The following is a 72,089-nucleotide window of genomic DNA, read 5'->3' as shown; positions in this document are numbered from 1 at the left end:
TAGCTGACTTTGGGAAGGGCAGATCTGACTGAGTATAAAACCATAAAAAAAATACCTCTTGTCTTGATCATGGAACATTTGGTATCTCGGCTGCCATTACTAATGTAGTCAGAGAAGCCTAGGTCTTCAGGAATTTTGTTTCTTTTGGTTTAGGGAGGAGAATGAAGGCTGAGGGCATCAGTACCCACTGTTCTACCCCATGCTAAGAAAGGGCTGTTTATGGGCCACAATAGTGGATTGTTCTGTTGGATCCACTCAAGAAACTTCCTTTTATGCTCCCCAAGAAAAACCAATTTACTTCTGCCTTTATTCAGAAAAGTTTGTTCTTGGGCTTCTGAGCTGTCTTGATGGGCAAATGTGTTGGCTGCTCCAGTCTGGCAATCTGAGTTCAATCCTGGGAATGCACAGAAAGACTGAATGAAGCAAAACAAGCCCACAGGGCTGTCCTTTGTTTCCAGCCCAAGTTGTGGCTCTCTCCCCTCCCCCACCTTGTGAACAAGCACACACAAGACTAATCAAAAATAAAAGTTAGAAAAGTGTTATTATTATTTTTATTAAACAGCCCTGCTGTCCTGGATCTCGCTCTGTAGACCAGGCTGGCCTGGATCTCTCTCTGTAGAGTAGGCTGGCCTGGAACTCACAGACCTGCCTGCCTCTGCCTCTGCCTCCAGAGTTCTGGGATTAAAGGGGTGCGCTGCCACCACTCAGCAAAGTTCATTCTTGTGATAATAATACTTTCTGAATAAAAAAGAGTTCAAAACATGTCCCTGGCCTGTGGTAATTTAGATATAAAGTGTTTTAAAGTCTCACCTCTTGAAGGCTTGCTTGTTACCCAGCTGGTGGATTGCAAGGGTGCTAATTTCATTCTTGTCTGTGGGGCCCAGAGGAGGAAGTGCTCACTGCAGGCAGGTCTTTGAAGGGAGTGTCTTGCCCTGGCCCCTCCTGTCTCTCACTTTGTTTTCTGGCTGCCAAGAGTTGAATGATTTCTTTCTGCCACAAGGTCTTGCTGCTGTGATATCCTCTGGTCTCACTCCAGATCCGCAGCAATGGATGGAACTGAAGGCATCAAAACCCCCTGAAGTCATAAACTGTTCCTCCCTATGCCTCAAATGCATCTGTCACAGCAACAAAGACTCCCTAGCGCATTATGATTTGTTGAGTGAATAAATTAATGTATGTATGGAAACAATCCTGGGAAAACCCAGTTGCCAACACTCTCGTGAATTCACAGGCCCGTCGTGCAAAACAGTGAACACCTCCCGTCCAAGAAGTCCTAATCACCCTGAGAACCACACTTAGGAAAGGAAAGCAGAGTGACAGTGGGGGCATGGGTCTGAGTTCCCACCTTAATCGTGTTGTTTTCTGACACTGGACTTCACCTCACTTGTCTCTAAAATGTGGATCACTATCTCCTGCAGGGCTCCTCTGAGAGTTAAGAGGTGAATTGCAGCAGACACTCAGGAGCACTGACTCCCTTGGCACCACAGCGCACTTCTAAAGACCTAAGGCACATGAGCATAAGCCAGAGAACCCCCTTTTCTTTGTTTTGATACAGTGTCTTGCCATTTGGTCCAAGCTGGCCTTGAACTCACAATCTTCCCTTTCCAGGTGTGTGTTAAAATGCTTAGGTAGATAAAACCTTTTTTTTTTTGTTGTTGTTGTTGTTGTTGTTGTTTCTCAAGACAGGGTTTCTTTGTGTTGTATAAAGCCCTGGTTGCCCTGGAACTTGCTTTGTGGACCTGGCTAGCCTCAAACTCACAGAGACCCTCCCACCTCTGTCACCGAGTGCTGGAATGAAAGGTGTGCATCACCACTGCCCAGCTCCTAGATAACATTCTTAGTTTGGGAAATTCAATTATGAATACAGTGTAACTGGCTGGCTCTATTTCATTTAGAATTTAGACTAAAACATTATGCTTTAAAGGAGGGCTTCTACTGAAGGTGTCGTATGTTCATTCATTTCCCTCTCTCCAAAAGAACAGGGCTGGGCAGCAGATTGCAAAGCAAAGGGCAGAGGAATAATTTTCAACACGATAGCCTCTCTTCCCTCTTCTGCCCTTTGGGCGCTCTCTCTCTCTCTCTCTCTCTCTCTCTCTCTCTCTCTCTCTCACACACACACACACACACACACACACACACACACACACACACACACTGCTGGGAAATAAAGAGAAGAAAAATATCTAAGCTATAGGGATACCTTCAGGGTTTTCCAAAGGGAATTTCCTCTCTTTCTCTCAGTGCTTGGCTTTCCCCCCTCCATCGATTGGAAACTGTGCCTGCAGGATGCAAGAGTGTGGGGGCGTGCTGTGCTCTCTGCCAGGAGATTTCCCACAGCAGAAGCAGCCAGATGGAGAGAGAGAGAGAGAGAGAGAAAGAGAGAGAGAGAGAGAGCGAGAGAGCTGCTCTAGTCCAGGGAACGAGGGGAGCCAGAGCACAGATGCCTTCTGCTGATTTGCTTGTTTATTAGGAACCTGTCCCAGGCTGGGCACAGTACAGTGGTAGCATGCTTGTCTGGCATGACCAAGGTGTCCTGGCTTAAATCTCTAGCACCAAAAAAAGTGAATAAAGTTCACCCTTACACACAGACCCCACCCCCAAGATTCCTATAATTTCTGTCACTTTGGTGTTCTTATGGGTGAATAATTATTTACTTTAAAAGTAGGAAATGCTACCTTTTATGTAAGATTTGAATTTTTCTTAATATTGTCAATAAAACTCCTATAAAAATAGTCTATTTTTAAACATAGGGTCTCATGTACCCACACTGGCCTTTGTAGGGAAGGATGACCTTGAGCTTCTGAACCTCTTGTCTCCCTACCTGGGTGTGCCACCACACCTGGTTTATAACATTCTGGGACTCAGATCTTTGTACAGGTGTGGAGGTTTGAATAAAAATGGTTCCCATAGGCTCATAGGGAGTGCCACTATTAGGAGGTGTGGCCTGTCGGAGTAGGTGTGGCTTTGTTGGAAGAAGTGTGTAACTAGGGGGCAGACTTTGAGGTCTCAAATGCTCAAGTCAGGTCTAGTGTGACAGTCACTTCCTGCTGCCCGTGGCTCCAGATGTAGAACTCTCAGCTACCTCTCCAGCACGTCTGCCTGCAGGCTTCCATGTCCCACCATGATGATAGTGACTAAACCTCTGAACTGTAAGCCAGGCCTCAATTAAATGTTTTGCTTTATAATAGTTGCCATGGTAATGGTGTCTGTCACAACAATAGAAACGCTAACTAATATACCAGGCAAGCACTCTGTCATCTGAGATACATCCAAGCCTCTACTCTAGTCTTCAAACAAAACAATGATAAATTCAGGTGCGACATTGCTATCCACTTGTCAATGACCAACTTTTACCATTCTCTGCTAAACTGACTGTCCTTATTCATGGAACAGAGTCCTCTTGACCTTCCTAATTTTTCTGTCTGAATATCAGGATTGTTTTATCTTCTTTACTGTAGTAAGGCTGTTGGTATTTAGAGGAAACAGAATGCTGCAAATGAGCATTGCTTAGTTTTTCTCTACAATATGATTTTTAGATTAAGTAATTTTTATTTTATTTTACTTTTACTGTTTTGTCTGAGTGTTTCTGTGCACCACATGCATACAGTGCCAATGAGGGCATCAGATCCCCTGGAATGAAGTTAGATGGTTGTGAGCTGCCATGTAGGTGCTGGGAATCAAACCCAGGTCCTCAGGAAGAGCACCCAGTGCTCTTAGGCACTACGACAATGATCCAGACCTACAATATGATTTTTAAAAGTAGGATTAGCCCAGCAGCGGCAGCAACAACAACAGAAAGCAGTCCGGCCATGTCTCACATGAAGTCTCTGTCTTCAAGCACTGTCTCCAACATCCTCATGCCTCTGGATCTCTGTTGGTAAGTTGCTACTTAGGAGGAACATGCCTATGACAGGTGACTTCCTCTCAAATCCCGCCGGAGCTCGCCTCCTCTGTGAAGTTAAGCAAGCTGGCTTGAACGAGAACAGCTCCCATAGGTTCATATGTTTGAGTGTTGGCTCCCTACTGATGGAACTGTTTGGAGGAATTAAGTGCAGCCTTGTTGGAGTAGCTGTGTCACTGAGGGTGGGTGGGCTTTGAAGTTTCAAAATCCCACACCATTCCCACTTAGTTCTGCTGTGGGATGTTCTGTATGTCAAATGCGCTGCTCTGATCGGTTAATAAATAAAACACTGATTGGCCAGTAGCCAGGCAGGAAGTATAGGTGGGAAAAGCAGAGAAGAGAATTAGGGGAGGTGGAAGGCTGGAGAGAAACCTGCCAGCCACGGCTATGACAAGCGAGATGTAAGGTACCGGTAAGCCACGAGCCACGTGGCAAAGTATAGATTAATAGAAATGGGTTAATTTAAGATAAAAGAAGTAGATAACATGAAGCCTGCCATGGCCATACAGTTTATAAGTAATATAAGCATCTGAGTGATTATTTTATATGTGGGTTGTGGGACTGGGGGGCTTGGTGGCACCTGGAGAGAAGCTCTCCAGCTACATAGTTCCCCAAACCCCTCTTTTTGCCACATGCTTGTAGATCAGATATAAACTCTTAGCTACTTTTCCAGCACCATGCCTTCCTGGTTGCCTGCTGTCATGCTCCCTAACATGGTCATAATAGAGTTAACCCCTGAAACTGTAAGTAAGCCCCCAATCCAATGCTTTTTTTCATAAGTTGCCTTGGGCATGGTGTCTCCTCACAGCAACAGAACACTGACTAAGACAGAAGTATTTTCTTCAGCAGTTAACCACTCAGGCAATGTCCTCTAGGTTCCCTCAGCACACAGAATATGTCTCTGTTACGTGCAGTGGATGATGGGAATCAACTCAAGTCCTCTGGAAGAGCAGCCAGTGCTCTTACCTGCTGATTTATCTCTCAATCCCCACCATTTTATTTGTAGTGATTTGATTGCTTCTTTGTGTGTGTGTGTTTGTTTTTTTGTTTTTTTGAGATAGGGTTTCTCTGTGTAGCTCTGGCTGTCCTGAAACTCACTCTGCAGAGCAGGCTGGCCTCGAACTCACAGAGATCCTCCTCGTTCTGCCTCCCGAGTGCTGGGATTAAAGGCACCACCGATGCCTGGCTTGATTGCTTCTTTTAAAGCCTCCATCATTTAAAAATTATTTATTTTTATTTTGTATGTATGGCATGCATGTGGACCACATGAGTGCCTGGTTCTTAAAGAGACCAGAAGAAGGTTTTGAATTCCCCAGAACTAGGGTTACAGATGATTGTGAGCTTCCATGTGGATGCTGAGAACTAAATCCACATCCTCTGCAAGAGCAGCACATACTCTTAACCTCTGAACCATCTCTTCATCCCCTACTCTCCTCCTCCTTCTCCTTCTCCTCCTCCTCCTCCTCCTCCTCCTCCTCCTCCTCCTTCTTCTTCTTCTTCTTCTTCTTCTTCTTCTTCTTCGAGACAGGGTCTCAGGTAGCCCAGGCTAACCTTGATTTCAGTATGTAGCCATGGCCTTGATATAAAGTTAGACTAATTTTGAGATGGAATTGTTAAACTTATATTTGTATAGCAGTGGCTACTTGTGCTTTGAATTAATTATTTTTTGTGTTTCAGTGTCATTCTATTATTTCATTCTGCCACACCTACTACAATCCATTACTCAAGCCCATTCAGCATCTCTGGGGATTAGTTTGGAAAGCATTGTACTATGCTGTTCTGGTTAAGTTATTTCAGGGGAAGACACTATTAAGGTCATAACATGTTCCTGGAAAATGGTAGTACTGAATCAGCTCCCAGTGGTTATGTCTGCCCAGCCTTACTTACTACTTCTGAATTACACATCACCACGAGGAAGTCCCATAACGAATTGATTCCAAATGACATATTGCTAATACATCTGGAGAACATTTCAAAACTCCCTGAGAGTCTGTGGAAAGTTGTTTATACATTGATCCAAATGTATAGTATTTTTCCTACATTTGTGTTATAGGATCCTACTGGGAAAAGTGGGAGAAGCAGGGTTAGAAAGTTTGGCGATGTTTGGTTTCATGGAACTGTTAATACAATTCCTCATTAATAACAATAAATGCTAAAACTGACAGCAACAGCTAAAGTGCATTGGGTGTTTAAAAGGTCAAAAACCATACTGTAAATATGCAAACATTTTAATGATTTTAGTTTCTATGACTTCTTCTATCCTCTCTAGCTGACTTGAATTCTAGAGAGACCAAAGCTTCTGCAGCAACATTTATGACTCATCTTCAGGCATAAATGGCCTATTGGTTCTACCAGCAAGAGTGTTGGTGTTAATTTCCTGTGCAGCTTGAGACAATGGTCAATTACCTCTCCCACAGTGTGGAGCCTGGTGCTGTGACACTGCTTGCAGTTCCCCTCTGGGTGCTCATAGCCCAGAAGAAGCCTCCCTGCCTGCAGGTGCTTTTAGGGTTCTGTCTAAACCTTCACATCCAGTCCCTTTATGGAACAGCTCACATCATCCTGCTGGAATGCATCGCCCCTTTTCTAGCAGTATCCCAGCTGAAGTACTTATTAGCTTGGATGCAGACAGAACCCTCAGTTTAGATAGTCTTCCTCAGAGCTTTAATGGCACTGCCTCATTGGCTGCCGGGACTTCAGATAATTCCACTCATGAATTTCTGCCCTGTCAACACTAGAATCCTCTAAAATATTCTTTTTGTTGATAGAGTTCTGAAACTATCTACTACTAGGTCCTAGGCTGGCTTTGAATTTTCTAGGTAATCAAAGAAGAACTTGTCTGAGTGGTCAGAATATAGATGTACCACCGTTCCTGACTCCACCACGATTTGGCCAAATATGAGACAAGGCTGTAATTATGTGAACTCATGGTTTGGTCTTCTGTTTTGTTTCACTGATCCCCATGTCTGTGTTTGTGCCAGTACCATACTGTTTAGCTCGAAATCTGGAATGGCAATCTCTCCAGCATTGTGCTTTTTGCTCAGAATTGATTTAGCTATCTGGGATCTTTTGTAATTCTGTATGACTTATAGAATATTTTTTTATTTCTTTGAACAATGTCATGGGGATTCTTATTGGGATTATATTAAAATTGTAAATTGCTTTTAGTAGGATAGTAATCTTCACAATATTAATGGACCAATCTATGAGTGTGGGGAGTTCTTCCCATTTTCTAGTGTTTTTCTCAATCTCTCTCTTCACAGATTATAAGTTTTCATTGTTGAGGTCTTCCAACTCCTTGGTTAGATCTATTCCTAGATTTTTATTTTGAGGCTATTATGCATGAGAGTGTTTCTATGATTTCTTTCTTAATATGCTTGTTATTGCTATGTAGAAAGGCTACTATTTTTTTTGTCTGTCTGATTCTGTATCCTGCCACTCTACTGAAAGTGTTGATCATTTCTATAACTTTTCATGGTGGAGTGTTTGGAACTCTTACATATAATATCATCAGCAACTAGGGATTGTTTAATTTCTTCTTGTCTTACTCATGTTCCTTAAATGTCTTCTCTATCCCAAATGCTCCAGCTAATGCTTTGAGCACTAGTTTGAGAAGGTGTGGTGTTGGCAGACAGCCCTGTCTCGTTCCTGATTTTAATGAGATTGTTTCAAAGTTTTTCCATTTAGGGATGTTGACTGTGGGTTTTTCATACATCGCCTTTATTCTGTTGAAGTATGTTCCCTCCAATTCTCTCTCTAGGACTTTTATCAAAAATGTTTATTGAACTTTGTCAAAGGCCTTTTCTACATCTATTGAGGTGATAATGTGATTTTTGTCTTTAAGCTCATTTATATGATTTATTATAGTTATTGATATGTGTATATTGAACCATCTCTGGGGTAAAGCCAACTTGATCATGATGGAAGATAGTTTTGATATTTGCCTGTATTCAGTTTGCAAGTATTTAATTGAGAACATTTGTATCTGCATTCAGTAGGGATGTTGGCCTGTCACTTTTGGGGGGGGGTATTGTTGTGCCTTCATCTGGTTTTAGCATTAGAGTGGTACTGGCTTCATAGGAGGAGTTTGGGAGTACTCCTTCTCTCTCTCTCTTCCTTCCTTCCTTCCTTCCTTCCTTCCTTCCTTCCTTTCTTAAATAAGTGTTGGTTGTAGTTCTTTGAAAGTGGAGTTTGAGTTTTCTGGCAATCTGCTATGCATCCATCTGGGCCTAAGCGTTTTCTAGTCAGAAGGTTTTTCTTACAGTTTCCATCTCCTTATTTATTATGGGTCTGTTTAGGTTGTTGACTTCTATCTTGATCATATTCACCCCTCCCCAGCTCCAACCAGATCCACTGCTTTCCTTGCCTATCCAAGTTTATGCTCCCCCTGCTTTAAAACCCATCACGCTCAATTTGTGCAGCCCACATGTTTTTGCATGTGTGACCTCGCATGGTCACATTCTCTCATGATGTTCTGAATTTCTCTGGTGTCATACTGTTTACCTGTTCATCTCTGATCCTGTTTATTGAGTCTCCTCTTTCTCTTGGCAAATTGGGCCCAGGGACTGTCCATCTTGCCCCCATCCCCCAAACCCCCACCTCCTGGCCGGGCCGGTGAGCTGAAGTTTTCTTTGCTGGAGCTGGTAGAAGCTGGAATTAGGCATCCCTCCTGCTTCCTGCTGCCCAACCCCCCCCCCCCCCATGGTAAATTAAAAAGGCGAAGTGGGTACCACGTGGCCAAGGTGTGCTACTAAGCAAATGCGTGCAAGACAGAGTTAGCGCAAGAGGTTTACTGGAGGAGGGGGAGAGTTAAAGAGCAAAAGCGCGTGTGGGAATGGAGATATGAGAGAGGCAGACAGACAGAGAAGAAACAAGAGGAAGAAGAGAAGCGAGAGAGGAAAGAAGAGGCAAGAGAGGAGCAAGAAGGTTAAGAGAGGAGAGAGGCAAAGAGGGCGAGCCGCGCCTGGCGGGCACTTTTAAGAGGTGCACATGTGGCATAGCACCTGGCCTGGCGACTGGTGATGACGTAACTGCTTTGGCGGCAGAGGCAGACTGCTGCCTACCGGAAACTGACACCCCCATTGCATTCTGGGAAATAGTTTCAGAGCTGTTTTGTGGGGATCCTCCCTTCTGTTTACAAAAGAGAGAGTCGCTGATCAGAGCGGTCACGTGGAACCGCTGGTTCCTCTGTCAACTCTTGAGCCTCTTCCTTCTCTCCAGGAAGAAACTATGCATTCCTCTTAGACTCACTACAGGAGGAGCATTCTGCTCTTTTCTCCTAAGGTGGTTGCCACCCGTGTCTACTTTCTAGCTTCGAGAGATTTCCTATTAGAGCTTTAAAAATACAAGCAGCTTGTGACACAGTAGTGGGTTTCAGGGTGAGGATGTTCACGGGCTTGTAAACCCAAGGCCTTCACTGGTTTACAGCTGCCGTTAACTTCACAGGTTGAGTGGAGCACCCTGCATCCGCCCCACTCCTGTACACTTACTTCCATGTGCCCTCATCTCCAGTGTTTGGTTGTTGGTTGCTACCAAAACAAGACCATTTGATAACTTGCTGAGATGTGAAAGATACAGGATTCTTATATTTTTGGTTGTGAGCCTAGCCTTTAACGGCTGAGCCATCTCTCCAGCCCATGATACAGGATTCTTACAAAGAAATGAGGAGTCTTATGAAAAAAGCGAGGGTGACTTAGAACGGTGCCCCCACCGACAAGTCAGTATCAATACTGTATCCCCATCAGGGCAGCGGCTTTGCCCTTGGCCACCGCCATTGTGCAGACCAGCATTTTGTTTTCCCGCTCTCATCCTCTTGAAGAATGTCTAAAACACGGGCTCTTAACATCTCAGATTCATCTTGCAGACGGCCTCGGAGCACCCCTTTATTCGACACTTTCTTCGGTGCTTTGTCCTGCAAGAGGTGAAAGGAGAGAACAGATGGAGGTCAATTGATCATAGAGACAGAGTCCCTGTTGTCTTGATGGACCGCCATGCCTGGGTTTCTGCTGTGTGACCGGCTCTTCCTGAGATTTTCCCATTTCTCCAGCCTGTCCATCTGGCTTCATTGATTTAGTCACCTCTAATGACCTAACCACTTGCCCTTGGGTCAGCAAGATGCCTTAGTGGGCAAAGGTGTCTGCCACAAAGCCTGGCAACCTCGATCCCATGGGGTGGAAGGAGAGAAATGACCCCATCTCCACTACATAAATGTAACAAAAAAATAATTTCCCCCTCATGCTGTGGATAGGCCTGCTTTTGCTCTCAGCCAAAGTCCCAGACAGATGGCCCTGGCAGACTAGGAAGGCAGTTTGCAAGTGACACAGGAGGCTGGAGCCTGGGATCAGGAGAAGGAGATCCAGCAACTCTTTAAAAAACAAACCTAAAACATATGCCCCATTTTGGGCAGATTAGCACCAGCCTTCTCTGCTTAGGAAAATAATAGTGCCTTTACAGCCACTCCTCCTCACAGCCTAAGAGCAGGGCAAAGGCCCATTGCTCTTCCTCTGACGATCGTGTTTGTCCTACCAGGGCCAAAGGGAATGACTCACTAATGAGGCCCAGGTTTCCCTTGGTCTGACATGCCAAGGCCATTGTTTAGTAATTTTTTCTCTTTCTTTTTCTTTTTTTGGTTTTTCGAGACAGGATTTCTCTGTGTAGCTTTGCACCTTTCCTGGAACTCACTCTGTAGCCCAGGCTGGCCTCAAACTCACAGAGATCCTCCTGCCTCTGCCTCCCGAGTGCTGGTTATCCCTAAAACACAGCACAAATCTAAAGTGTCCAATAAATTAGCCAACAAATACAAATTGCAGACTAACAATATTATACCATTCCTATAGAATCAGTTAAACAAAAACAATTCAATTAAGCTTACAGTCTAATGTTGTGACCTGATGTTCCATTTTTTTTTTTTTTTTTTTTAAAGCCACAGCTTTGTTAAAGATCCTACAGGGCCGATGCCTGCTTGGACCTTGTGATTGTAGAGCATTGGAATGTTGCAGATCCAGAGCTAAAATTCTCTGGCTATTTTTAGTCCCCTTAAGAGGCATCCATTGCCTACCTCTAACACCCTCGTGACTATCAGGTGAACCCTTTGGAATGTTTTAACAAACCACTGGCTTCCATGAACCCACAAGCTAAGATTGTCATCCCATAGTGTCTGAAGCCTTTAGTAGAGATGTCTCCATTTTATTGTAAGCTGCCTACCTGCTACTCCCTGCAATGCATTGGAAAATGCATTGGTTTGTGACTTTATTTTGTAACTATACAAACTTCATGAAATGATTTCTACACTGGAACATGTTATTTGGAGCAAACTGAATCTGTATTCCCGGGGGGTTTGTGGTCACACATATTTGGCTCAAGAATAAACTCTTGTTCCCTTTGAAGTAAGAGCCCTGTTTTATATGGAGAACATTAAGAGTTTTTGCACATTGGCAGCATTCTAATATAACAAGCAAAGATACCTACCATGTGCAAGAGTATATGTAGGTGCAGGATCTTCAAATATAAGTACTAGGACTTGGGGATGGTTCAATGGGTGTTGCACTTATTTTTCCTGTGAAAGTATGTGGACTTGAGTCTAGAGTTCCAGAGCCCACATAAAAGCTAAGCAGGGTGATAGTTGCCTGTAATCCTGGCTCTTGGGGGTGGAGACAATAGATATCCAACACTAGTTGGGATTGGTGAGCTCTAGTTTCAATGAATGACCTTGCCTCAAAAGGTAACAGTGGAGAGCCATCAAAGAGGACACCTATCATCATTTTCATGACTCCACAGGCACACCCATACATGTACTTGTTCACTCCCCTACAGGTGCGTGCACACGTATGAACTTGTATACACATATCCGTACATAACACACACACACACACACACACACACACACACACACACACACACACGGGAAAGGAGAAAATTTATACTAAAGAAATACATGAGGGCTGGAGTAGCTCAGTTGATGGTGTACTAGTCTAGCATGCATGAGGTCCTGGGTTCGACCCCAGCACAACATAAGCCAGGTGCAGTGTTGCACACCTGTACTCCCAGCAGTTGAAAGGTAGAGGTAGGATAATCAGAAATGTAAGGTCATTCTCAGCTACCAAGCAAGTGTGAGGACAGTCTGGGCTATGTGAGACTCTGTGACGACAACCTCCCACACCCCAGATCTTACTTTTAAAACTAATTTCATAGTTGGGCACAGTGACACATGCTTTTAATTTTAGCACTCAGGAATCTGAGACAGGAGTATTGCAATATGAGGCCAGCCTGGGCTACAGAGCAAGAAAGTAAAACAGAAAGGGCTGCAGGTTAGGCCCAGTAGTGGAGTGCTTGCCTGGAGTGAGAAGAGTCCTGGCTTCATTACTCAGCATTGGAATAAAAAATTATACAACGATATAGCCATACATTAGGTGAAAGCTGAAAGGGCTCTTGTCTAATCTCCCTCTCCCAGATCCCATTTTTTTCTCCATAGTTAACCTCACCTGTGGTTAGAAGTGTTTCCTTTCACACCAGGTGGTGACTTTTTATTCCTATGTAGCTATTCACACATTGATCAACATGCATTTTTACGTACTTGTCTTATTGAGGACATCTTGTGACATGCTCTTTTCACTTATTTACCATAGCTGGGGGGACCTTCTCATATCAATACATATCAATACCTCCTTCAGTTTTAAAGAGTGAACACAGAATTCATTTCTGAATTTATGTTGTTGGCATTTTTTTCCCTCTATCATCTTGGCTGTGGTGGCACATGCCTTTAATCACAGCACGCCAGAGGCAGAGGCAGGAGGATCTCTGAGTTTGAGGCTAGCATGGTTTCCAGGAAAGCCAGTATAGGTGGAGTTTTTGTCAGGACCATCAGTCATCTCTGTCCCACCAGCCAGCTCCCAAATAACCACACAGAGACTTATTATTAATTATAAATTATCAGTCATAGCTTATGCTTGTTACTAACTTGCTCTTGTAATGTAAATTAACCCATATTTCTTATCTACGCTCTGCCATGAGGCAGTACCTTCTTTTAGTATGACATGTTCATCTCTTGCTTCTCTTGGCCACTCCCCAGATTCCCATGACTATACCCTTCTTCCTCCCAGTGTTCTCTTTGTCATTAAACTCTTGCCTAGTTATTGGCCAGTTAGCTCTTTATTAACCAATGTGAGTAATACATATTTACAGTGTAGAAAAAGATATTGTTCCACAGCAAGACAGGGCTACACAGAGAAATCTTGTCTTGAAATAAACAAACAAACAACAAACAACCTACCTCTGCAAACATGTCTATGCTATGTTGTCTATTGTCAAATGCACTTAATTAAGTGGAAAATTGTTCTCAGAAGTGGAATTGTTGGCTAATGTTTGTGAATGTTTAACATGTTGAAGATCCTGTCTCCCCAGCCTCCCGTACTAGAGAGCCTGAGTGGTCTTTGTTCAGATCTGACACCTGTCCTATATATCAGGCAGAACACATCTTATTGTTTGAACATCGTATTCAGGGAAAGCACTTTCATGATATGCAGTAGAAGTCTATGAACAAACAGCAATTTCACGTCCTGACCCCCATTCATTTGAAGAATGAATATGAATAGAATGGTCAGGCTGGATGTGATAGAGATGCTTATAATCTAATACTCAGGAGACTGAGGCAGAAGGATCATAGATCTGAGGCTAGAATAGTTTATAAAGTGAGATCCTTTCTAAAACCAACCAACCAACAAAAACCAAACCACCAAAACCCCCCAAATAACAAAAAGGCAATGTTTACTTGTTGTGTTATATTTTGATTTCATTCTGAAAATAAAGCTTACTTTGAGTCAGAAGGCAGAGCTAGCCACTAGCTGACCAAAATTAACCATAGAGGTTTGGAGGACTGTGGACAGATAGGAGACAGGAAGTAGTAAGGTGGGGCTGAGTAAGGTGGAGGAAGGAGGAAGAGGTAGGAAGTTACTGGTAGCTGTTCCCCTGCTTTTTTGATCTTTCAGGTTCTTACCCCTGAATCTGATTGCTGATTTGTTACTGCTGAAGAATAATTAGTTAAATGCTTCATTTACTTGACTTTTACATTGCTTGCTAAGGAATCTATCAATGCCAGCTCATATCAATTTTAGAACTAATTTGTGTAGGCCTACAATACCTTATTCTTAAATTAATTAAACACACAAGCTACATCTACAATCGTAGCAATGTATTTATCTTTTAAGCATCTCAAGACACACAGAACAGCAAGTTTCCTGCACATAGTGGCACTGATGGACAGTGTTGAACCACCTCCTGCACTGAACTAATTTGTGTGAGTGGTTTACAGAACACAGGGAAATCAGGATTACTGTTTTATTGGAAAGGAGACACCAGAGGACATTCATATACTCATGGAGAGGTACAGAGGGTGAGTACGGGAAAAGGAGCTCAGAACTCCCATGCCTTCCAACCTCTAAGATCTTCTTTGAGTTTGGCTGCCTGGAAGCTCCCTCAACCCTGATCTCTGGGGGTTTTATGGGGACTTTACTGTGGAGGACTTTGCTGGAAGACTGGGCAGAGAAACACAACAAAGCCTGTGTGTAGAGAGTCTTCCATGCCTCTCTATGGCATTCTGCCTCACCAGGAATGAGGAGGGTCACATGACCTGAGAGACAAGTTGGTCAGAGTCATGATTCAGGACCTAGCAACAGAAATCAGAATATGAATCATAAGAGCCCAGGCTACTTTTAGGCCAAGCCACCAGCCAGTCATGTTGTCACCATCGTCTGCTTCTCACATTCAGAGACAATTTGTGTCTCTAATTCCTGGGTGTTTGAAGGGTTTGGAAACCATTTCTGCCTGCTTCTTGGCATCTTGACTCTCAGCTCCATGCCAACATTGACTTTCTGCTTCCTCTTTCATGGGAAGTCGGTAGTCACAGTCTGTTTGTGCCATCCCTTGCCTGTTATGCATGACTCTTCTTCCTCTCTGTGCATGGGCTGTTTTGATGATTTCTTTCCCACCATTTCAGTGACATTCTGAGTGACAGAGTGAGCAGGTGTTTTCCCTTGCCAATTGGTAGGGCTGTGCTGTCCATGGATTAGTGTCATGATATAGCCGTGTTCACAGAGGTCAGCTGACCCTGTTGACTGTGTTTTCAGTGGTCAGCAGACAGCTCTGCTTACTACTCTTCACTGTCCATTCTCCCATCCTTGTCAGTATTGGGATTCTCAAGTTGTATTCAGCTGGATCTCTGTTGCAGGGCTTAGTGGGTGGTAGACTTCATGAGCCAATAAAGGGGTCTCTATCCCCAGTTTATGCACAATGCAACAAAAGGTGCTGATGAGCACCAACCTTGCTGTCTAGAATATAGACACGGACAATTTAGATGAAGATGGCAGAGCAACAGTCGAGGAACTAGGGAGCAAGACGGCCAGAAATCAGAGTCTGGAATCATCTTTATTCTACTTGGTAGTTGACTGGTGCCATTCATTATTTGTGAAAAATCTGTCTCCTTTCCCCCATTCCTATATTTTAGCCAGACATGATGTCATATGAATCTGTTATATTTTCTTCTGAGGTAAAAGTTATTATTAGGTTTCTCACACTTTTATTAATGTTGTCTTCTGGTTCCTTCCCAGAGATCTGACAAAACACGCTGTGAGTAACACTGATCCACAGCTACGCCATGAGGTGTTCCCACACTGTGCCAGTGCAGGAAGAGAGATCCAGCACACTACAGCTTGACACAGCTTTTCTCTGTGGTTCAGCCTCCTCCTCACTTTTTCCCCACTGTGTCTGGGGAGGACCAATATGTGTTACTTCTTTAACATTGACTGAAAACAATTCAGCGTTGAAAGTCCAACTTCCATTTTTAAGAAATCTAATCAGTTCCAGGCGGTGGTGGTGCACGCCTTTAATCCCAGCACTCAGGACACAGAGGCAGGCAGATCTCTTTGAATTTGAGGGCATCCTGGTCTAAAGAGTGAGTTCCAGGACAGCCAAGGTTACACAGAGAAACTGTGTAAAAAAAAAAAAAAAAAAAAAAGAGAGAGAGAGAGAGAAGAAGAAACCCAATCAGCTTGTTCTGTATAGATTTCTTTTTATTATTATTTCGTGTGTGTGTGTGTGTGTGTGTGTGTGTGTATGCATTTATTTATTTTGGTTTTCAAGACAGGGTTTCTCTGTGTAATAGCCTTGGCTCTCCTGGATCTCACTCTGTAGACCAGGATGGCCTCAAACTCACAGAGATCTGCCTGTCTCTGCCTCCTGAGTGCTGGGATTAAAGGCAGGGATTTTACATATAGGACTATATACAGACATTGCATGTTCAGCTTAATGAATTAAATTATTTTTATCTTTACATTTATTTATTTATTTGGTATGTGTGCCACAGTGCACGTAGAGGTCAGAGGACAATTTTTGGGAGCTAATTCTCTCCTTCCATCCTAAGGGTTCTAGGGATCCAGCTCAAGCCACCAGGCATGGCGGTAAACAACTTTACGGGCTGAGCATCTAGTGGGATCTCAGTTCAATGAGTTTTGACAAATCAAGACACTGTTTCTACCACCTGAGAGATTTCCTCCTCACAGTCCTGGACAGCATATACTCTGCTGTGGGTTCAATGTCTGTTCTGCAAAAGCCGCATGGAAATTTGCTGCCCTTGCAATAGTAGTATTAAAAGTATTAATTATGGCTGGGTAGTGGTGGTGCATGCCTTTAATCCCAGCACTTGGGAAGCAGAGGCAGGAGGATCTCTGTGAATTTGAGGTCAGCCTGGGCTACAGAGTGAGTTCCAGGAAGGCTCCAAAGTTACACGGAGAAACAGTGTCTCAAAAAAAAAAAAAAAAAAAAAAGTATTAATTATAAATAGTATCATGTGCCAAGAAGTGGGCTCATGGAGCTGAAGAAATGGCTGAGCAGTTAAGAGCACTGGCTGAGCAGGGCAATGGTGGCGCACACCTTTAATCACAGCACCCAGGAGGCAGAGGCAGAGGCAGAGGCAGGCAGATCTTTGTGAGTTCTACCAAGCGAGATCCAGGGAAGGCACAAAGCTACACAGAGAAACCCTGTCTCAAAAAACCAAAAGAGAAAGAGAGAGAGAGAGAGAGAGAGAGAGAGAGAGAGAGAGAGAGAAAGAGCACTGGCTGCTTTTATTGAGGACCCACATTGGTTCCCAGCACCCATGTCAGGTGATTCACAATAGTTCCTGGAGACCTGATGCCCTCTTCTGGCCTCTGAAGGCACTGCATACATGTGGTGCACAGAGGTATATGCAGGCGAAATACCCATACATAAAATAATACTAAAATTTCAAAATAAATGTATTTATAAGTAATATAAGTATATTGCTTATATGTGTACTTAATATACATTAAGTATAAACATTAACTAATACATAAATACATTAAAAAAGGAAGTGAGACCTTCAAGAGGTTCTTGAATGATTGTTAACACAGAGAAATTGTGAGATCACAAACACCTTAGCTCACTAAGTTTTTTTGCCTGATTTGTGCTCAAGGGTGGATAACTTTCAGTACACAGTGGGTCATTTGCAGCTGCAGCTGCCAGACGTGGGACTATTAGGAACATTCTGTGTCCTTTAGTGAACATGTGCTACTTCAGATGTTCTATTTGGGGCTGGAGAGATGGCTCAGGGGTTAAAAGCACTAGCCTTGCAGGAGAAACATCCCTTAAGAATGTTGTGTTTTGTTCTGAGACATGGTCTCCTTCTGTAGTGTACTCTGGCCTCACACTGGCAGCTGTCCATGTGACTCAGTTTCCCACAGACACAAGCTGCCATCTTGTAAATATCACTTAGTTGGGTCTTCCCTCGCCTGCCAGCCTTGAAGTCTATTTCGTCTGTCAATCACTTGTTCAGTCCACTCCTGTTAAATGTCTTTTTTGATATGTAAGGTTTTAATTGACAGTGTCATTGTCTTTTCCTGGTCTCTGTTTCTCTTTTCTTGCCTTCTCTTGGGTGTTATCAACTAACTTAAAATGTTTCATTCCTCTGATCGGTGGCGGTGCACACCTTTGATCCCAGCAATCAAGAGATAGAGGCAAGTGGAGCTCTATGAGTTTGAGTCCAGCCTGGTCTACAGAGTGAGATCCAGGACAGCCAGGGCTACACAGAGAAACCCTGTCTTGAAAAACAAGAAAACAAAACAAAAAAGTTTCATTCCTGTTTATCTACTGACATATTTTTTTAACATATCCCCTTTAAGTGCTAATTTTTAGTGTTGCTGAGACTGTAAGAGCAATCTCTAATTTGTCACTGACTACTATTTTGCTCTTTAAAACAATATTATGGGCTGGAGAGATGGCTCAGGGATTAAGAGCACTGGCTACTCCTCCAGAGGTCCTGACCATAGGCTCATAACCATTTATAATGAGATCCAGTTCCCTCTTCCAGCATGTGGGCAGAACACTGTATACATAATAAATAAATAAATCTTAAAAAAAAAAAAACCAAAAGCAAAACAAACAAAAAACCCCCCAATATTATAATCTTGTAACTGGGCAACAACTCTGTTATCACTTTGGTTTTTAGTGCTCTGGTTGACATGTATGTTACTCCCCCCCCCCACCCCCAGAGCTGAGGACCGAACACAATGCCTTGTGCTTGCTAGGCAAGCACTCTACCACTGAGCTAAATCCCCAACCCCATGTCCATGTATGTTACTTTTATAATACATTGCTAATTTATTGTTTGCTATTATTACATCTAAATAAAAAAATGCATTATGAGATGCATATAACTTTATAGTAAATATAAAAGTAATGTGTTAATTTAGAATACCAATGTTCATTTTATTTATTTAATTATTTTCACTTTCAGGTGTTCTACGGTTTATCTTGTTTCATGTTGTAACTTTTTCCTCAGCTCTTTTGTGTTTGTTTGTTTGTTTTGTTTTTGGAGACAGGGTTTCTCTGTGTAGCTCTGGCTATCCTAAAATTCACTCTGTAGACCAGGCTGACCTTGAACTCAGAGAGATCCTGCTGCTTCTGCCTTCCGTGAGTGCTGAGTCTAAAGGCGTGTGCCATTACCACCTGGCATTTCCTCAGCTTTTAACTTAACGAATTTCTCTTGGTGTTGGAGACACATTCTTATGTTTTCTTAAAAATATGTCTTCATTTGGGGGCTGGAGAGATACTCAGCAGTTAAGAGGGCCCATAACTTAAGAGATGGCTTTTCCAGAGGTCCCAAACTCAGTTCCAGTACCTATGTTAGGCTACTAACACCCTCCTGCAGCTCCAGATTCCAGAGATCCTGCACCTCTGGTTTCCAGAGATACACACACACACACACACACACACACACACACACACAAATAGGAAGTATTTTTAAACATCTTCATTTTGCCTTCAAAATGCATATTCAATATGTTTTTAATTCCCCATTTCTGAAAGTTACCCTTCCCCTTGTATTAAAACAACTTATTATTTTTATCAATTTTATACATTATATATCTTGGACATTTCCACCCCTCCCCCACACTCTTTCTCATCTCCTCCCACTCGCAATGACCCCTTCTCAATCCTAGCTAGGCCCCTCTGATTTTTCATGTCTTGTATGTGTAGGATCCATTGAGTTAGGTTTGCTTGTATGAGCACGGGTAGGGAATCAGTTCCTGGAGTGTGGACATAGTAACAGTGGCCACATCACTGAAGAAAGTACAGCCACTATCTCAGGGAGTCATGTTCCTCGAGCAATGTTCCCCTGCACTTTAAAGATATTACTCCTGTACTGGCTGCTCTTGTGTGTCAATGTGACATAAGTCATAGTCATCAGAGGAAGGAGCCTTAGCTGAAAAAATGCCTCCTTGAGATCCAGTGTGAGGCATTTTCTCATTCAGTGATCAATAGGGGAGGGCCAGCCCATGGTCCTGGGTTCTATAAGAAGGTAAGTTGAGCAAGCCATGGGAAGCAAGCCAGTAAGCAGTGCCCCTCCACGGCCTCTTCATCACCTCCTGTGTCCAGGATGCTGCCCTGTCTGAGCTCCTGTCCTGGCTGCCTTCAGTGATGAACAGTGATGTGGAAGTGTAAACCAGATAAATTCTTTTCCCCACCAACTTTCCTTTTTGTCATGATGTTTTGTCGCAGCAATAGAAACCCTGAGACAACTCCATTAGCTTCAAGCCTTTAGAGGTAGTAGGATTTGGATAAAAAAAAAATCAGTTATAATTCAAATTCTTATTCCCTCTTTATATTGTTTTTTAGTTTGCTTGAAGATTTTGTTTTCAGTAGCTGGCCTGCACTGTTCTTAGGATGTGGGATTGTGTTTGTTTGTTTGCTGGCCTGGAAACAGAACTGGATGTGTAGACCAGGCTGACATCACACTTAGGACAATCATTCTGCCTCTGTCTCCGAGGCATTGGAATTTTGGTGTGAGCAATTAAGCCAGGCTTGTATGCATGTATGTATTTTTCATTTAGTTAGTTATTTTTTTTTGAGACTTGTCTGATGTAGCACAGGGTGGCCGCAAACTTGTGCAGTCTAGCCTTGAAACCCTGACCTTCCTGCCTCTGCTTCCCAAATGCTGAGATTATATGTGTTGTCACTATGCCCAGCTATGTGTATTTTCTTTGTTTTTTTCTGTTGGGCTTTACTGAACTCCCTGGATATGTAGGGTTTTACAGTAAATTTTAGATAATTATTGACTACTAATCATCTCACAAATTTCTTTTGTTCCATCCTCTCTCCTAGGATATGGCGAGGATCCAACATATTAGAGGATCCAACATATTAGACCCATTTTTGGATTCTCTGTTCTAGTTTGTTTATTATTTTTTTCCCTTTGTGGTACTGGGATAGAACTGAGGGTCTTACATGTGCTGGGTGACCTTGAATTTTGACTTGTATTCAAGTTCATCGATCCTTTCCTTTGTTTTGGACTGCTGTAAAACCCATCGAAGTGATTTATCTTGTATTTTTAAAATTTGTGTGTGTGTGTGTGTGTGTGTGTGTGTGTGTGTGTGTGTAGGCACCTGTGCCACAGTGTGCATGTGTATGCAGAGATCAGAGGAAAATTTGTGGTAGCTCTCTTGTTACCATATAAGTCTTCTCAGGCTTGGCAGCAAACACTGTTACCTGATGAGCCAACTACCTTGCTGGCCCAAATTGATATGTAAAATGTATATATGTAAATAGATGTTAAAATTAAATATTAATATATAAACTCACATGTGTACATTTAAAATTTTAGACTTATTTATTTTATGTCTGAGTGTTTTGCCTGCATGCATGTAGTTGTACCACATGTGTGCTTAGTACCTGTGGAAGTCAGAAGATGGAGGTAGATCTCCTGAAAGTAGAGCTACAGTTGTGAGCCATCATATGGGTACTGGGAACTGAATCCAGGTTTTCTGCAAGAGCAGTCAGGGCTCTCTCTCTCTCTTTTCTTCTTTTTCTTCAAGATAAGGTTTCTCTGTAATCCTGGCTGCCCTTGAACTCTCTCGTAGACCAGGATAGCTTGAACCAGAGATCTGCCTGCCTCTGCCTCCTAAGTGCTGAGATTAAAGGCATGTGCCTCTACCATCCAGTCTGAATTCTTGTTTTTGATCCCTAGACTGTTAAAGTTTCAGAGTGAGATGTCCCCCAGGCTCATGGTCAGCTTTGGTCTCCAGAGGGGATGGGGCTAGGGGGTCAAGGGGGGCAGGGTGGGGGGTAAGGAGTGGGGATATGGGGGTGCTATTTTGGGAGGAGGTGGAAACTTTAGGGGGTGTGGCTTAGCTGCAGGAAGTGTCTAGTGTTGGGGGGTGGTCCTTGGGCCATCTTATGTATGATCCTTCCTGTCTCTCCTTCCTGTGTGCCTGAGGTGAAGAAGTTCTTTCTTTACATGCTCCCACAGCCATCATCACTGTTGGGGTGCAGGGGCCAAGCAACCATAGACTGGACCTTCTGAATGTGAGGGCCAAAAGGAACCTTTTCTCCTTTTAGTTGTCTATATTGGATATTATATGCCAGCAATCATTAAACTAAGATAGTTCTCTGTCGTTGTAGAAATCTCATCCAACGACTGATGGAAGCGGATGCAGAGATCCACGGCCAGGCCCCAGGTGGAGCTCTGGGGTCCAATTGGCAAGAGAGGAGGGATTGTATGAATGAGCATTGTTGAGACCATGATTGGAAAAAGCACAGGGACAAATAGCCAAATTAGTGGAAACACATGAACTATGAACCAATAGCTGAGGAGCCCCCAACTGGATCAGGCCCTCTGGATAAGTGAGACAGTTGATTAGCTTGAACTGTTTGGGAGGCACCCAGGCAGTGGAGCCAGGACCTGTCCTTAGTGCATGAGCTGGCTGTTTGGAGCCTGGGGCCTGTCCCCAGGCTGGCTGTTTGGAACCTGGGAACACGTTGCTCAGCCTGGGTGAAGGGAGGAGGGGACTGGACATGCCTCGACTGAATCTACCAGGCTGAGCTGAATCCCCAGGAGAGTCCTTGCCCTGGAGGAGATGGGAATCGGGGTGGGCTGGGGGGCAGGTGGGGGGGGAGGCTGGGAGGAGGGAGGACAGGGGAATCGGTGCCTGATATGTAAAATTAAATTAAATTATAAAATAATAATAATAAAAAAACTAAGATACTTCTCCAGAAGGAAAAACAAAACAAGAAACAAGGCAACAAACAGTAAAGACCACATCAAGACCCTCGGAACTTGAACGTGGTGTCTGGCAGAACCATAGCCTGACAAAATGGTTCTAAGGTGCTTGTGTGTTAAGCCTTGTACTGCAGCTTCATAGCAGACATGGACACAAGTCATCTTCCTGCCTGCCTCTCATAATGTGCAGGGCTGTTCCTTCAGCGGGTTGGCAAAGGTAATGGGCAGTAGGACACGGGTGAGTGATAGTTCATGTGAGCTCCTCTGCTCTCTCTATGGAACCTAGGCTAACAATTTTTACAATAAGCAGTATTTCCTCCTCTTTTTTTTTTTTTAAATCACATATAACATTTTAAATACTTGTAACTATTCAATTGAATCTTGGAAATTTAGATTTGTAAAAATTTTGTACAATTTTTGGATAATAGAATTCCTTTAGTTATTTATCAAGATCTTAAAATCATTCTCTGAAACATAGTAGATTTCAGCAACACACACTTATTATTTCATGCAGTTTTGAAGGCCAGAAATTTGGGAGTGGAACAAGTGGGTGGTTCTGGCTCACAGTCTCTGATGACATTGTAGGCTGAGGCTGGAGTCATCTCAGAGCAGAAGTTGGCCTGGACAACCCACTTCCAAGCTTACGCACATGGTGAGTGACTAGCATGAATTTCTCATAGGCCATGGTTTAGGAGGCTCTGTTCTTTGCCAGTGGGGCTTTCCCTTGGATGCTTGAGTGTCCACACAAGACAGCTGGCTTGCCTAGAATGAGGAGAGGAGAAGAGAGGAGAGGAGAGGAGAGGAGAGGGAGATGGGGGAGAGAGAAGAAGAAGAAGAAGAAGAAGAAGAAGAAGAAGAGGAGGAGGAGGAGGAGGAGGAGGAGGAGGAGGAGGAGGAGGAGAGACAGAGAGAGAGAGAAAGGAGAGCAAGCGAGAGAGCACAAGAAGGAGGTCAGTCTCTTATGATGTAATCTTGAGAAGTGACATCTACTCATTGCTGCTGATCTCACAGACCAAACCTGCCCTTATGTGGGAATACCCAGAGGAGGGAATCATTATGTGATTTATTTTTTGTTTGTTTTAGTAACGTTCATCTATCTTGCTGCTTTTTATTTTAAATAAATAAATACATTTATTTAAAACTTTTAAATTGTACTTATTGTGTTGGTCAGGTGTGCTGGTCCATATCTTTAACCCCAGCATTTGGGAGCAGAGATGGGTGGATCTATGTGAGTTGACATCAGCCTGGGGTACATAGCTAGTTCTAGGCCAATCAAGGTCACATAGTGAGACCTGTCTATAAAAACCAACCAACCAACCAACCAACCAACCAACCAACCAACCAACAAAAAAGTATGTGTGGTGTGTGTGCACATGTGAAGGTGGGAGGACAGCTCGTGGGAGTCTGTCCTCTCCTTCCACCACGTGAGTCCTCAGGCTAGCACCCACTTCATCAGGCCTGGCGGCAAGCACTTTACCAAAGAGCCACCTTGTGGACTTCCCACTTGTTTGTCCATACATTTTTAAGGCTTGTAGCCCAGGCAGGCTTCAAACTCAATACAGAGGGATCACTGGTCTTGAACTCTTCATCTTTCTAGTACTAGGACTACAGGCATGTGCCACCATGCATGGCTGCTTTTATCCATCCTAGATGACTTACAGTTGGACTGTCAGTTCTTAGTCTCTCATTATGCCCACACCCAAAACTCTGTGGTCCATATAAGCACAGATCCCTTCTTTGGTCCTGAGCATTATTGAACAAGCTAAACCAGAATGGTATTTGGTCCATTAGAAGTGTCTGAGCTAGGCACCATGGCATATACCTCTAATTCTAGCATATAAGAGGCTAAAGCTGGAGCATCACAAGTTTGAGACCTGCTTGGGCTGTCTAGTGCTCTCTGGCCAGCCTGAACTACATGGGTAGGACCATATCTCAAAACACCAAAATCCAACCCAAACCAAAGCCAGATATTTGGGACTTCTGACCTTCCTCTGGTGTTGCATGAATCCTCTATGGTCTTATTAAAAACCCAGCTGAAAGTTTAGAGAAGCAGAGCAAGCCATAGCCACCACCTCTGACCTCACCAACTCCTCCGCCTGGGAGAGCAAGAGCTCCTATCTCCTCCTCCCTTGTATTTCTTTCTCTGCCCAGCTAGATCACTTCCTGTCTCAACCTTTCCTAGTGCTGGAGTTAAAGGTGTGTGCCACCACTGTCTAACTCTGTTTCTCTTTTAGACTGGATTAATCTTGTGTAGCCCAGTGTGGCCTTGCTCACAGAAATCCAGATGGATTTCTGCCTCTGCTTCCCAAGTGCTAGGAATAAAGATGTGTGCCACCACTGCCTGGCCTCTGTGTTTAATCCAGTGCCTTGTTCTGTCCTCTGATCTTCAGGCAAAGTTTATTTGTTCAAAGTATCACCACACTCAGGTTCTGCGTTCCTCAGCACAACTGTTGGGTTGCATTTACTAACATTTCCACAGCGCTTTCTAGACCTTCTCTCAAGCCTTCTGTTTCATATGGTTCTCTCTTTGCAGATATCCTGCACCCCTACATAAGAAAAACAGATTTTTAAAAATCCTAGTAAATGAAATAAAACTATTCAGAAGTGAATTTCAATGCTCTTCTGACCGATTCTCCTTCTTTCTAAAAACTGAAGACGTTCTTGTTCACAGCTTCAGCTCTCTAAGTTCAGGAACTGTACACATGAAGGCAGAGTTCAGCGTCGTAGCTCAGTGCTCCCACTGAGCACAATCCCATGGCCAGCTGTGCCGCTCAATCTCAGTCACACAGAGCAGATGTCTCAAAGTTAAGCTACTCGTCCTGCCAAGTACCACTGGCTAACAAAGTGATGTATTTGCTTAAAGTAGACTTGAAGATGAGGGGCCCAAGAAGCAGACAGAGAGGAGGAGGAGAAGGAGGAGAAGGAAAAAAAAAAAGAAGAGAATCATGGGTACGATGGACACAGTAGTATGCGTTTGTCATCTCAGCCATTCAGCAGGATGAAGCAGGAGAATCACTTGAAGATTAAGGCCAGCCTCCATTGGCCTTTTTTGTTTGGTTTTTTGAGACAGGGTTTCTCTGTGTAGCCTTGGCTGTTCTGGAACTCACTTTGTAGACCAGGCTGGCCTCGAACTCTCAGAGGTCCACCTGCCCCTACTTCCTGAGTGCTGGGCCACAACTAATCTTAAACAAACACATTTTTCTGTATGGATGGCTTTAGGTGATGGATTGTGTGACTAGAAAACGCCTAAGAGGAAACTATGAGAAATTAAACTGGCAGAGAGAGAATCAGCGGCTACCACAGGAGTAGACATGGCAGCAACTATAAAGACAGCAACAACTGCCACAATTCACCAAGCATAACTACAAGTTTGACTGCAGTCCCGCCCCCCCCCCCCCCCCCCCCCCCGCCCCCTTGTGCAACGCTCTTAGCTCCCATGCATTGCTACCTACGTGAGATGGACACTGGGGATTTGGAGACTCCGATTTGACATGGATTGCAATTTTTCAGTTGTCTTTGATTTTATAAGTGCATGTGTGGCACGTGCTTTTCATCTATTCCTCCTCTTCTCCAAGGCTAATTAATCCTTCATGGTTGCTCCAGACAGAGATCCCATCATCCTTGGCTACCTTATCTCCTTCACAAATGCATCTAAGCGGCTTCATCTTCACCCAACTCTAAAAAGCTTTCCCTTCCTTGCTTGACTCCCTTCAGCTGGTGTCTAGTTCCTCATTGCAGAATGACAGACAGCCAAGTATCTTCCTTCTTTGCCGGGCACAGCATCCGCCACAGGAATCTGAAGTCGGCTGACTACTCTCTACATTTTAATTTTACTTCAGCGAATCACAATACCCTATATTCTTCCTACTTAAAACTTTATCTCTCCTTGCTCTGATAAATACAGGAAGTTAGATTCCCTATTTTTCATTAATATTTGATTTATCTTCTAATAGGAAAATGAGGCAATTATCTAGGGGTGAAAATGCTTACTACCATTTTTTTTTTTTTATCCAGGTTTCTCACTTCAAAGTAATCAGAGACAGCTCATAATACTTCAGTGAAAGAAAGGCAAACCATGATTCACCATTCCTTAACAGTAAATGACACAGTAACAGGGTAGTCACTGGCAGTGGTGGTCTGGATTCTCAGCTCTGCCATTCACTGGCTGACCCAACGCCATGTGTTTATCTTCTGCGAAATGGAATGAAGATAAGAAAATCTAATCCACGTGGTTTTGAGGTCCAATGCTGATCGTGCCTGTCTGGCATGTAGTTATTCATGGTGAATTGTGGCTACAGTCACTGTGGCAGTTGTCGCTGTCTTTATAGGTGTTGCCATGCCTACTCCTGTGGTAGCTGCTGATTCTCGCTGCCTGTTTAATCTCTCATAGTTTCAATTACGCCTTTTCTAGTCACACAATGAACTCAGATTCTCTGAGCGTTTGTCCAGACCCACTTTTCTTGCCTCTTTGCTCTCTGTAATCTCATTCTTCTGTGGAATGTTGAGCGCCACTTCTATGCTGTTCTTTCCATCTTCTTGGACACCTAAATCTATCCTTTAGACACATCCACTTGTTTATCCAGCACAAGCCCCACACCCATTCTTCCCAATCCCGCTTCTCTGCTTGAGCCCAGTCTGTTGTCCTTTTTAGTTAACTGTTGCTGCCTTTTTAGCCACGTCTGTCCCAATCTGCAACTGCAACTCTGCCACTACCAGCAGCGGTTAAGGCTGCAGGGGTCATAACTGGAAGGAATTCTGTTCCCTCCGACTCCGACCCTTTCAAAGCTAGGGTAGAGAATTTAACAAAACCCCTGTCCCTCTAAACAACCCAAGATTCGAAGGTTAAGGTGGAATTCTGCTCTTCAGAGAGGCTGAATAGCAAGTAGCTCCCCTCCTCTCCTTGCTCGCATCCTCCAAAAAAGTCCTTGTGCTTCTCCTGGCCCCTCCTTACAAGCCCTTTCTGGCTCCTCCCTACCACTTCCTGTCCGCTAGTTGCTGACTCAGCCTCCTGACTGCAGGTGAATTTCATTTAATCAAACACATCTTTGCATCATTAACCAAATGTCCCAGAGCATAAACAAAAGTAATACACCTTAAAATAATATTCCATAACAGCATGCAATGACAGTAGTACCAGTAACACCAGGAACTGAGAGTGACCTTAGACACTTCTTTTTCATTCGTTTATCCATCAATTAATCATTAACCCAAGCGCTTTATGCTCTGACAACCTACCAGTTGTCTATTCCCCCGGAATTGACTCTCAGGCCCACTCCCACCCATCCCTGGACTCTACCCTTCCTTCTCAGATCCCTCAGCCCCGTTGTCATCCTCTGACTAGCCTGCCTTCATTTCTCCCTTTCATTTATTACTCTGCAATAAGGGTGTTCTTCCTCCATGTAAGCCAGAGAGTACTGCTCCTTGTTAAAATCTTTCAGCAACATGAAGCTTGTTGGGGAAAATTATCTTAAGGTGTGTTACTTTTGTTTATGTTGCATTTGTTTAACTCTGTGAAGCTGTGCTACTGTATCAGTCTAAAACACCTGATGGTCTAATAAAGAGATGAACGGCCAACAGTGAGGCAGGAGAAAGGATAGGCAGGGCTTGCAGGCAGAGAGAATTAATAGATGGAGAAACCTGAGAGAAGACTGTAGAAGGAATGAGAGAGGAAGAAGGAGGACATCAGGGGCCAGCCACTCAGCCACTCAGCAAGTCACAGAGTAAGAAACAAAGTAAGATACATAGAAGTGAGAGGAAGGTAAAAGTCCAGAAGCAAAAGGTAGAATAAGTTAAGGAAAGCTGGCTAGAAATAAGCCCAGCTAAGGCTGGACATTTATAAGTAAGAATAAGCCTCCATGTGTGTGACTTATTTGGAGCTGGGTGGTGGGCCCCTGAAAAGTGAAAACAACCAACAACAGAAGCTCCTCCTCCTGCTCTTCCCTCCTCCTTCTTTCCTTTGACACAGGGCCTCTCTATGAAGCCCAGGCTGCCCTTGAACGCAGATCCTCTTGCCTCAGGTTCTCCAGCACTGGCATTCCACATGCCTGGCATCTACTTTCTGAAAATCCTTCAGAATTAAGTTTTGAACTTTGTGAGTTCACGTCAGTCTATATTTTCTACCTTGTCTGGAAAGGCTGTATTCTTTTCCAACACTATTCTCTTCTCACTTCTCTAAAACACTTGATGAGTCCATGCAGGTGAAGGCCAGGTATGGTGGTACATACCTGAAATCCCTACAAAGAGATGGGGGATCGTGAGTCTAGATCAGCTATATAAATTTTACTTAAAAAACCCAAACCCATAGAAAAGAAAACTTACAGGTGTAGTATCCCATTCCATCACTAACCTCCTTTGTATGTTGTTAATATAACTTTCAGAATTCCCTCTTAGAATATGTATGTGTGTTTGTGTGTGTGACTTGGTGTAAAAGGGTATTTCTCTCCACCTGTCAATTCCCAAATAACCACTCAGAGGTTGAATGTGAATTATAAATGCTCAACTGATAGCTCAGGTTTGTTACTAGCTAACTCTTACATTTTAAGTTAACCCACATTCCTTATTTATGCTCTGCCATGAGGCAGTACTTTTATTAGCATGGCATGTTTATCTCCTGCTTCCTCTGAATCTGACTGGTGACTTCTGACTCTGTGCTTATCCTTTCCATCATCCTTGGTGTGGTCATCCATCTATACTTCCTGCCTGGCTACTGGCCAATCAGTGTTTTATTAGAACAATTCAAGTGAAAAATCTTTACAGTGTACAAGAGTATTATTCCATGACATTTTCTCCTTTTGTTTAATTTAAAAAAAGGTTTTAATTTTAACTTAGTAAGATTATATACAACAAAAACAGTTATCAAGTAAGAATTACAGTTACAATATCCAGTTTATTTATATTTAGCAAAATTAGAGAAAATATTATTTATCTTATCTTTGTGAGTCCAAAGTTTTGTGCCTAATTTATCCTTTATCATAACGAAAGAAAATTATAACTATAACTATCTAGTCTTCAACTCCATCAAAGACCCCAGAAGAGTGAAATGTTACCTAATGACAGGGACCTCAAGCTACCTGGATAGTCACCAAAGTTCCTCTGCAAAGTTGAAGCATCCAACTCTGGCCTACAGGACTAGCATGTCTGATAGACTTTCCTCCTGTGTAGCAAGGGATTCTGAAAGACTGTCCTTATCTCATCTTTGAAAAGTTTTTTTATTTTTATTTTTATTTTTTTTTTATGTCCTGCTGGTCCAGTTTGGACAATAACTGTCAGCAACTGTGGCCATGGAATTTTTTTTTTTTTTTTTGCCCACATGGCTAGCTTTTGCCATAAAGAAAACAAACTCCATACTGAGTTTCTTTGATGTCCATCATCTTCTCTGAAGTAGATTGGTGCTGCCAGGAGCAGACATGTCTCACTGTCATGAAAAGCCTTAGATTATTAAACATATTAAATGCCATATTCTGTAGGTCTTTGAACATATATCTAAATATATCTGTGTATGACATTGAAAACATACCTAACACAACTATAAGTATGACTGTTACAAATGACTATTAATCTGTGTTTCTTAGTTATGCATTATATGTTTTTTTTCTTTTTCTGAGACAGGGTTTCTCTGTAGCTTTGGAGCCTGTCCTGGACTAGCTCTATAGACTAGGCTGGCCTCGAACACACAGAGATCCACCTGCCTCTACCTCCCGAGTGCTGGGATTACAGGCGTGCGCCACCACCGCCCGGCTTGCATTACATTTTTAAATAAGTTGCATAAACATAGTACCTTAAACAAAAGTAGAAATATACATATAGTATAAAAATTAACTTTAAATTTGTATCAATAAACCAAAATCCATACTAATATAAATTATTTAAGATTAAGAGTTGGTTTTTTTTGGATTAAAGTAGATTCAATAATCTACCCTTTTATCCTATCATTTCTCTATCCCTTTTTTTTTCTCTTCAGAACAAGATCCCTGAATCTAATCTCCTTTGTTTAGCTTTTTTCCTGACCATTATTCATAACAACTTGTAACTAACCCTCCCCCCCAAAAAAACAATGACAAACATTCATAATTTGTTTTTGGGAATGTGGGCAACAGTTTTCTAGACTACTTCCTGCTGATTGGGGATGCTGGTAATCTTTGGGGGACCCTGTGAAAATTTAGGATTATGGTGAGGTCCTGACTGGAGTATTCTGTGAGGCTGGATCATCTCAGCCAGCAGCCTTAAAGCCCTTCTGGATGTAGAATTTTGAGGAAACTGCAACAAAGGTATTCTGAGATGTTGAATCATGTTTTGTTTTCTTTGATGTCTGGTTTCCTTGTTCTGAAAATACACAGACTTTTAAAGGTAACATACATATCTGCATTAATATAAGTATAGACTGCACATTCTAAGTAAATGAGCCAAAGGTGATTTTTTGTTTTGTTTTGTTTTATGTTTGAGCAGGTAAAAATATATGTTATGTGTCTTGTAGGTTTTTTTGTTTTTACTTGTAGTCAGGATTTCAGGGGGTCTTCCTTGATCAAACCTGATTTTCTTTAACCCAGAATAAATCCACAGCCTCTCATTTCCTGTGGAAATGAAAGCATAACTTTGCCCCCAAAGTAACATATCTTTTGACTTAAATTTTGAAGTCAAGATACCTTTAAAATATATAGGTTGTTTTAATCTAGCAGTTTTCATAATCAATGTCTCTTAGCAGTTATCATTGACATATTCTTTTTCTGCTCTCTCCCAAGCCTATGCATATTTTTAAACACAGTGTGACCCGTTTAGAGGCCCTTTTTGTCTCAATTTGTCTTACCATGCATCTGTAACCTTTTCTGTCTGCGAGAGCAAAACCCTGCTGTGTAACTGAGATCATGGTGTGCTGATGCTGGCTCCTCCCCCGGGGTTCCCTAAGGGTCTAGTCTCATAGCAGAGGTATGTTTACTGCCACCTCTGGGAACCACATTACCACCCTAACTCTGGGAAGTTTCTAGGTCCATGCTGCCATGGAGTAGCTTGCCACCGGCTGCTCATAAACACCATATACGTGTCTGGTAGTAGGATCTCTTTAAAAGAGCCAGCAGTTTCTGCCCTAGCATCAAGCCAGAAAGCTGTGTATATAGATATATCTTAAAGGAGCTGCACCTCTCCTCACTGCCAGCACACAGAGCCCACCAAAAAAAAAAAAAAAAAAAAAAAAAAAGGCAGTTACCAAGAAGAAGCCATCCTTGATTCTGTCCTTGTGTGTCTGGAATCCGTTTTTAAGCTTTGTCAGGTTTAATGTGGAAATTTTGGCCACACTTTGGAACGCCATATGTAAATGGACATTTCCTGTCCCAACTGCCTGTTCCCAAATACCTGGCAGCTGCTTCCCAAATTACTATGCATGGGCTTATATTAATTATAAATGCTTGGCAGATAGCTCAGGCTCTTACAACTTAAATTTACCCATTTCTACTCATCTGAGTATTGCTATGTGGCTCATGGCTTTACTTGTCCACTAGCATGTCTTGCTTCCTGGGTGGCTGGCTGGCATCTCCTGACTCTGCCCTGCTCCTTCCTATCATCCTTAGTCTGGTCACCCCACCTATACTACCAGCCTGGCTGCTAGCCAACCAGCATTTTATAAACAAACTCAAGTGACAAATCCTTATAGTGTACAAGAAGATTATTCTACATCAACTTGGCAATTATTTAGTAACTTAAGTCTATTCACTTATATAAATAAACATACTTTATACTCGATTTCCTCATTAAGGAACAATGAAACTTAATTGACTGAAAACTAGAAAAAACATAAATAAAAGTAGAAAATAAGTCACTCCCCAACTTTACTTCCAAATAAACCATATATATTCATGTTGGGAACTTTCTTGTGTATATAGATATATCAGAACCAGGAACAAAGGCGGAACTGCTCTGGGCTTAATGTTTTGCAACTATACTTAAATATTGTTTTAAAGTATAATTAATATAATTAATAAATGAGGAACCTTAATTTAGAGTTTAAATTAGTATGGTTTATTTCTTCTTTTTACTTTTTCCCCCTGAGAGGTTTTTTTTTTTTTTTTCAGCAATGCTATTCATTATGCACACAAAGCAAGCATTCTACCTCTGAGTCACATTTCCAGGGGAGTACTCTTCTCTCTCTCTCTCTCTCTCTCTCTCTCTCTCTCTCTCTCTCTCTCTCTCTCTCTCTCTCTCTCTCTCTCTCTCACACACACACACACACACACACACACACAGAGAGAGAGAGAGAGAGAGAGAAATAAATTCATATTTTTAATAGGCAAAATTTTTTCTTGAAGTTTTTTTTTTTTTTTTTTTTTTTTTTGTGTGTGTGTGTGTGTGTGTGTGTGTGTGCGCGCACAGGCGTGCACACATGCCATGGTATGGTTTGCATGTGGTGGTCAGAGGACAACTCCATGATCAGTCCTCTTCTTTTACCATGTGCATCCTGTGGATGGAACTCAGGTCATTAGGCCTGTGTAAAAGCTGAGATGGCTCAGCTCTTTGAAAAAAAATTAAAGGAAATAGTTCTTTGACTCTAACAGGGAAATGAGTGGAAGTTCACCTAAGAGAGAAATCGAGTCTAAACTTGGGCATAGTGGTTTGTGCTGGTAATTCTAGCTCTTGGGAGGCGAGGCAGTAGGATTGCTAAAAGTTTGACAGGGCCAGCATGGGCTACATAGTGAGTTTCAGGCTAGCCTGAGCTACAAGGTGAGACCTTATTAAACAAAAGTCAGGCTGTCTTAACAAACAACTGTAAAAGTAGATTGAGGCACTTGATAGACAGTTGCATAAGATGAGCTCTGATTTCTTTAGTACTGAGGTTCTGTGAATGGAGACAGAGACAGGAATGCATTAGACTAATTGGACTGAAATGACTAATAGGGAATTCTCAGAAATTAGAGTAGAAAGTCAGATTTGGCTCGTCACGAATGCCAAGCAGGCCAAAGAGCTGCGTTCAGAAGTCAAAGCTGTAGCCTGGTTGCTTCTGCCCTTGTTTGGGAGCTGGGTGTGTTGTGTGCTCTGGGAAAACTAAAAGGAGTTGATTTCTGTAAGTGATGAGCTGTGGTTAGAATCCTTTCTCTTCCTCCTTTCCTTCCATCTCCTCTCAGACCCCCCCACCTTCTGCTCTTCTTTTACATCTACAAGAAATGATCAGCTGGGCACACACAATCAACTTTACTGTCAACTTGTAGCTGTTGAGTGCTGCAGTTTGAACCCCAGACTTTCTGCATACCAGGTGAATGTTCTGCCACTGAGCTAGACTTCCACCCTACCATTAACCATTTAAAATGGTCTAGTGGTATCCAACACACCCTCACTGTTATGCAGTTCATCTCTGGACTCTGTTTTGTACATTGAAACTCTGAAGTAAGCAACTGTTCATTCACCTCTTTCTCAAGCTCCTGGCAGCCATGGGTGCACTTTCCATATCTGTGAATTGAGTTTCCTAGGGACCACCCATAAACAGAAACGTAGCATATTTAACTTTCTGGGAATGACTTATTCACTCAGTATACTGTTATCTTAAAGCCTTTGTCCAAGGTTACTTCTCTAGAATACTGTAAACACTGAGTAAGTCTCTAGCACATGACTGCATCATTCACTGAGCTGAATCTGCCTGGGCCATAATCTTATAGCCAATAGTCCTTTCAAGGACCCAGACTTCTGGGGCCCTGGTTAATTACTGTTGAACAACTTGAAAGTTGTCCAGCATTTAAAAATTTTATCTGGTGGCCTACAGTTCTTAGAGATTTTTTTTTTTCTGAGACAGAGTTTCTCTGAGTAACACTCCTGGTTGTCCTGGAACTCACTTTGTAAATCAAGCTGGCCTCGAACTCACAGAGATCTGCTTGCTTCTACCTCCCAAGTGCTGAGATTAAAGGCATGCTCAATCCTCCTGGCTCTTAGAGATTTTTGATTCTCAGATATAGCTTCCATTCTCCCAAGGAGTAAGACATCTTAGGACTAGAGCTGGGGTTAGTCAGGAAAAGGGGGAAGTTAAGGCCACAAATGAGTTCCTGTTACCATATCCGACAGGTATTTGTAGGTCAAGCCTGTGAGGAGCACACCTCTTTAAGGTGGCTCTGATAGCTCTCCATCCATGCTACTCAGATTGTGTTTTGTGGAGGGAGAAGATGTAAGTGCCTGAACAGTGGGCTTGACACTACTCACATTCTGTGCCCAACAACCAAGACAAAAAGGCTATGCTTTTCCCTCCCGTACAGCTGTGGCTGCACATCCAGAAACAGTCAATGATGGGCTAGAGATGGTGCCTCAACTCTCCTTCTCATCTCTCCTTCTTCACCCATCTCTGCAGCCAGCACCTTGCTTGTGAGGGCATGATATCAATTAGCTGCAGGGAAGACTCAGAGAAGATGCTTCTCTTAGCTTTGTTCTTTTCCTGTTGAACCTGAGCCCCCTGAGCCATCACAGTATTTTTAGTGAGATCTGTCCTTGTGTAAGCAAGGGCACTACAGCATGCAGAGTGACGTAGAGGTGTTTCTCCCTTCCAGACATTTGGGTATGTTATCACTATTGTCACAGTAGATAAAATGGGATTGCCCCTGAGTCACAGCCCCAACTTATACACCCTCTCCTACATGTGTCAGCAGACTGATGCAATCTCTTAGGGGATTTTCTGGAAAACAGTGATGTTTTTTGTGTGCTTCCTTGTAATATTACTTTGATTTATACCCCAAAAGCATAAATGGGCTGTAATCTTCATAAGCACACATTGAGCTAATTTTTCTTGTTTTCTTCTGGAGTTCTCCTCAAGAACATCTTCATCATAGTAGCAGGCTCCAAAAAGTTTCAAACCCTGGAAGCCAATCCAAAGATTAAAAACATAAACCATTTTCTCAAGTAGTGAAGCCAATCAGAATGAAATCTGAGAAAGTGTCATTTTTCTATTCTTTCATGTTTGCACCATGGAAGAGAAATTTCCCCGTAAATAAGTTCTCTCCTTTCTTCCAGAACAAAGTCAATTACAAAGAAGCCTTTTGACTGCCTCTGGGAATGGATGGAGGTCCCATTGCTGTGACTCATCTGAGTAACTCAGTGTGAGTCGATTCTACAGACTTTGGTGGTGATGATCTCACTATTTTATGTACGAAGTCTAAAACTTGAGTTTACATAGTAAGGCTGCCTTCTCTGATGAAACACCTTCTGTCTGAGACCAACTTGTTATTTCATTTTAATAAATCCTCCCCTGAGACATCAACCACTCTGCACTTTACTGTGTAAATGAGTTAGGTCAATCAGACCACAATGGTCTGGCTCTGGATCACTACTGACATTTGTCATTTAGCATCTGTGAGGAGAGCTGGTAATAGTTGCTAAGCTGGAACCCTCAGATAGCAACATGGCATTCTAGGGGAGAGAGTGGCCATGGCCAGTGCCTGGATCTTGCTGCTTTTCTGTCTCCAAAGTGAAGCCAAGAGACTACTTAGATGCAGTAGTTGCTCTGAGGGGTCGTTCTCCTACAGTGTCCCTCTTACTGCAACCACAATAATACTAAAGCCAGCTCCAGTAAGTGGTTTAGTGTTGCAAAACGCTACTCCAGCCAGGGTTCTTAGCTTAGGTTCCAAAAGTCTGTGGACAACACGGGGATAAGCAAGATACCTGGTATTTCAGGCAGTTTTGTGTATTTGTGGCTTATTTCTAGGAAGTGAATCCATGGCTTGCTTCAGAGTCTCAAGAATTCCACATTCTTGTCTTCTGTGGATAGGTAACCTTCATTGTCAACTTGACAGGATTTAGAGTCACCATGGCAACATATGGCTTGGTGTGTCAGCAAGGGTGCAATTTAACATGGAAAACCCACCCCATGGGCTGCAGTCCTGAGCTGAATTAAAAGGAGGAAGTGAGGAGAGCACCTGACGTTATTGCTCTCTGCTTCCTGACTTTGGCATCCAGGGGCCACTCACCACGGGCTCTGGCTGTCATGTTTTGCCACCCTGACTTCCCCTTCACATTGGACCGTGTCCTTGAACTGTAAGTCATAACAAGCCCTTTGCTCCTAAAGCTGCTGGGCTCTGGTATTTTGTCTCAGCGATGAGCAATGTGATCCATGCATCTTCTCAGTGATTCTGGATGACTTAATCTTTGGTAAGAAGTAAAGGATAAGAGCTGCCTGGAGTGGTTCACCCCTCTAATCCTAGCATTGGGAGGCTGAAGCAGGAGGATCACTACAAGCCTGAGGCAAGCATGAGCTACATACAGGGTGAGTTTTATGTCAGACCAATTACAGAAAGAGGTCTCACCACTATACCACCACCCTCTAAAACCAAGGGGGGAAAAGCAAAATACATAATGTAGGGAGTGAGTGAAGTTCTGAGTGAATGTGTGTTGTCTGACATGAGCTCATGCCCAATGTCTGGAAAGTGTTCTCTGAGGCCATGCTCTAGCTCACTGGCTGAGGCATTGTTTGGGTAGGCCTAGAAGTCACTATGCAGCATAAGATGGCTTCAAACTCATAGAAATTCTCCTGCCTCTGCCTGCTTACATCAGAAATTCTAGGCAGGAGCCACTATGCCTGGCCAGATAGCACCATCCTGCTGGGCCAACAGGATGCTGGGGCACCCCCACTATAAATGAAGCATTTTATGGATGTCTGTTGAGAGCTCACTTGCCTGAGTGTTTGCTGAGGTTCACAAAGAGCAGAGGAGTGCCTCAAACAAGGTGTGAGCAAGAAGGGGCCTGATTCCTTCTGGAGCTGGGCGCCAGCCACCTCAGTTGGATGTGGAGAAAGGGAGTGATGGATCACACAAGAAGGACAAATGTAGCCAGCCAGCCATGGTGACAGAGGTGCTTGGGACTGGGCAAAGCACATACCGAACCCTCTGTGGTTTGGACTTCATATATTGGATGCCATCTGTAAGTAGTTAGCATGTGGAATGACATGGAGAAAGCAGCATTTGTAGAAGAATAATGGGGCAGGGTGGGCAGGATGAAGGGAAAAATGGACTCATCGGCTGGGTCGATGCCAGACGTAAATTAGCCACTGCAGAAAGCTCTGTGGGGATGAAACCATCAGCCATGGATTTTGATGACAGAGGGTGTGGGGACAAAGGGCGCTGCCTGTGACACCAGGAATGAAATGACATTGAGCTAGACTCCCCGGCTGTTTCTTAAGAAAGCTGGGCCATTAGGTCACATTGCTCTTGGGAGGAGGGCAGATTGGGTTAGTGGCCACGCAGAGGCTCCACAGAAAGCAGGAAAATAGCACTGCTGATCCGGGTGTTGACAAGGTGGCAGGATGTAGCAACAAGATTGGAAAAATATCTGCTCCAATGATCCATGGTGGGGGAGGGAATGGATCTCAGATTTGTTATTTGACTTACTCAATTCAAGACCAGCAGCTAACCAAGTCAGGTCTTGGCAGCCCAGAAGCCTTCCCTAGCCACATTGCACAATGACAGTGCACACCAGAAGGCCTGTGCAGTGCACCGTGGGAGCTGACTCAGATCCCAAACTACATTAGGTCATCTGGTTATTTTCTCTGGTACACCATCCACCCATTTCAGCTCTTCCAATCACAGCTTCATCCTGGAGAAATAGAATGCTAGTGTCTAATTCTGCATTGTTTAAAGGGTGATTGCTTTGTGCTATGCTGCGATGCAGATTCAGATGCTGCCTCACAGAGGGACTTCTTCAGCCCTCATGTTAGGTTACTAATCCTAAGGAAACAGAGCTAAAAGAGCTTGCCTTGCAAAACTAGAGCCCCAAATTCAGTCTCCAGAACCCTCAGTTTAAGGAAAGAACCCATTCCTGAGGGTTCTCTTCTGACTTGTACATGAGTGCCATGGCACACACCTGTACTTTTAACACACACACACACACACACACATGCACGCACGCACGCACGCACGATAATAATAAAATAAGGTAAAGTCTTGACAACACCCTATATTTGTTAGATGAACATTATTACATTGGGACCCAGGACCCTTCCTTTCTCTGTGAGTATTGGCTTTGAGGAAGTGGTCACCTTTGTGCATGCTCTCCACCAGGAAGTCTTGCCTTTCAGGAGGCCAAAAGGCAATGTGATCAATTGACCGTGGACTGAAGCCTCTGAATGTCCCTCCTGAAGCTGATTTTCTCAGGTATTTTGTCATAGTGATAAAATGAACACATTCCTGTTGGAGGACACAGAAAAACCGACTTTCAGAAAGATGTCAGGAGATAATGAGCAGTGCAAGCTCTGTTGAGCTTCAGTGGGATGTCAAACTCATTTCACACGTTCAAGTTCACCCACCTCGGTTCACCTGGCATTTGAAGGTGACACAGTTTCTGTCCCAAGCCAACTTCCTGGGTGTGTTTGGTCATCCACCTGAGAAAACTCGGAGTACTGGCACCAGAATCTGAGCTCTTATTCTTCAAAAGGTTGAAAAACAGTGGAGTTCAAATGTCCCCAAAGGCAATATTGTTTTCATGTCAATTTATATGGTCAGCAAGAGATAATATCTGAAAGAGTACTTTTGTGTTTTATTTTCATTGGGGATGAAGTTTGTTTTTATTTATAATTTCCCTGGAGGAGTTTAAGCCCTGAGAGGGATAAATTAACACTGGTTTTTAATATCAAACATCATCAAACTGCCCCATGCAGATACCATGTTATTAAAATGAGCCCTGTGTGTGAGATCATTCCATCTTGTCACACTGCACACTAGGGCAAGCTGCTTAGAATCAATGGGAATGAATAATTAATTAAAGAGAAAAGAATATTCCTTTTAAGTTCTAAGATACATTAGTCATGTTCTTTTCCCCCTGGCTTCTCCCTACTTCCTGTTGCAACTCCTTTGTCATTGTGAACCATTCACCCCCACAGTTTATTCCTTCCTCTCTGGCGCAGAGTAGCCATAATGTCAGCCCAAACACAGGCAAGGAGCCAGTAGGCTCTACAGGAGAGGCCACAGGAAATGAGGGTAGATGCTGTTCTTTCCTCAGGAAAAGGGCATCACAAGCCCCTAGATATTCCCCACTTCCCCCTGATGGATCCATCACCTCCCAGGCTAGTCAACAGGAAGAAAGCCCCGGGTTTCCTGACCAAAACAAGGCAAACTTCAAACAGACTCTTTGTAGGGAAAAGGAGCCAGCCAAAGAAACCCACCCTGGCTTTGAAACCAGAGCTAGTGAAAGAAACCCACCCTGCATCTGAGACCTGGGCCAGGGAAAGAAACGTTTGATCTCTGAACTCAGAACCCAAGAAACAAAGTACTCTGACCCTGAAACCAGTGCCAAAGAAACATACTTTGTCCCTAGAATCAGAGCCAGTAATACAAATTTGCCCTGGCCCTAAAATTAGAGCCAAAAGGCTAAAAAGGACCAGTGAAAGAAACAGTTTGGCGTTGAAATCAGAACCATCTCTTTTCCTGACCAACGAAACTAACCAATCCCTGAGCAGGAAAACTAAGGAATCCCTGAGCAGAAAATCTTCTCCCTAGAGAAACCCCGCCCCTAAGAAGCCCTATATAAACTCCTTTGCCTGTTCAGTTGTGGGCTGTCCTTTCCCACGCTGGCAGAGGCAGCCACTCTCCTGGGCTCCTCCTTCCCAAATCTCTTTCTCTAGAGTCTTGGGTGAAGATCTTCATTCACAGGCACAGAACAAAAGAACCTTGCTGAGATGTCCCTTGTGGGACTGTGCAGAAAAAAATTCCCGCTGAGATGTTTCCTTAGGGGAGCTGAGCAAGGTGGAGCAGAAAAAAGTACCTTTTCCTCAGAGTCAGAGGAGATTTCTGTATTTCTGCAGGGGTTTCCCCTTTAGCAGAGTGAGCAACATCATGGGCTGGAGAGAAGCAGAGCTCTGCTGGGAAGACCCTTAAGGGGAGGTGGGTGGAGCACAGCTCAGATGGAAGGGCTCTCCTAGGAGAGGAGCAAGACTGCTATATCTTGTGGGGAGACCATCCCCCACCCCCCCCAGCTTCAGGTGTCAAGTCAGGATACCTCTCCCTCCAGAGCTGTAACACTCGTTTATACTCATCCCACGGAAGGGCCATTTCCTCTAGTTCTTTGCTTCAGTGAGACACAGCCGGTTCCTGGGCAGTCCAAAATCCAGCACTATCCAGACTATCTGGCAATCGTGGGCTTGAAGACTCTTTAAGATCCCAATGTATATTTTACCAAGTGTCTCCAGTTGTCTGGATGCTGAAGTCCAAGAAGATGCTCTACGGATGTCTTCTTGCAAACAGATACATTGTTTCCTTTTCTTGAAACCACGACACACACTTGAAAGAAAGCAAACATAGTACATTAAAATATGAATTATTAAAAACGACATTTTTACATACAAAGAAGGCTTGGGGAGACCAACTAGAAAACCAATTCAATTCAGGTGAAAAAGCTGAGGTATTTTTTTCTCCTGTTTTTAACAGTCTGAACTGATGAGTGACTTTTTTTGCTGAAACCATTTGATATCACTTGCAAAAGTACTGTTCAAGATGGGGAAATAATCAGAAACAATTTCTCTAACACCAACCCAAATAAGGTCTCTTGACAATTTCTAGAATGCCTCATACAGCCCCTTAGGCAAAAACAAATGACAAAATCTTAAAAAGAAAGAAAGAAGAAAGAAAAGAAAATTGAAGACTGTCCAACAGAACAAGTCCCTCGAATATATCCTTAGCTGCTGTCACCATATTCTTTTTCAACTCATTGAAAAGCTGCAATGATTGAAAAGCTGCAATGAGGGGTTGGGGATTTAGCTCAGTGGTAGAGCACTTGCCCAGCAAGCACAAGGCCCTGGGTTCGGTCCTCAGCTCTGGAAAAAAAAAAAAAAAAAAAAAAAAAAAAAAGAAAAGCTGCAATGATTAACTTGAATGTTTTATTTGATTGCTTCTCACTTGGGATTTTTTGGCAGTAAAAAAATAAGAACTTAATACTTTTTATTTTTCCACTGTTTCTTGGAGACAGTGTATCAGTTAGCCCAGGCTGGACCTCCATCTTCAGACCCTCTTGCTTCTACCTTTTGAGTGCTAAGATTGTAATGTATGTGTGCATCAAACTCAGGGCACTGGGCATGTTAGGCAGAGCAGGACAACTTCAGCAACAGATTGCCTTGATTTCTTCCTTCGTTCCTTCCTTTGTTTTCTTTCTTTCTTCTTTCTTTTTCTTTTTTTGGTTTTTCGAGACACGGTTTCTCTGTGTAGCTTTGGTGCCTTTTCTGGAACTCACTCTGTAGCCCAGGCAGGCCTCAAACTCACAGAGATCCGCCTGTCTCTGCCTCCCCAGTGCTGGGATTAAAGGCATGCGCCACCACCTGAGCCACCACCACCTGGATCCTTGATTTCTTCTTATAGGTTTTTTGTTTGTTTGATTTTTGTTTGTTTTCAGGCATGGGAATCAAACCTTATATGTACTAGGAAAGTGGTCTACATCTGAGCTGAGTTTCCAGCCTAGAGTTGTTTTAAAAACAGAACATGAGGCTTAGTACTTGATATCACATGAAGCTTAGTACCTGAGGTGGTCTGAATAGGAACGGCCCCCATGGACTCACATGTTTGAATGCTCTATTGGGGGTGTGGCCTTCTTAGAGTAGGTGTTTCTTTATTGGAGGAAATATGTCACTGCGGAGGTGGGCTTTAAGGTCTCATATATATTCAAGCCACATTCAGTGAGACAGTTCAGTCCCTGTTGCCTATGGATTAAGATGTAGAACTCTCTGCTCCTTCTCCAGCACTATGTCTGCCTGTAGGTTGCCATGCCTCCTGCCATGAAGATAGTATAATGGACTAAACTTCTGAAGTAAGGTAGCCTCAATTAAGTGTTTTTCTTTATGAGTTGCTGTGGTGATATTTTGTTTGCGTTCTAAGCCATTAGTTAACCAAAGAGGTCTGGAGGTCTGTATAGACAGACAGGAAGTGGTATGGCTAGGTGGAGAGAGGACTATAAGGAGGGCAGAGACAGAAGCTTGCCTCCTTTTTGGTCTGAGGAGTCATGCAGGTAAGATGTGATGGTGGCTGCTCCTTTCCTTCTCTGATCTTTCAGCATTTAATCTGCAATCTGACTCCAGGTTTTTATTATTACAACCAATTAGAATTCTTGCTATAATTTGCCTTGGACATGGTGTCTTTTCACAGCAATAGAAACTCTAAGGCAGTACCTGATATCACATGAGCTTGGATATTAGCTGCTGTTTATTTTGAGCCTTGAGCTGGTCTCAGTTGTTCCCCTTTACAGTCAACAACATTACTTCATCCTCCATATACTTTAACAACACAGAATTTTCTGACTGACTGCTTGTGCGTATATTTCCGTGGCTTAGGAAGGACTTAATAAGATGAAACTTGTCACTTCTTAAGTTTATTATTATTATTAAATAAATAGGATTTATCTCTCTCTTTATATGTGTGATTTATTGCATACCAGGCATGATTCAGCATTTATAGCCCCAGCCTATCAGAAACATATTAGTGTGGCTGCTGCTAGCGTGGCCAATCATGTTTAGGATGACTTAATCCTCTCTTGGCTATCTATAAAAGGAGCCTGCAAGCTTCTCTGGGGGTCATCGCCATTTTGTTGTATGGCTGACCCTTGCATAAAAGAATTCTCTTGAGAAATAAAATGTTCTTCCTTTTGCATATGTGAGTGGTAGTCTTTTGTGGGGTGATCTGCAGACCCTAACACCTAATACTACCAACTTAGGAGTTAGAATTTTAACACATGAATCTCAGGTTATGCAAACATTCAGTCCATTGTATGTGCTTTTAGGATTTTTCTCTTGACCAACTATTTCAGTCCACCACCACTGCTTTTAAGAACCAATATTGTCTTTATCTCTTCTGAAAGGGAAACTCTCTGACCTCCTTGCTGCCTTATCTTCTACTCTTCCTGGGCTCTTACCTATGCATAGCACACATTACACTGTATGGACCCCGCCCCCTCTCTGTAGTTATGGGGAGACCAAGAAAGCCAAATAGATGACATAACAGGCTACTCAGTCTTCTGTCAGAGATCAGACCGAGCAGCAAGCAGTTTCTGAAAGAATCATGAACAATGGACAATCAATCTTCAACGCCCCTGATAGCAGAGTCGAGGGAGGTAGCATGTACCAAGCCTGGGTCATCCCCTACAATATCACAAGGCAATGACCAAATATGGACAAATCCTCTACCCTACCTTGGAACTTGACCAAACTTGCCCAAAGATGGTAAAACTGTAGCACTAGCCAATTAGAAATGTATTAACATAGTTGCCACTTGCTTAAGCCAGTCATAGATAGGATGACCTAACTGGTTCTAGAGTTCCTTTAGCTGTGTATTAAAGGAGCCTGTCAGCTTCTCTCAGGGTCACCATTTTGCCTTTGTGTCAGATGTGTGGCACCAGCATGCTGGAACTCTTACTCTTGAGATAATAAATGCTCTTGCTGATTGCATACATGTCTGGTGGTCTTTTGTGGGACTTCTCTAGGACCCTAACGTCGAGTTCATTCCATTTGGTGAGGGAGACAAGGGTGTTGCAAAATATACATCTTATGTCTGTGAGACTTTCCTGTGATACTCAAGCTACAGACATTGTATTCAATGAGTGCATGGTAGAAACCAACAGCTTTGTACATTAACTGGTGGAATTTGATAAGGCTTATTCAAATCCTCCATTAGAAATTCCCCAAGATTTTGGGGCTAGGGATGTAGTTCAGTGGCAGAGAATTTGTTTGGCACATGTAAGGCCCTGGGTTTGCTCTCTGGCACTGCAAAAAGAAATTGATAAAAAGTTGTCTAAGTTTTTAATGCCTGGTTCTTGATAATAATGATTGACTATATTAGTCTGCCAAATTTCAGGTTGAATAAAGTAAACTTATTGTTATAATTATTTTTGAGACAGTGTCTCACTGTGTATCCCTGGCTGGCCTAGAATTTACTATGCAGACCAGGTTGGCCTAAAAGTTACAGAGATCTGCTGGCTTCTGCTTCTTGGGGTTAAAGGTATGCACCACCATGTCCAGCCAAAAGTTTAAAAATTTAATATGTACTTAATTTTTCCCTGTGGTGCCTCTCAGACTCTCATTGTTCTGGTGGACATAGTGACAGTCTAAAAGCCCACCCAATGTGTGGCATTTTCTAATCATATCTAAAGAAAGAATCCTCTTTAAACAGAGAATACAACTTGGAGACACTAGTTCTGTGGTTGAGAGAAGAGCATGCTATCAGAGGTACTTCGTGTGGCTACTTGATTTCAGATAATCTCTTTATACTTTGGTTTCTTCACCTGTAGGGATAAGACTTAAGTCTTATACAGTTGTTGGTAAAATAAAGAGATTCATGGAATTCCAAGGAATTTTTATAATATGTAATATTGTGGTAGTTTGAATGTATTGCCCCCCATAAGCTCATAAGGAGTGGCACTATTAGGAGGTGTGGCTTTGTTGGAAGAAGTGTGTCATTGTGGGAGGCTCAAGTCACAGTTGACTTTCTGTTACCTGCAAGATGTAGGACTCACAGCTCCTTCTCCAGCACCATGTCTGCCTGCATGCCGCCATGCACCCTGCCATGGTGATAATGAACTAAACCTCTGAAACTGTGAGCTACCACCTCAATTAAATATTTTTTTAAAAATTGCTGTGGTCATGGTGTCTCTTCACAGCAATAGTAACCCTAACTAAGATAAATAGGTAATGCTAAAATATGTAATTTTAGCAATTACAGTAAGTAATATTAATGTATGTGTACAAGGGTTGAATATTTGTCTGTATGGACTGTGCTTTGCAGAGTGCCTGCCTAAATGTCAAGCAGAATTCAAACTGCTAGCATATGATTCAGTTTTAGAATGACAGGGTCCCAGGTGGGCCTGGTGGTGGGCTTGTAATCCCAGAACTAGAGATGCCAAGGCAGGAAGGTTGTGAGGTCTAGACCAGATTAAACAAAAACAAAATAGAAAAATAGAATATATGCATTATGAGAGCAGTTGAGGAGTTATTACAGGAGAAGAAAGAGTTCAGCAAGAGGGGAAAGGGAGCTGGGGATAGAGGCTAGGAAAGAGGGAGGATAAGATCAAAACATAATGCACGTGTATACATTTACCTTTATATATAGATATAAAATGTCACAATGAAGTCCATTTCTTTGTATGTCATTAAAAATTAATAAAAAGCCGGGTGGTGTGGCGCATGCCTTTAATCCCAGCACTCGGGAGGCAGATGCAGGCAGATCTCTGTGAGTTCGAGGCCAGCCTGGGCTACCAAATGAGTTCCAGGAAAGGCGCAAAGCTACACAGAGATACCCTGTCTTGAAAAAATAAAACAAAACAAAAAACCACAAAAAATTAATAAAAAACCAAAACAATAACAAAAGGATGTTAGGAGGCCAGCGAGATCCCTAAGCAGGTAAAAGTGTTTGTCTGGCAAGCTTGATGACTCAGTTCCCTTCCAGAAAATAGCCACATATAAAAACCCAGATTCAGTGACCCACTTACACCTGTACTTCCAGCACTCCTACTGTGAGATGGGAGGGACCATAGGAGAGTCATCCAGGAGCTCCAGGGGCACCTGCCCCCCCCCCCATTACAACCACAGCAGAGGATGCTGGTATCTCAACAGCCTTCCTCTCTATCTTTGCTTCTCTATTCTAGACCAGCTCTTCTCCAGTCACTGTCAGGTCTCCTAGCATCTCCTTCCAAAAATAAAAATAAAAATAAGCAAGAGGAAAATTATATTGAACTAATAACCCATGGTTGTCAAAAGACGAAAATTACAACACGTTTAGTTTAAAAACCAAGATGACTTTTTAATTGTGATTCTAGAATCAGAATCTAATGAATTGGGCAGATAATAATTTTATAGGTGAAAAATGAGGGGGTGGCTGAGGAATGTAAACCTCACACAAAAACAAATAGGCTGTTAAAAAAAACACACTTTTCCGTTTATTTTTATGTAACATGCATGAGTGCTTTGCCTAGGTGTATCCGCATTACGTGTGTGTCCAGAGAGGCCAGAAGAGGGCGTTCATCCTCTGGAAGTGGAGTGACAGCAGGTTGTGCGGGACCAGCCATGTAGGGGTTGTGAAACGAACCCTGTTTCTCTGTGAAAGAAACAAATGCCCCTAACCACTGATCCATCTCTCCAGCCTCCAAAAGGCTATTTGGAAGTTCCTGTGTTGCAAAGGTTAAAGCTATTATTCTGCTGTGTAAAACTGGCTTGCTTAGGGATTTGGCCGTAATCTCTCATCTGATTTATTGGAAGGATAACTTCCTTCTCCACGGCCTGGGATTTCAGCATGAGTGACTTCCCTTTCCCTCTGATTTGTTGGTCTAATGCAAAAACTCAGTCCAAACCAATGGCCTCTTATAAGTTCTCATGAATAAATTCATGCTCCAGCTAAAATTCAGCGGGAAATTAAAATTACCCAAGTAATACACAGACTTTTTGTACTTTCTAACTGGACTGACAACATAAAAGAAACGCTTATCTTTTTTTTTTTTTTTTTTTTTTAAAGACAGGGTCTCACTATGTAGCTCTGGTGTCACCGTAAACAGGGTCCCATCAGAGCTCTTGACGGAAAGGATTTTCATTCGGCCAATGTGTTATTTTAGACTGAGTTATTGTTTACTATGCACAGCTATAGGACGCCACAGCCTAGAAGACACTGAGATCTTTTTGCTACCTTCCACGATTCTGTACTTATGAGAGGCTCAGCTGTGGAGTATTTGGATCTTGGTGTAGGAACAGGAAACCGTTCTTGATAGAAGCCAGATATTTTTCCTGCAAAGGGAAAGCTCACATCTAGTGAAGTGTTTGCCTACAAAATCTTGACAACATAAAGATTAGCAGAAATCTTTCAAGGAAGGAGGTCATAAAAACCAACCCAGGAAACAGCTTTCCCAGCTTCATGGCCAGTCTTCTGCTGGCGTCAAACTTTGCAGCCTTCTAGGAAATTACCGTGAGCTTTAGGATTTGGATAGAGAGCTCTGTCTCGACTTTAGTTGCTATCCAGTTTTTCACCAGTATGTTCCGCTTAATGCACACCGAAATATGCTCTTCAAAGCATGTCTTGGAATTCGTGCCGATATAGCAACATCAGCAATGGCGACAGGAACAAAGTCCGCAGGACTCGAAACTGAAGCATCCTGTTTTTAAAATAATCGAAAGCGAAAGCGCAGGCCGGCGGCTGAGCGCTGCTGGGCGCAGAGGACAGGTTTGTGTGGTCGTGTTGGGGTTCGGTTCTAAGCGCCCTTTCCGGGAGCGTCCGCGGTGGAGCAGGTGAGTGCTGGTCCCGTCGGGTCCCCCGCAGTCCGGGATGCTCCACCCATGGGGGGCGTCGTCGTCATCGCGGGGCTTGTGGTCCCGGGGGCGCTGCGCTGGGGCCTGGCTGTGCTTTGCCCTCCCGGGAAAAGGAAACTTAAAATGAGTGTTCTTAGGGAAATAGATTTCTTAAGAAGACTATTTTCCCTATTTTCCCTGGCGGACGCTGAGCTCTGTAGTCATGCCTGACTTTTTCAGAATATGTAAGATTTTTGTTTTGAAAGAAGATGTTAAAGAGAGGATATTAAAAAAAAAAAAATTATAGGAGCCACGGGTTTGAGCTAAGAAGACTCCTGCACTGGAGGTGCCCAGGCTAACTTGTATGTCCCTGAAGGGAACTTTTCATGTGTCCAGTCCAACTGGGAGAGAGGGAAAGCAGCGGGTTCCACTGTCTAGAGAACGAAATCACCTCTGCTTTAATCCCTACAAAAAGCACCTAGAAGGTCACCAACAACCAGTTTGTTACTCTGTTTCTCTCTCCCTGGCCCTTCCTGCGAAGAATGTAACCTTGAACCAATCAGTCCACTTTCTGTTCCCTTCTGACTTGTTCCGCAGCTTTCTTCTCTGTCTGTAAACTCTTCACTGCTGCCAGCACTGGAAATTGTGTGTGTATTCATACTTGTATACATATATTTATGTATACACACACACACACACACACACACACACACACACACACACACAAGCTTTCGGTTTACATTGTGCTGTCACAGGCCTGTGCCACCACACCCAAATAGACCATTTATTCTATTTTATTCAAAAGTGTCACCTAATTGTAAAATTGTAAAAGAAACGCAATTTGGATCTTTTAATTATTGAATTTTACCTATCTTTTGACATGTTTCTTGTCTATACAACACGGATACATTATGTTTCTTTCTTTCTTTATGCTGCGAGTCACTCTGTGTGGCCCACCATGGTGATGTAACTACAGTTAGGAAGATGAGATAATAGATTTGTTTTTTGTTTGTTTTTAAATTACTGCCATAATAAATTACATGGCCTCCATGGCTTATACACACATGAATGCATGCACACACTTTTCAGTTTAAAAATATTTATTTTTAGTGTCATTTTGTTTTTTTTATTTTTATTTTTTTGTTTTTTTAGGCAAGGTTTCTCTGGGTAGCTTTGTGCGGTTCCTGGAACTCACTCTGTAGCCCAGGCTGGCCTTGAACTCACAAAGATCCGCCTGCCTCTGCCTCCTGAGTGCTGGTATTAAAGGCTTGTGCCACCGCCGCCCGGCCTCAGTGTCATTTTAAAATTCAATGTGCTTGCATGTGTCTGTGTGTGCCGGGACTGGTCCCCCTGTGAGCTGCCTGATTTGGGTGTTAGGAACTGAGCCTGGGTCTTCTGCTAGATGAACATAGTTAAGTACAGAGCTGCCTTTCCAGCCCCACACTTTTCGGGTGTAGGAATCTGCAGGGCTCACTGGGTAAAGTACAGGTGCTGGCAGAGATCTGTCTTCTGTTCTGAAAGCTCTTGAGATGGATCCCCCTACCGATTCTGGACTCTGCCCCCCTTTACCTGACTCAGTATTCCTTCCTCATCTTGAAAGTCAGCACAGCACTGTCCCTCTGATCATGTTTCTGCCTCATCTCTCAGCCTAGCTCTTGTGGTGTCCCTCTGTAACTCTAAGGGACCTTCTGGGTTATGTGGAGTATTCAATGCAGGATGATGTCCATATTTTATTTATTTATTTATTTATTTATTTATTTATTTATTTATATTTTGTGTGCGTGTGTGTACATATCTGAGCACGTGCCTGTGGAGGTGGGAGGTGGTAGTCTGGTATCATCTACCTTGCTCCACCTTAATTTCTGAGTCAGGGTCCCTCACTGGACCTGTAGCTCACTGATTGGCCAGATTGGCTGAGCAGCGAGTTTTAGGACAGCATAACACCTTGTTTTCTATGTAGGAATTGAAGATGGGAAGTACCAGTGCTTACCCAGCAAGCACTTTCCCGCTTTCCATATTTTAAAGACAGATAATCAGCATCCTGAATTCAGTTTGCAGCCTTAAGTCTCCCCTGAAGTGTAGTGCAATGTTTTCACAGATTCTTAGGATACTAGAACATGGACGTCTTTGAGAGGTTCATTTTTCTGCTTATTGTAAAATCGCTTGAAAGGGAAGAATTACCACACAATCCTCACAGCGTGAAAGGGCAAAAAAATATTCAGATGATAAAGATATTCTGGGGGTGGTATGCAATAGACCACTGACAGCAGGAGCTTTTAAGAATATTGTTTTGGGGCCATGGAGAGATGGCTCAGCAGTTCAGGGAACTGGCTGTTCTTCCAGAGGTCCTGAGTTCAATTCCCAGCAAGCACATGATGGCTCACAACTATCTGTAATGAGATCTGGTGCCCTCTTCTGACCTGCAGGCATACATGCAGGCAGAACACTGTATACATAATAAATAAATTAATTTAAAAAAAAGAATATTGTTTTAACAATAGTATTAAAAACAACTATAATTAATTTCTCTCTTAAGAAATTATATATATATATATATAGTCCTGGGCAGGAAAAATACCCACTATAAAACACACAATGTAACACACACAGTTCCGGGTTACACAGGTTTCTGGGACGGATACAAGGAGGAATGCCTGTGCATCCAGTCTTTATACATTTATCAACTGATTTCTCATAGAAAATGACACCTATAATTAAAGTGCTCCATAAAAAGTAAAGAACTAATGTCCTCTGGGGAAGTGAGAAAAAGCTTCAAGAACCTTGGAGATGTTTGCTGTGACCCTTGAAGAACTGAAGGATTTCATTTGGTGGAGTTTGGGGCACTGAAAGCCCCTTTAAGAGATCCTTGAACTGAGTTAAGGATCTGCTTAAATAAGGGTTAATGTTAAGTTGTGGTTAGACTGCTAGATCTTGGATGCATGTATATGTCTGTATAATTTTACACAGTGTATCTCAAACAAACTCAAATTTATAGAAAAGCTGCAAGTAATATAAAATGATCTTCCTTTTCTGGATTATTTGAAAATAAAATTTCAACCTGATGACCTGTGACCCTGGAATGCTTGAGTGGCTAGTTCTTACTAAAAGGATGGTGGGTGGGGAGTTCCTGTTTGACCACAGCACAGTCTGAAAAATCAAGAAATTAATTGTGATATTCACTATCTTCTAATCATTTTAACTTTTATCTCAATATGAGACTCATAGATTGCATTTAGTTATCTTTCTGTAGTTTCCTTCAATTTCTTGAAAAAAAAACTCACTTGAAAAAGAAGAAGAGGAAGAGGAAGATGGAAGGAGAGGAAGGAGGAGGAGGAAGGGGAGAAAAAGGAGGAGGAGGAGGAGAAGGAGAAGAAGGAGGAGAAGAAGAAGAAGAAGAAGAAGAAGAAGAAGAAGAAGAAGAAGAAGAAGAAGAAGAAGAAGAAGGAAGAAGAAGAAGGTGAAGGTAAAGGTGAAGAAGGTGAAGAAAGCAGGGAAATCATAGCCTAGACTGCATCTGGCATTGAGTTCGTCTGTTGCGTCCTCTATTCAGATTGTGTAGTTTTGGTCGCGTGAGGTTTTCGGCTTGTCCTATCAGGAGCTACAGGATTTTGATTTAGCTTATCATCTATTTTGATTATCTCATTTTGGTCACTTCTGCCAGGTTTCTCCACTGTGAAACTACTCTTCTTTAAAATTTATTTTGAATGTGTTTTTGCTTCACATGCAAAGAAATGGGTTTCACAATGACATTTCCTTAATGTGCTACTGTACTTCATTTTTACTTGCTCTCTCATTGCCTTGGCTGTCCTCATGGTCCCTCTTGCTGATTCCTCCCTTCCTCAAATACTTCCCCCTTCTGTTTTTGTAACACATGTATAACATATGTATACATGTTCTCTTTATATATAAACATATTCCATGCCCTCTTCCTGTGGCATCATCTGCCCTCCTTTTAGACCACTTCCTTCTCTCATGGTCCCTTGTCTATTTTTTTTTTTAAATCATCTCATGTGTATAGATATTTTGCCTGTATGTATGGCTGTATACCACACACATGCCTCGTGATGCCTCCTGCATTTTCTTTTCATTGCGTTGGCTGTTGGGGGCCTTTAATGCCCTGGCTAATCTAGAACCTACTAGAGTAGGCTGGCCTCCAACTCATGGAGATCCTCCTTGTTTCTCCTTCCGGAGTGCTGGGATTAAAGGTACACACTCCTGGCAAGCTACTGATGTTTGTGTCCTGAAATTTTGCTAAAGTCAGATGGAGGAGCTTTCTGGTGGAGTCTTCTGTGTGTGTTTAATAAGGAATCATGTTATGTGCAGCTAAGGATACTCTGACGTCTTCCTTTCATATCTGCATCTTTTGTCTTTAGCATGTTCCAGCACTTGTACTAAATAGGAACAGAGAGAGTGGGCATCCTTGTTTTGTTCCAGATTTTTGAGGAAACACCTTCAGTTCTTCTCCATTTAATATAGCATGGCTGTAGGTTTATTTTGCATATAACCTTTATATACTGAGGCTTGTTCCTTCTGTTACCAGATTCTTTAGGCCTTTATGCTGACGTTGAATTAGATGGTCATGTGATTTCTGACTGTACATACTTACATGATGTATCATGTTCATTGGTTTATGCATGTTGAACTAATGAAACTAACTTGTCATGATATGTGGTGTGAATGTGCTCTTGAATTTGGTTTTCAGGTACATTTTTTGAGAATTTTTGCATATATGTTCACTAGGAATATTGGTCATTGATCTATAGATTTCTTTCTTTTGTTTCCTGTGTTCCTCTATCCAGTTTTGGTATCAGGGTGATGCTGGCTTTATGGAATGAGTTGGTAAATTCTACCCCCCCTTTTTTTCTTTTTCTGCAGCACAGTTTTGGGGAAATCCCTGTTTGCATCCCCCATGTATTATACTTGCTTCATCATTTTCCTGTATGGGTCTCTGGGAACCCAGAGCTCTTTACTTGGGGCATTTTTTTCCTTGTCATATTTTTAAAGATGCTTTTAAATTGTTGGTCACCTCAAGATATTCCAGGCTTATCTTGTGTATTTCCTGTCTCACACTTAGAATCAGCCATTGCTTCTTCGTTCTTTTTATTGGAGAACAGAGTTAGAAACCTCTGAATGTGCCATGACCCTGTTCTCTGACATCCTTTTGGGTAAACTAAGGCATGACTAATCTTTTCCCCAGTCTTTTATTTTAGTTGAAAATAGATGTTTTTGCTTGTTTCTTTTACAAGAATGCTGAGACTTTAACCTCTCAAAGTCTTTGAGAAATGCAGGTTACTAATGTGCATCTAAAACTTTTTGATCTGGGAATCCTTTTTATTTTTTTATTTTAATTTTTTAATTTTTGAGCTGGGGATCGAACCCAGGGCCTCTACCGCTGAGCTAAATCCCCAGCCTTTTTTTTTTTTAGGTTTTTTTTTTTTTTTTTAAAGATTTATTTAATTATTATGTATACAGTGTTCTGCCTGCATATGTCCCTGAAGGCCAGAAGAGGGCACCAGATCTCATTACAAGTGGTTGTGAGCCACCATGTGGTTGTGGGAATAGAACTCAGGACCTCTGGAAGAACAGTCGGTGCTCTTAACCACTGAGCCATCTCTCCAGCCCCAGGAATCTTCCTTTTTAACTAATTGCTTCTTCACAATTTTGGGGGGCATTTGACTCCTTTTGCCAGATGGGTGAACCTTAAGGAGTTTCCTTTAAATGTTTTTTGTGAGTGAATAAACATATAGATATTTAGAATTACAATGGAAACCAATTATACTGAAATATGTATGTCAGGATACTTAAACACATTTTTTCCCCACTAACAAGAGTTTTATTAAGATAAGAGAGAGACAGATGTGAACAGGCCTGCGGAAAACACATGTGAATCAAGAGTCGCAAATTTTTAATTTATTCTTATTACTTGTTTTTATTTATTTTATGGTGTGTGTGTGTATGTGTGTGTGTGTGTGTGTGTGTGTGTGTGTGTGTTGTTAATCCTGAGATTTGAGAGGGAAAAACCAGTTCTGCAATTTTGAGCCAGACTAGAAGCAAGCTTAATTAAGTACTGACCAGGAAAAGGACTCTGGTCAGGTCCACCTCTGGGTTTCCAGCCACAAGACATGTTGCAGGAGCTTTTTAAAGAACAAACCCAAAAGGCCACCATATTTCCCTTTTGGCTGTATTTCCCATTTGGCTTTGTTATTTTCCAAGAACTACAATTCCCAGCATTCTAGGAAGTTACCTGGTCCTTGGGCAGGTGGGGCTCACAGATTGACTCCTCTCCTCCCCTCTCCCCCCTTCTCTTCTCTCTTCCCCCACCCCTGGTGGTGTGTGTGTATGTGTGTGTGTGTGTAAACAAATCCATTCAATAGATGCAGAGGTCAGGTCAAAGGACACCGTATGTAAGTCAGTTCTTTTCTTCCACTTTGTGGGTTCCAGAGATGGAGCTCAGGTTGCTGGGCTTGGTTGCAAGTGTCTATCCTCTAAGCCATCTTTTCAGCCTCAAAACTCTGATATATTAATATGTATCACTATACAGTAATGTAGCATGAAATCTAGCAGTGAGTTTAATAGCTCCTAAAGAAATTAGGTTAAAAACAACATTTCAGCACATCTACAGTGACGTGGTCTACTAAAACATCTACTAACTGATGACTCTGTCTCAGGTGCTATGGGTGTTGTGGTAGTTATCTGTTTTTTTAAATGAGGAGAATGCCGAGTTTCTGCTAGAACATCAGTAAAAGGCATGGACTTTTTCCCATCCAGGTTTACTGACCCAGAGGGAGACTGGGTGAGAAGGCCAGGTGAAGCTGCCTACAGAGAAAGTGTGTATCAGGAGACTTGGATTTGTTTACATTTGAAAGCAGAATAAGGTGAATTTAAGATTTAACCAAGAACTTTAGAAGATCAAAATGGTTTTTAAAAAAGAAACATATTATTATAATTGGGATGTGAACTTAGGGATTGTTAATACCCACTGTTTTCTGTGTACCCTTGAGTTGAAAGCAAATGATTTTTATAACCTTTAAAACATATGCTAGTGTAAACTTGTACAGTCACTTTGGAAATCAGTGTGGCAGTTTCTCAGAAAATTGGAAATCAATCTTCCTCAAGATCCAGCTATACCACTCTTGAGCATAAACCAAAGGAATGCTCAAACATACCACAAGGACACATGCTCAGCTATGTTCATAGCAGCATTATTTGTAACAGCCAGAACCTGGAAACAACCTAGATGTCCCGCAACTGAATAATGGATTAAGAAAATGTGGCACATATACACAATGGAGTACTACTCAGCAGAGAAAAACAATGACATCATGAAATTTGCAGGCAAATGGATGAAACTAGAAAACATCCTGAGTGAGGTAACCCAGACTCAGAAGGACAAACATGGTATATACCCACTCATAAGTGGATACTAGAAGTAAAGCAAAGGATAACCAGACAACAACCTATAACTCCAGAGAAGCTAGCTAACAAGGAAGACACAAAGAGGGATGCATGGATCACCCTGGGAAGGGGAGATGAGATCTCTATGAGTGAACTGGGGGTGAGGGGTGGGCAATGGAGGGTAGGGAATAGGGGATGAGAACATAAGGGAATTGGATGGTTGAGCTGGAACAGGGATGGAGTGGGAAAGCAATGAAAGAGATACCATGATAGAGGGAGATATCACGGGGATAGAGAGAACCCAGTGCTAGGGAAGTTCTCAGGAATCCCCAAGGATGACCCAGCTTGGACTACTAGCAATAGTGGAAAGAGTGCCTGAACTGAACTGGCTTGCCACAGTGATCAGATTGGTGAATACCCTAACTGTCATCACAGAGCTTTTCTCTAATGATGGATGGAGGCACATCCACAGCCCAACACCGGGCAGACCTCCAGGAATCTAGTTGGAGAGAAATAAGGGATTCTTTTTTTTTCTTCCATTTTTCTTTATTAAGAAATTTTCTACTCACTTCACATACCACCCAGATATCCCCCCTCCTTCCACCCCCAGCCCTCTCTCCCAAGCACCCCCACATCCCCACATTCCCCAAATTGAGGTCTCCCATGGGGAGTCAGCAGATCCCAGCACACTGAGCCTAGGCAGGTCCAAGTCCCTTCCCACTGCACCAAGGCTGTGCAAGGCATCACCCCACAGGTACCAGATTCCCAGAAGCCTGTCCATGCACCAGGGACAGATCCCAATCCCCCTACCTGGGTGCCCCCCAAACAGTTTGAGCCAAATAACCATCTTCTGTATTCAGAGGGTCTAGTCCAGTACCATAGGGGCTCCACAGCCACCAGTCCACAGTTCAAGGGCTTCCACTATTGTGGCCCATCATCTCTGCATGTCCTCCCGTCATGATCTTGATGTCCCTCACCTGCAGTATCTCTCCTCTCTCTCATCAATTGGATTCCCGGAGCTCAGCCTGGTTCCTGGCCGTGGATCTCTGCATCTGCCCCCATCAGTCACTGGACAAAGGCTCTATGATGACAGCTAGGTTATTCGCTAGACCAGAGTAGACTAGTACAGGCACCCTCTGGACTACTGTCAGCAGACCAAGGTGGGGTCATCCTTGTGGATTCCTGAGAGGAGAGGAGGGATTCTATGAGTAAGTGCATCAGGATCATGATAGGGAAACCTGCAGAGATGACCAAACCAAATGAGGGGGAACTCATGAAAGTTGAGTGTGGCTGTGGAGCCTGCATGGGACTGGACTAGGCCCTCTGCATGGTGAGACAATTGTGTAGCTTGATTTGCTTGGGAGGCCCCCTGGCAGTAGGATCAGAATCCATCCCTGATGCATATGGGGGCCTTTTTGGAGCCTATTACCTATGATGGGACACCTTGTGCAGCCTTGAGGCAGGAGGAAGGGTTTGGACTTGCTTCTACTGGATGTGCTTCCCCATGGAAGGCCTTGCCTTTTTGTGGGGGGAGAGAGTGGGTTGTAGGAAGGCTGGTGGGGGGCAGAAGGAGGGAAGAGGGGGATCTTTGATTGGTGTGTAAAATGAATGAAAAATTACTTAATAAACAAACAAACAAACAAAAAATATGCTAGTGTCAACTTCAAAGAAGACTCCAGTTCCTCAAACTCCAAAACACAGTCCCAAGATCCAGGAATGTGGACAACCTGGACTGTAGGAGGATTTCCGGCCGCTAGATAAAAGCCACTGTTCTTGAGGAACTGGCGAAGCAGCATCTGTCTGCCAAAGAGAGTCATTTCCCTTACTGCTGGCAGAAGGGACATATGGCTCTCTAATTAGCATACCCCTGTGGCACCTGTCAGCCTATCAAGGTCCATGCAGGCTGTCAGGCTCCCTCAACCCCATCTCACAAGTACTTGTTGTGCATTTCAAAGTCCCCACACCAGTCTCCTGGCCCTTCCCTCCCTGAAGCTGCTCCCCCTCCCTATAACCTGGCTCTGCTCACTGCTTTCTCTGTGATAAGCTCCTGCTCTGCTCACTCACTCTGCTTCCTCTAGTCTCCACCCCCTGCTAGTCTCCCCTCTCTCACAGATAGCCATGGCCTTGTCCAGTCTGCTGACCATGTTCAGTCTGCTTCTGTCCCTCTCTGCTTTGGACCCTTCCAGATGCCTCTAGATGTTTTCTCTTGTTCACAATAAAGACCTTAACCATACTGTGGAGTGGTCATGTTGGCATTGAGTCCCCTCCTTTACAATTAGATGGAGATGTGAAGTTCTTCAAATTACAGGTGATGTTTGGCTGTAAGTCACATGACAGGACTTTGACTATAGGGAAAAAACCCACAAAGCAAAGAAGACATGTTTCTTGCATGAAAGGGTAAAAGCTGTTATTGTTTTCTCTTGAATTTGTGTTGTGTATGATTGTAAAAGCACCCCTCCCTTCCTTTCATCAGAGAACCATGGATGCTGATATGAACAACAAAATGCAAGCTTGTAAAGAGCACTCACCAGAGAAAGAGGTTATGATAGCTGGACAAAGCGAGGTAAGAAGGAAAATTAGTAGTCGCCGTTAAGAATGATTTGTGTCTGTTCATTTTTAAGTAAGGTGTGCTTTTTGTCTGTGCCAAACGTTACCTTGTGAGGCTATCCGGCTTTTCAAAAGATCCTTACGTTTGTTGTATTGTAACACTGAGACTTGTGTTCCTATTTATTTTCTTACAAAATGAAGTGTTTTCTCACCTCCTTCTTTCTTTGGGTTTATACCAGGAAGTGAAATGAAAGCAATTATCTAGTGAGACCCAAGTGGGAACAGAGGCAGGCCCAGGTGCTCAGAGCTGTTGGCCAGGCATATGTTTGTGTTGTCAAAGCAGCTGGCTACTCTTGGGATCATTGCTGATAAACAAACAAAACCCACCAAAACAAACAGACAAACAAAAAACACCAAACAAAGAACCCTGCCTCAGTGACATGTGTCTACAGTGCAACGAAAAGTCATATGATAGTTGCAGATAGCTTAGAAAGGAGAATTTAACTAAGTCCAGAAAGTCTGAGTCTCACTCCTTCCCTTAATTATAAAACTTTCTGTGTCTAATGTGGATGATAACAGTTTCTTTGTTCACATAATAGAGCTAAAGAATCTTGGTAGGATTAGAAGAATCCCTAGGGGCTGGAGAGATGGCTCAGGAGTTAGGAGCACTGCCTGATTTTTCAGAGGACGTGGGTTCAGTTCCCAGCACCCACATAGTAGTTTACCACTGCCTGTAACTCCAGGGGATATGATACCTTTATACAGACATACACGCAGGGAAAATACCAATGCACATGAAATAAAGAAAGAAGACATTGAAAAAGAAGAACTATCGGGTGATGGGTAAGATGCACTGTTAAGGTGGGCTTATTGTAAGTCTGTCCTAAGACTGCCTAGGCTTTGGGTGGGGGGATTTACATCTTTAATTAACTTAGAAAAGGGATCTCAAAGGTCTTTAACTTTTTCCTTTATTTGGTATTTTTTAGGGATTAATTCATGAAATTATGAGGGAAAACTTCCAGCTTGACCAGGAGATCAAAAAACTTGAAGCAGAGTTACACTCGGACGCCAGAGAATTCAAAGTACTGTGATTATTTTATGTATATTTTAATGGACGTGTACTATTCAAAAAAAAAAAGTCAGTTATACACAATTAACTCTAAAGCATTATAGCCACTCATAATACCAGTGTTTGTTTTTGTTTTTGAGATCAGCCCTGGCTGGTCTTGAACCATCCTGGCCTCGAGCTCATAGAGATCTACCTGCCTCTGCCTCCTATGCACTGGCATTAAAGGAGTGCACCACCATGTCCAGCTTGGGCCACTGTTTGTAAAAGCCCCAAATGGAGAAAAACCTAAGTGTTCTTCCGTAGTAGAATGAAGTAATAAATTACTGTATACACATAAATTCTACACCAAAACAAGAACAAACAATCATATACAACATGCATGACTGTAACAAACAAGGCATCAATACATAAAGGGCAAAGGAAGGCATTCTATATGCTCCCATTTAAATAAAGCATGTTTTGAGTTATATAGTGCTTCACTCTGGAGGCTGATTTCCCTTGGGAAACCAGGAAGACTTTAGTAGTTCTACCTATTGTTTGGGTATTAGCTTCATATGATGTCTTCATGCACTATACTTGGATGCCTATTTTTTTCCTACTACCTATGGCCAGCACGATAAAACTTACAAAACCACACAATTAACAAAAGTTAAAAACCAGACTTGCTTGTTGCAGATCACTTTTGGATCAAACATTTGGTCTTCATCTAATGTGCTGGAGTAATTTAAATGAATTTCACAGTTTTAAGAATTTGGCATAATCTGGACATAGTGACACACACCTTTAATCCTAGCACTTGGGGGGCTGAGGCAGGGGGATCCCTGTGGCAGGCTAGCCTGGTCTACAGAGCAAGTTCCAAGTCAGCCAGGGCTATACAGTGAGACCTTGTCTCAGAACAAACAAGTTGGGCATGTATTGATCTAAAGTCTCTCCTAGATTGTCCTGTATTTGAATGGACTAATTAGCTCTTACCCCTTGTTTCTTCTGGACAAACCAGGCTGTTAATAGCACTAAAACTATCACTTGGTTTTTATTTCCGGGAGATAGGACGTCCTGTGGTTACGGGATGGGTGACTTGACACAAGACCATTAGGATTTGGTTATTTGTCCAGCTCCAGCCAGATCAAAGGGCCCTGGGAAACCCACCGGCCTAGTGGACCCACTTTACAGAAGACCCAAAGTGGGGTACAGTTTTGGCTTTCTCTAACTCTGGAAAATGCTCAGCTTCAGAAGGGTTGAATACTGTTGTTTTCCCATGATTGGAAAACATTCTGCCTCTCTCCTCAGGCTTGGAGGATTCCTTTGAAGTTAGCCTACAGTAGCTAGAACCCTAATGAGATGTCTTGTAGAGGTAGAGTAAGTGTTAAGAACCCATCTGAGATGTCTTGTAGAGGTAGAGTAAGTGTTAAGAACCCATCTGAGATGTCTTGTAGAGGTAGAGTAAGTGTTAAGAACCCATCTGAGATGTCTTGTAGAGGTAGAGTAAGTGGTAAGAACCCATCTGAGATGTCTTGTAGAGGTAGAGTAAGTGTTAAGAACCCATCTGAGATGTCTTGTAGAGGTAGAGTAAGTGTTAAGAACCCATCTGAGATGTCTTTTAGAGGTACAGTAAGTGTTAAGAACCCATCTGAGATGTCTTTTAGAGGTACAGTAAGTGTTAAGAACCCATCCCAAGACTCATTGAGTGCTTGCAGTCTCTTTCTGATAACACATTTATCAGTGTGTAAAATAACCATGGGAGATGGATATGTGCACATGGTGCATTTATTTGTAATTACTCATTTGTTGAAATCGATTTTAAACAGGTAAGTACAAGTACCCACTTTTTAAAAGTGGGTTACAATTCTTGTTGATAGCATTTTCTTCATTGCTGTATAAATTTAAATTATGAAAATGATTGAAAAGTTGATGGGTAGATCAGATGTGGTGACATGCCCACATAAGCAATCTCAGCACTGGGGAGGTTGAGGTAGGAGAATCCTGAGTTCAAAGACAGCTTGGGCTACATAGATCCTGCCTAAAACCAAACCAAAACAACAAACAAATAAAAAACCCAATAAAGTTCTTGGGAGATTTGGGGGAAGTTGGAATTTAACTTTGGCAGTTTTCATATCATATAGCTCAGGAGTCTTAAAAAAAAAAAGGAAGAAATTATCTGGGTTTGCCATAACAAAAAAATCACTTATAGTAGGGGGTTCTTGGTCCTAAATGGAACATCTATGTTACCTGCTTCAGGCTCAAGGAACATTGCTGAACAGAGGGTGGAAACAATGTAAGAGCCGAGGATGGTTCATGAGCAGGAAACAGATGTCTCTGGACATGACACAGCCATCACAAAGATGTGATGGAGATGTGGCTGTCTGCACAAGATTGGGCCAGTCAATACTTCACCACCTATGGGGGAAGGGCCCATGAGGCCCCACCCCTCCCTGAGAATACATTGACCATTAATGGCTGCTGGGGGAGGGGATGCCGTTTTCCCTCCTGTGTAACCACTGAGAAGTTGCCTTGCACCATTAAGTAACCTCCCACGTATGCTCAGGCAGGAAGCTCTAATCAGACTCAGTGTGTCACAGACAAGACGTGAAACACAAGGAGACTTGTGTTAAAGAAAAGATTTCTTCAGTAGAGGGAGGTGAAATGAGAGAGGGGAATAGGGGTGAAAATACTGAAATTCATTGTATTCACGTATGAAACTGGATGAATAAAGAAGTCTCAGAGTATACACAGCTTGAAACTTAATTCACTTATCATGCATCTTTGCCATGAAACTAAACATAATTTCTTGTAATTTCCTTCTGAGATTGTGCATTACAGGCATAGTTACTTAAAAGGCACTGGAGACAGACTTTTCTTTGGGCCGCCAGCTCACAAAAAAATGACACAGAGACTTATTATTAACTATGAAAGATCGGCCTATGACTTAAGCTTGTCCCACTAGCTCTTATAACTTAAATTAACCCATTTATATTAATCTACATTTTGTCTTGTGGCTTTTTAACCTCTCTTCCATCTTGCACCCCTCTTTCCTCTCTGTGTCCTCTAGTGTCTCTCCTGTGCCTAGATTCATCTCCTCCTCTTCTGTCTCTGCTGGGAAGTCCTTCTTAACCTCCTTCTGCCCAGCTATTGGCCATTCAGCTCCTTATTAAACCAATCAGAAGGCACCTTGGTTTGACACAGACACATCTTCACAGTGTACAAAAAGATTATTCCACAACAAGGCACTTATTTACATAAATGGGTTGGTATAATTGAACACTATACAATATCAATCAGTTTAGACACTGGTTAGGAAAAGTGAGAGGATTATATACTTATGGTTTCATCTATAAAATGATATTAAAGGATCAGCATTTGATTACCTTACTGAGAAGCTGCATGGGAAGAAGCAATTACTATAGATGTTAAGTAAGACTATAGTCAATATACCATAAAGCTCTACAGTCAGTGGAGAATGAATTATTGGATGACTAGATCATACCATCATCAGAAGGACTTAAGTTATTTCTTGTCTTGATTTTAATCAAACACATCTGTTTAAACTAGATTAAAGAGAATATACCAGAAGGAAACCTTAAATTCGTCTCATTGGAGAATCCTGAGGATGGTGCCCACTTCTCAAATAGCTCCTGTTCATTTCAAGTGAGCTCACACATTCTTTATGAGCTCCAGAAGGGACAAGCGCTTATCACCTTTGAGAAGGAAGAAGGTATGGCTGATCTTAAAAACTTGACCGTGTTTGCAAGCATCTGGACCTTCACAGATCTTCCATAGATGTCTGGCTGTCACTTTACAGCCTGTGTCTGCTGTTTCTTCTTGACTTCATAGTGGTGTTCTGAGGCAGATGTGATTGATAGTCTCACTTTATAGAGAAGGAAGCCAGACATTTAGTATATTAGATGTGTTGGATATATTACTTATAATATATAATGATATAATACCTATAATATATAATATTATATACAAAAAATGATGTGGAGTACTGACAGTGTTATGTGTGCAATGATATTAAAGGGTCCATGCTTATCACACATTTAAAAAGCAATGACTCTAGAAATAAAATACAGGAGTTGGGATATCCAATGTCAGCCTCTTTCTAGAACATATATATGTCCCTTAAATGATAATAAGCATATTAGAACATTATAGTAATATTATAAAGATGTAGAACTTGCTAGGCATGGAGGTACACAGCTTTAATCCCAGCACTCAGGAGTCAGGAACAGACACATCTCTGTGAGTTTGAGGCTAGCCTGGCTTACATAGTTTCAGGCCAGCCAGGGCTACATAGTAAGACCCTATCTCAAATGAAAAAATAAGTGAATAAATACAATTTTAGAAGTAAAATGGTAGCAGGCTCTACTTCTCCAGGTGTTCTCTGGGACATCTTGTTTCATACTTTACAATTCTATAAATACAGGATAGCAAAAATAATTATTGTGTGTACTTGATTGGTAAGAAAACAGATTCTGAGGATGGTTAAGTGATTTAGTAAATTAGTTACTGAGTGATTAGACTGAGCCAAGGAATAGAAAGGTTTGGGATGGGACCTGATGTTGGCCAAGTCCACAAATGTATGGGCCCCTTTGGGGCTTGGCTCTCTTTGTGAGGAGGATCTGAGTGCCAGCTTTGTCTCCTCTTAGAGGCATGGTCTGAGTTCTTTGTAAGCCTCAGATTTTGATGACAGGCTTTGTGATAATCCCAACTTCAACAGCCGTTTGTATGTTAAATGAGAAATGTTCATTGATTGCACACGATCAACACACCATGTCAGCTGTCCTGGTTGCTGCGTGTGAGGGGTTTTCCAGATAAGGAAAGAGAAGCCTAGAGAAGAGCTTCCTTTGCTGAACTCCAGAGCTGAGAGGGTACTCCGAGTGCCTGTGCAAGTCCTCCTGGACCATCATTCCTGAGGGCAGGCTGATAGCTCTTAGGCTAGTATCTACAAGATGGGCCAACGTGGTCTTCAGGGCCATTTCAGGCTTAGAGTTTTAGAATCTGTGACTTTAACCTGTGTCTTCTGGCATCTGGCCCATCACACTGGCTTGAAAAGAAATGTTGAAAGGAAGCATCCAGAAGGTCAAGGCAAGCAGAGATGAGGCCTCCACCCACAGGGTAATTTTGTTTTCCCTGGAACCATGCCCACAGTTGAGGGACAGCTTTGCTGGCAATGGGCAGTCCCTGGCATATTACTGGCAGATATGGGAGCAGGTTTCTAAATGGCAGTCACTGCATGGTGGTCACCTGGACTTGCTAGGACTACAAGTCGCTTCAGAAGCAGCCTTGATACTGCCTGCTCCCTTGATGTGGTTCTGAGGTCCCCATGCGAGGGTGCGGCTCCAGGGGAACAGAAGTAAACAGGGCTTGCTTTGACAGTCCTAGTAACTAAAGTTGGGATACAAGTGGTCCCCCTCTTGTTGAGTCAGATCACCAGATGTTAGAGGTTTGGAGATAATGAGAGGATCATCTGAGTATTACTTCATTGATGTTTTCTGTTACCATCGTCTGTTGCCATTAGCAAAACCAAACAAAAACAAAAAGCTTCTAAATTCTTGAGTCATATTGTGGTACAGTGAGCCCAAATTCCTACCCAACACCGCCCTGCCTTCCAGCCTCGGTTCTTCCTCAGCCTGTGGTGTGCTCCCTGGTTGTCATAAACACACACGAGGTTTATAAGAGAGGAAGCAAGCATCTCTTATCTTCATGATAAATTAGAATAAGTAGCTCCACAGCTGGAGTGTTATAAAGTCATAGCACACAGTTAAGAAGAAACCCCTGGGAGGCAGAGGCAGGTGGATCTCTGTGAATTCAAGGCCAGCCTGGTCTGCAGGGTGAGTTTCAGGACAGCCAGGGCTACACAGAGAAACCTTGTTTTGAAAAACAAAACAAAACAAATAAACAGAAAAACAAAACAAATAAACAAACAAAAAAGAAACTCCTACCCACATCCCTTTAAAACAAGTGTGGTGTTGTTCTTAGAACTTCTACTGGCTTTGCTGTAGTTACATTACAGAGCCTCTCCCACCTGTGAGGAGCAATGAGAATGCTCTATGATAGATACAGTGGCACTTCCGGTATTTTAAAGAGTGTTTATAGAAAAAAGCAAAGAAATAAGTTTTTCTTTGGAGAGGCAGAGATGAAAAAGAGCACTTTCTCTGGCTCTTGTAGCACATTAACACAACAAAGGATAAAGTGAGATAAAATGATGATAAAAGTGTTCCTAGTTTACTGAGCAGGGGGAAATTCTGACTGAGCTTTACTGTATGAAGGGAATTCCCTGGTAGTGCTGTAGAGGGGGACTGTGTGTATGTCCACACCAAAAGGATGAGGAACCTGCAGAATTATTAGGCTTACATTGTAAGAGAGAGGAGGATAGTGTCATCCCTTAAAATGAATTTAGAAACTGAAAATCTCTTTATTGCTATTTTTGCTTATACATTATGACATTGAGTTTTCCTATTTTGGTGGTAAGAGAATTGTAACTTGGAAATCCCAAGGAAAAAAGTGTTAAAATTTGATCCTTTGAAACTGAAGGACATGGGGCTGGTAAGAGGGTTCAGCAGGTAAAGGCACTTGATGCTGAGCCTGCTGATCTGAGTTCCCTCCCTGGAAGAAAACCAGCTCCCACAAGTTGTTCTCTGACCTTCACACAAATGCTCCTCACAAGAACCACCCCCCACGTAAATAAATATAATGAAAACAAAACTGAAGGAAATGAGAAAAGACAATAACTTGTCCTTGAATAGAGAGTATAACGTTTTCTCAGGATACCCTGAACGTCTACTTCTAAAATTGTGTTTCAGTTGCACAGAATGTGATAACGATGGGGAAGCATGTTGTGCAGATGGAGAAAACTTCTGTGGAGGTCACTGCACATCCGGTCCCATTACACATAGGAGTCAGATTCCAGGTGAGATAGTCGTTAAAGCTTTAGCCATCTTGTTGGAGACAGACATTTTTCTTACTTGGGACCATGAAATGCTTTCTCCCAGGTTCATGTGGATGTTTCCAGGATGAAAATCAATGTTACGGGGATTCCCGATGACCTGCCTGAGGAGCAGACAAGAGACAAGCTGGAGCTGAGTTTTTGCAAGTCCAGGAACGGAGGTGGAGAGGTGGAAAGTGTGGATTATGACAGGAAGTCAAGAAGTGCCGTTGTCACGTTTGTGGAAGCCGGAGGTATGCAAACACTCCACCATTGCACGCCATTTCTGCCCCTTTGTGTATTTGAAATGTATTAGCATGATAATTGGGTGAGTTTCCTTTTTTTGAACACTCTTTTCAAAAAATTTATCTTCTTAGAATTATTTCTTTAACACCCATGTGTCTGTGTGCGTACCATGGCACTAGTGTGGAGGTCAGAAGATAGCTTGCATCAATCAGTTGTTTTTTCTTCCATCATGAGGATCCTGGGGGTTTACCTCAGGTTGTTGGTTTTGGCATTAAGGACTTTACCTGTTGAGCCATCTTATTGGTCCAGTTGAGGTTTTCTTACCCCTATAATAAAAAGCAGAATCCAGGAATCAATTTCCTGACTGCTCCTGAGCAAGTTCCCATTACAAAGAACAACTACATGAATTGTCGTGCATGAGATCATGTGTCAGGCAGGACAGTGGATACATGTGTATATTATCTTTTTTTATCATCACAATGTCTTCTCATCATGATGCTGACATAGGTGATGTATTCATGTCCCTGATAGGAGGCAGAGGTCTAGGGAAGATAGGTGATATCCCAAAAATCACACAGTAGGTGTGCAATAGAAAAATTTTGGCTGATTCTTGGAATACACCTCTGATATGCTCATTAATATGGTTCTAGGGCTTTTCCTGAGTTTATGAATAATAGAAATCCTGCTATGTCAGTAAGACGTGGACTGATTAGATTTTTTGCATGAAAGTATTTTGCATGTTTTTAAAAAGAGATTGTAATTATGACAGTGAAATATTGAGTATCTTCTCAAAATTCCCTTTTCTTGGTGAAGACGTAGTTCTGGTTAGTAGGGGACATTTCCAGACCTTTCTCGGGGCACATGCAAACCACCACTATTCCTTTTTTATCTGGGTCTTTGAGTAATGCTTATGACCTCCTGATGGAGTGTTCTAGTGAGAAAGCCCTGTAGTCTCAGTACAGCTTTAATATATTGCCTTTGAAGTGAAGAGTAACTTGGTGAAGTTTTCATAGTCAAGGATCCAGATTTAAATTTTCCAAATCTGAAAATTTAATTTATCTGATTGATGTAAGTCACTCCATCCCTTGTATGTATCCAGGAGAAACTCTATTAGAAATCACAATGCAGTCTGACACTTGGTTAGCTTGGAAATCTGTGCTATTTTCTCCTCTGGGGAGTCCTTCCTAGAAGTGGTTTCCAGCCAAAAGCTACACCTTTAGGTAATTCTGGAAGAGTGTAAAGTTTTCTGAAGGTAGACATTCTGGTCATTTCATTAGCAGTGTCTTATGGTCTTACCATAACTAGGTAGGTGCTGGACCTATCTGCCTTCCTTAGTAAAGGATTCAGAAGCAAGCCAAGGAAGACAGGTAAAGCCACACAGGTCATAACCAGAACAGGCGTGGCTGAGGCAGGCCTAATCAACGAGGATCTTTCCCCCCTCCTCTGTCCTCTGCTCCTGCCTCTACTTATCATTTGAAACACTTTAATCGTACTATTTAGGGGCCTGCAAGATGGCTCAGCAGGTGGTTGTCTGCTGCCCAGCCTGATGACCTGTGATCAGTGTCTGGAACCCACAGGGTAGAAGGAGAGAACCAATTCCCACTTGTTCTTCTCTGACAGCCATGTGTGCATGGTGACATGCATGCACACATGCATGCACAGGTGCACACAAAATTAGATGAAGAAATGTGTGATTTACTGGCATTAAGTAACTGCACTCACAATATTGTGCAGCCCTCACCATTATCCATCTTCAGAGCATTTTATCATCTTAAGTAGAAACTCCACCTATTAAACAGTAGTTCCCTTTGACTTCCCCTTTTAATCCTTGGTATCCCCCAGTCTTTGGTCTCTACACATTTTCTGGTTCTAAGTACTTCATATAAGTAGATTCATGCAACATTTGTCCTTCCACATGAGGATGTTCAAGACTGAAGGTTCAGCTTCCTTATTACATAGTCTTGTGTTTTTCAAAACTATTACTGTAAAGTCTTCAGTATGGACTATAGAATTTCTTAGAAATTAGCTGCCCACTTTGGTGTTAATTTTGATAGTATTCTGTTGGAGGGAAGTTTTAACTATGGTTAAAAATGTTTATGATCTTAAAGAAAAACACTTTTTTGTTGTTTACTTTCAGTTGCCGACAAGATTTTGAAGAAGAGAGACTACCCTCTTTATATGAATTCAAAGTGCTATAGAGTTACAGTTTCTCCATTTATAGAGAGACGCTTGGAAAAGTACCAGGTAGAGTCACCTCTCTCTTCCGCTTGATAGCTTACTGCTCCGCCACACCCCACAAAGACCATAAAATGAGCTGTGTCTATGATAAGTGGCTTATCAATGATGGCTGTCTACGCAGGTTCTTCATTTCATTTTTTATTGCTTTGTGCAGAATGAATTTGTGTTTCCAAACAACATATTAATGCAAACTGTGCCTTATTTTAAAAACTGGTGCCAGGTCTGGTAGCGCATTCCTGGAATCCCAGCTGTTGAGGAGGCCGAGGCAGAAGGATCTCAAGTTCAATGCCTACTTGGGCTACAGAATTCAAAGATAAACCAGGCAACCTTAAGATCCTGTCTCAAAATAAGTTAATAAAACAGGGCACAGGGGATGGGCTTGGACTATAGCTCAGCAGTAGAGCACCTTCCTAACATATACAGGGCGCTAGAGCCTATCCCAGTATGCAAACAACGACGACTCCCCCACCTCCCCCCAAAATCCCTGAAATCACTCAGATAATGATGAAACTAATGCTTCTTTTTGTAAATAGAGACTTATCTAGAGATATTTTCCTCATGAGTCTGTCAATCACTGGGCTTCAGACATAGTTCTGCTTAATATCCTTCAACTCTCTCTTCTAAACCTGCTCTTGTTTCCTATTCCTTCTCAAATACTGAATGGCAATACTATCCACTTTCTGAAAGCTACAGCACATATACAAGCACACACACAGACAGACAGGCAGACAGACAGACAGACAGACACACGCTTTGTGGGGAGTACTCTGCACTGAATCCAAGCCTTCATGTAAGTACTTTACATAATCACTCTATCTCCGAGCGTCTCCTTCTCGCATATTTTTTTGAGACCGGGTTGCCATGTAAGTTAACCTCAAAGTCACCATCCTACTGCCTCGGTTTCCACAGTTCTGGGATGACAGGCACGTGCCGCCACACCTGCTGACAACCCATATTTTAGTCTGCAGTTTTGAAATCCTCCAGCATTCGTCTGGTCCCTGATATTGCCAGTCACACCTCTGACTACCCATAGACTGTCTTTCTGTCCTTTGAGCTGGCCCCCCACTCCACTTATTTTCATAACGCCACAGTCCTCTTTCCCAGACTCAAGTCTCCCTCTGACATTCTCTTGCTTGAAGTGTCCTTCAGCTCCCCTAAAAACTGAGCTCTTCAGAAGTCGATTCTCTCCCGCAGGTATTTTCAGCCGTATCTAAGAAGACAGTGCTTCTGACTGGGTTAGAAGTTGTTTGGATGGATGAAGAGATTGTGGAGGATTTAATCAGCATCCACTTCCAAAGGAAGAATAATGGAGGTGGAGAAGTGGACTCGGTCAAGTGTTCTTTAGATCAGTCTTACACAGCTTATTTTGAAGAGTAGGCCAGAGAAACCATATGGAAGTTATAGCTTTGACCCCAAATCACTGTAAACATTTTCAAAATATTGTTCTCCTTAAAAAAAAAGAAACTTTAATTTGTGTCTTCTTATTTTTCCATGCAAAATCTATTCCTGGCTGGGCAGTGGCCGTGCACAACTTTAATCCCAGCACTCAGGAAGCAGAGGCAGGTGGACTTCTGTGAGTTGGAGGTCAGCCTGGTCTACAGAGTGAATTTTAAAACTGGACAGCCAGGGCTACACAGAGGAACCCTGTTTTGAAAAACAAAAACAAAACAAAACAAAACAATCTATTCATGATTTTAAAATTCTTTTTTTTTTTTTTTTTTTTTGTGCTGGGCAATGGTGGTGCAAGCATTTATCCCAGCAATGGTGTGTGTGTGAGTGAGTGAGTGAGTGAGTATGAGTATGTGTGTGTGTGTGTGTGTGTGTGTGTGTGTGTGTACACGGCACACACAGAGGCAGGGGGATCACTGAGTTCAAGGTGAGTTCCAGGACGGCCAAGGCTACACAGAGAAACCCTGCCCCGAAAAACAAAAAGCAAAACAGAACAAAATTCTACTGTGTTTTCAGATCTACTGTGTGTTTACAACTGCATGAGTGGCTGGTGTGGGAAGGGTTTTGTTCCTAATCCCTGTGGATGGACTCTGTTAGTCAATACTAAGGCCTGCAGATGTCCCCCACCCCTGCTGACTGCGGCTTTCTTGACCATATGGGAGAATTCCATGTGATCCCACTTGGCATTGCCACCCAAAACTCCACAAACCCCAGGTTCTCCGAGTGGAGTGGCTGTGTTCTTAAAGTCTGTTTTATTAGACTGATTCCTCCCAGGCATCCCTTCCCCAAACACACCTTATAAAGGCCAACATTTTCTCTCTTTCTTTTTCTTTTTCTTTTTCTATAACATTTTTCTTGTTTAATTACTCATTTTCTATGTGTCCTTTGAAACGGTCTCATTGTGTAGTCCAGGCTGCCCTTTCAACTCCTGATCTCCTGCCTTAACCCATGTAGGATTACAGCTATCCACCACCATGCCTGGCTTCTACATTTTCATTAGAAAGAATCAGTTTAAGAGATTGAAAACTTTGGAACGTATCCCTGAAGGGTGCTAGGTGATGTAGAATGTCTGAACTCAAAATCCAGTGCTGCCCTCTCGTAGTTTATTTAGTTGGGAAAAAAAATCCATTTTGTTAACGCTTTATTGTTCTTAATTTACAGAAACCTTTAATAAAGCTGAAGCTTTCCACTTAGAGAAAGTAAAATTCTTTTGACCAAGGAATCTTTGGACAGGTTTTATTCTGACATGTTTCAGGACCTGGAAACAAGATTAAATTCAAGCCAGGCATGGTGACACACACCTTTAATCCCACCACTCAGATGGTAGGTGGCATTTCTTTGAGTTCAAGTCAGCCTGATCTACATAGATAGTTTCAGGCAAGCAAGGGCTGTCTCAAAACAACAACAACAAAATTAAGTTTGTATTTCAATACCGGCAGAAATCACTCAGTCTAGAAAACATTCTCTTGCCAGAAGGGGATTTTTTTTTTTTTTTTTTTGCTCCTGATATTTTACTTATAAGTCTTAAAGTTATTACCAGAAATGTTCATTACTTTTACACTCTGTTACAAATAAGATATTGTCTCAGCTATACGATTTGTAGTAAATATTTGTATTTATCCTCAACAAACTTATTTTTATTATTACTTAGAAATAGTAAGATTATTTACAGCCTTCAAAAATATGAAGAATTTTTCCATCTGTTTTCTATTACTGTAACAAAATACTAGAGAACAAGTGTATAAAATAACAGAGTATCAGGGGCCAGAGTGATGGCTCAGAGGACCTGAGTTTGATTCCTAGCACCCACATCAGGCATCTCACAACTGTGTGCATCCAGTTCCAGGGGATCTGCTGCTTCTTAAACACTTGAACTCACATGCACATACCCACACATAGATACATATAGATACACATATACACATGTAACTGAAAATATTATCTTTTTTTAACTGTATATCTTTTTTATTATATTTGTGTTTTAATTTTACACATCAGCCATGGGTTCCCCTGTCCTCCCCGCTCCTGCCCCCACCTTCCCCCCAGCCCCTCCCCTCCATTCCCATCTCCTCCAGGGCCAAGATTCCCCTGGGGATTCATTTAAACCTGGTGGATTCAGTACGGGCAGGTCCTGTCCCCTCCTTCCAGGCTGAGCAAGGTGTCCCTGTGTAAGCCCAAGGTTCCAAACAGCCAGCTCATGCACTAAGGACAGGTCCAGGTCCCACTGCCTGGGTGCCTCCCAAACAGTTCAAACTATTCAATTGTCTCAGTTATCTGGAGGGCCTGATCCAGCTGGGGCTCTACAGCCTTTGGTTCATAATTCATGTGCTTCCATTCATTTGGCTATTTGTCCCTGTGCTTTTCCAATCTTGGTCTCAACAATTCACACTCTTACAGTCCCTCCTCTTTCATGACAATTGGACTCCTGAAATGCAAATCAAAACGATTCTGAGATACCACCTCACACCTGTCAGAATGGCTAAGATCAAAAACACAGAAGACAGCTTATGATGGAGAGGATATGGAGCAAGGAGAACTCTCCTCCACTGCTGGTGGGAATGCAAGCTTGTACAG

The 72,089-nt window shown here is 42.6% G+C and overlaps 1 protein-coding gene across 1 annotated transcript; it reads left to right on the top strand.

Annotated features, from left to right (window-relative positions):
* Window positions 1-47,397: 47,397 nt before the first annotated feature.
* On the top strand, window positions 47,398-69,536 carry Nmi (N-myc and STAT interactor). The gene is made up of 8 exons (XM_036185474.1): window positions 47,398-47,649; window positions 57,518-57,607; window positions 58,578-58,673; window positions 62,207-62,369; window positions 65,461-65,567; window positions 65,650-65,836; window positions 67,966-68,072; window positions 69,261-69,536. Exons 2-8 carry the CDS (start codon window positions 57,524-57,526, stop codon window positions 69,441-69,443), a joined length of 927 nt encoding a protein of 308 aa, XP_036041367.1. The 5' UTR covers window positions 47,398-47,649; window positions 57,518-57,523; the 3' UTR covers window positions 69,444-69,536.
* Window positions 69,537-72,089: the final 2,553 nt, after the last annotated feature.

The sequence above is a fragment of the Onychomys torridus genome, chromosome 4 (assembly GCF_903995425.1).
Source record: "Onychomys torridus chromosome 4, mOncTor1.1, whole genome shotgun sequence".
Classification (NCBI taxonomy): domain Eukaryota; kingdom Metazoa; phylum Chordata; class Mammalia; order Rodentia; family Cricetidae; genus Onychomys; species Onychomys torridus.
Note: the sequence above shows the minus strand (reverse complement) of the source record. Positions and strands in the feature narration are given on the sequence as shown.

What these genes read in the sequence shown, in the direction of transcription:
- Nmi (XM_036185474.1), top strand. Translation starts at nt 57,524, where the DNA reads ATGGATGCTGATATGAACAACAAAATGCAAGCTTGTAAAGAGCACTCA. An exon ending in ACATAGGAGTCAGATTCCAG is followed by an intron (nt 65,568 to 65,649) that starts GTGAGATAGTCG and finishes GCTTTCTCCCAG; the next exon opens with GTTCATGTGGATGTTTCCAG. An exon ending in CACGTTTGTGGAAGCCGGAG is followed by an intron (nt 65,837 to 67,965) that starts GTATGCAAACAC and finishes GTTTACTTTCAG; the next exon opens with TTGCCGACAAGATTTTGAAG.